Source organism: Amblyomma americanum, chromosome 2, assembly GCF_052857255.1.
Source record: "Amblyomma americanum isolate KBUSLIRL-KWMA chromosome 2, ASM5285725v1, whole genome shotgun sequence".
NCBI classification, from domain to species: domain Eukaryota; kingdom Metazoa; phylum Arthropoda; class Arachnida; order Ixodida; family Ixodidae; genus Amblyomma; species Amblyomma americanum.
In genome coordinates, this window is record NC_135498.1 from 179,236,832 (window position 1) to 179,308,920 (window position 72,089).

The 72,089-nt window shown below is 47.8% G+C and overlaps 2 protein-coding genes and 2 long non-coding RNA genes across 4 annotated transcripts in view; 2 read left to right on the forward strand and 2 right to left on the reverse strand.

Annotated features, from left to right (window-relative positions):
* Positions 1-1,710: 1,710 nt before the first annotated feature.
* LOC144120270 (ras-related protein Rab-36-like) lies at positions 1,711-17,177 on the reverse strand. The gene is made up of 6 exons (XM_077652667.1): positions 17,154-17,177; positions 13,229-13,289; positions 12,286-12,419; positions 10,963-11,053; positions 9,631-9,747; positions 1,711-1,931 (listed from the first exon to the last, which is right to left on the reverse strand). The coding sequence occupies exons 1-6, from the start codon at positions 17,175-17,177 to the stop codon at positions 1,855-1,857; spliced, it is 504 nt and encodes a 167-aa protein (XP_077508793.1). The 3' UTR covers positions 1,711-1,854.
* Positions 17,178-34,405: 17,228 nt separating this feature from the next.
* Positions 34,406-36,559, reverse strand: LOC144119329 (solute carrier family 22 member 6-like). The gene has a single exon (XM_077651980.1). It carries the CDS (start codon positions 36,516-36,518, stop codon positions 34,791-34,793), a length of 1,728 nt encoding a protein of 575 aa, XP_077508106.1. The 5' UTR covers positions 36,519-36,559; the 3' UTR covers positions 34,406-34,790.
* A 9,759-nt stretch (positions 36,560-46,318) lies between these two features.
* Positions 46,319-51,250, forward strand: LOC144119331 (uncharacterized). The gene is made up of 3 exons (XR_013312335.1): positions 46,319-46,354; positions 47,479-47,535; positions 50,951-51,250. It is a non-coding gene; the product is annotated as an uncharacterized LOC144119331 (long non-coding RNA).
* A 19,728-nt stretch (positions 51,251-70,978) lies between these two features.
* Positions 70,979-72,089, forward strand: part of LOC144119332 (uncharacterized) — a 4,745-nt gene continuing 3,634 nt past the window's right edge. Inside the window, exons 1-2 of the long non-coding RNA XR_013312336.1 lie at positions 70,979-71,009; positions 72,085-72,089. The exon at positions 72,085-72,089 is cut by the window's right edge and continues 52 nt beyond it. This is a non-coding gene — a long non-coding RNA (uncharacterized LOC144119332). The remainder of the gene's footprint in view (positions 71,010-72,084) is intronic.

Below are 72,089 nucleotides of genomic sequence, written 5' to 3' on the forward strand. Positions count from 1 at the left end.
AATGCATCATTAAGGAGTTTCCTGATGTTAACACGTAAAAACAATTCTTGCTGTTCACTTATTAACTATCGATCTATGATTTTCTGCAAGACCGACTAAAGGCGCTGCGCCTAAGATCACTACACGCCCTGGCTCAGGTTCAGCAGAACGCGAGGTACTGCCTAATCTTCTTTTCAGCATATTCGCAACTAGCTCATTTTTGCAAATACTGCCAGTCAGAAAAAAGAACATAGAAATCACCGGTACTATGCCCCAGTGAATAACGCTCCGGTTAAATTAAGGTTGCCACTTGGGTAAGCGGAGTGCTGCAGCGATCAGGATAGTCTGGATCGTAAAACACGGTGGTAATCTTATGGACGCCGACCGGAAAAAATAACAAGGCATGTCCTGGAACTCTCCAGCGCCCCGAAGCACGTTTGGAGGCCACCTTGACAGTTTATGTGCCTTGATGTCGCCCTTTCCGCAGTTATTGCAGCTAGCTTACGTAATCGGACGTTCACACTCTATATCAGTGTGGTTCCCCTGGAGCAACAACATGAATAAAAAAGCAAGCTGCCAGCCAATAAGGCTGTGACATCATCCATTTTTTTCGCGCTGTAAGCAGTAATAGCAATGGTTTAACGAACGTGGCGCTGTTGCCTAAACAAGAACTGCGTCACTGAACCTTGTTCAGAACTTTATGCATAATCGCTGAGGCAGAACGGTTGCAAAGAGAACCTAAACACACAACCTCGATAGAAAGTATGGCATGATAGAGCTACCACTCATGAAATGACGGCAGGAAAAATGCCGAACTGTTCTGCCTCTTCAAATGCAGCTTTGCCGCGACCGCCTGTTTCCTTGGCTTCGTATCCCAAGCGCGTAAGGTCGATCCGCTTTATGGCAAGAACAAAGAGTTTCATTTGTTTTCTACAAGGCTTGCTTTCGACAACGCGCTGCGGCCAACATGTAGTCATTTCAAAATGGCGTTAAAGCCGAGAGCTAGGGACCAATGTGTCCAATATATGATGCGAGCAGATATTTGACCTGAAGGAGGCAGTCTTTGCAAACCCCCTCACTAATAGTGCACGGACCGAGGAACAAGCTGCTGAGAATTTTCCCAAACCAGGCAAGTCGAGCTCATCTGGCGCAGAAGCAGATGCGCATATGCACTATCTCAGCTTCAGTACTGCTGCACGAAACAAGCCGAAGGCCACAACTGCGAACTTGTCACTGCTGCCTGACAGCCTCGATGTCCCGGCTGGCAGATTGACGACGGCTCATCCTCCCGATGACTACGCCGCGCCTTCGTCACCCATTGCTAGCAAACCAGTCCACGCTGTAAACAACGGCATGGCAAAATACACGTTGCACATTTTTCCAGCGACGACACTGGCTTCCACCTGCCTGCATGCCTTATCCCGATGTCGTGGAGCTGCTGGCACACGCACTATGGCCGCTTAGCTCCGCAGGCTGTACACATCGCGCACAAAGCTGGCACGAACCACGTGGCCAAAACTGTGGCGTCGCCGCTAGGACACGAGCGAGCAGCCACCATAGCAAGCCCTCACACGGTTCAGTCGTGTTCTCTCGTATCATTCCCTAGGTCTCTCTTCCCTTTCATGCCAGCAGACATGAAAGCAACCCGGTTGCGATGCCGCACTTCCAAAAGCTAGACGGCAAGCTACGCTGCACAGAAATGCGGTGGGAGCGTTGCACCAGTACGCCCCGTTCCTGATCGAAATGAGACAACCCGATTTTCTTTGGTGAGGACGCCACAAATCCAGCAGTGAAGCTGCCAACAAACACATCTGCGAATAGTCCGGTGGTCTTGCTTTCCGCTTGGAAACCACGTCTTGTAGTCTTCGGTGAAGTTCACTTTGTGGCGGACTTTTGATTTCCGGAACACTTCGGTGCCTTCAGTTTCTTGCCGTGCTTCCGTTTCAGCAGTCCTGCGAAGAAGTGAGAAGGGAGGTGAGTGGCACCGCGGTCACCACCACAGCTCAGAACGCTACATTGAGCTGAAAGGGGGGGGGGGGGTCAAAGCGCTAAGGCGCCCGTGTGCTGTGCGATGTCAGTGCACGTTAAAGATCCCCAGGTGGTCGAACTTATTCCAGAGCCCTCCACTACGGTACCTCTTCCTTCCTTTGTTCTTTCACTCCCTCCTTTATCCCTTCCCTCACGGCGCGGTTCAGGTGTCCAACGATATATGAGACAGATACTGCGGCATTTTCTTTCCCCCAAAAAAATTATTATTGTTTAGCTCAAAGGGGCAAATAACCCTTGTATTCCGTTTTAGAAAAAAAGGCGCGTCAAACTGAACACCTTAGTCCTAAAATCCGCAAATGTCTGTTGTTGCAACATTGCATGTCCCCCACCCATTACAATTCGAAAATGATGCAACGTATGGCAGCTCATATTACCCTCTATATTTTTAAAGAAGATCAGTGCCCTGGATTTATATGTTATTTAAAGATGTTAAGCACCTCAAAGGCGCGAAGCGTTTCACTTCTGGCAATTTTTACCGGTTCGTCTGGAGCGGCCTCTCTCGAAGGATGAAATTGAACTGGATGGTACACATCTAGATAACCTCAGCGTACCTGTCTCGGATATGGCGGCGACTAATGGATTGGACACCGCTGCGCAATCCCATACGCTAAAGCGCTGTCCAGCCGTCTTGTCTTTCATCTAAGGCCGTGGTGTTATCCCGTTTCATAGCGCCATGGGCATTGGCAGCAACAGCTTCCTAAAGATAGCAAGATTTTGTTATCGCCACTGTCAGGCCTTTTGGGGAAGCATTAAGGCAAAGTAACTCAGTACCCGAGGGGATAAAATTCAAAGCATGACTGAGGACCTAAACATGCACAAAAAAACACTTTGCGACTAGAACTTCTTGTCAGGAAAACTAATGTTCAGCAGTTTACGACAAGTAGACAGGTATTGCAAGTGTTAAAAGGATACAATATTTCTGGGAAAAATACTGAACCCAGATCAGGACAGTGAAACTGAAATAGCTGCGAGAATCAGAATGGGCTTCCGTTCATTTGCAGGTACTGAGTTGAGTTGAGTTGAGGTGTTGAATGCTACAGGTGGGGTTACCCTTGCTTTATCTGCCGGCAATTGCTCCACCGCAGCGTCCCTTCTATATTAACAATGCCGCATCTACCCCGCTAAGCGCACAGTCTCTTATAATAGCACACATTCTCTCCCGCAGTCAAAATCTATGCACACAATCAATCCACACAGTTCACATCACAGTTCACTCCAGAAGTAACCATCTATGCACATATTCAGTCACAGTAGAACATAGGCCATTGTAGTGCCACACTCCACACACACATTCACCCACAGTATAAAGTAGTCCACTCCGGAAGACACCATCTACGCACACATTCAATCACAGTAGGCCATAGTCCGTTCCTGCTGTCACCATTTAAAAACAAGATCCGTGTTCTGCAGAAATGTTAAAAGAAGGCGTGCAGCCTCCCTTCTGCGTGTCTGGTTTCCACTCGGGTAGACAATGTCCTGCACTGTGCTGTGACGGGTTCCTGTCTTCTTGAAGGAAGCGAACATCACATCCCTTTCCGCGTTGTACTCTGGGCAGTATATAATATAATGTTCGATATCCCCGCACACACCACATAAAGAGCAGAGCGGAGACGATGCTATGCCGGTCTTATGCATCCATGCAGGAATGCGAGCAGAGGCTGTGCGAATTCGATGTAGAAGGGTCGCCTGAGATCTTCTCAGTCCTTTGGCCACACATGGCTTGGGGGACGCACTCCACAGGGTACCGAAGTGATCGAGCACCGTTTTCCTGCAGAGACTTTTCCCATCTTGAGGTACTTTTTTTTATGGAATCCTTGAGAGAGCTTTATGGGCGAGACTGTCTGCCACCTCATTACCGTTGACTCCTATGTGAGAAGGCACCCACTGGAAATGTAGAGTAAAGCCTCTGCTGTGCAGATTCTGCACCAAGCGCAGAGAGCTTAGAGACAAGGCGTCAGTAGGGAATCCGCGCTCGAACCTCTGAAGGGCAGATTTTGAATAAGTTAGGATGACAACACGTTGAGCCGTACAAGACACTAACTTACGTAAAGCCGCCTCAATAGCAACACTTTCAGCCGTTGTGGAGGATACGACAGCAGTACAGCGTACGTACCACTTACAGTCCAAAGAAGGAATGTAAAAAGCCGCTGCGCTAGCTTGTTTCACCTTGTCCACAGAACCATCCGTGAAAATTTGAAGATGGCAGGCATACTCTGTTTCCAAGTATTCCAGTACAAGCGAACGCGTTGCTGCCAAAGGAGAGCTGCGCTTTGCGCTCACATGGAGAATTGTGACCTTACAGTCGAGGGTCGGAAAAGACCAGGGGGGTTTTAACCGTTTCCTTTCCATTCGGACATTAATGCCTAAAGAACTAAGAGTATTGAGTGCCAAGTAAGCCTTCGACTCATACCTCTTGCAGAGCCGCTGGAGAAGGGATCGCCCAGCTACCGTCTCTCCTAAGCGGTCAAGGTGCATTAATAGTCTCTGAGAAGCGATAAGACTAAGAGGTTTCGATAGGGACTGATGAAGTACTTCCTTATTCGCAGCCGCCTGGGGAACTCCAATGGCTCTTCTTAGGCCCTTTCTGTGCACAACTTCAAGACGCTCAAGTTGTGATGCCGAGGGGGAAATTAAAGGTAATTGATACATTATCCGGCTGACCACAAACGCTTCATGAAGTTTGACCATTGAAGAAGGATGGTTTCCCCATTGCTATCGTGCAATTCTACGGAACACATTGAGACGAGAAGATATAGATGAAACAATCGTGTCTACAGCTTTTTGCCACTGTAAACGGGAGTCAATAATGACGCCCAGGAAACGCGCGTGTTGGAATTGACGGATGCAAGAGTGACCGAGGTATATCTTCAACCGCGCTTGACGTCTTCCTACACCTGGAAACAGAATAAAGCCGGATTTGTCCACTGACAGAGACAACCCCACACCTTGAAGGTAAGCTTGTGCCGAAAGTAGAGCCTGTCGAGCTATCAGGGCTAATCGCTTGTGTTGGTAGCCAGTAATCCAAATATAGATGTCGTCAGCATAGAGTGACATACGCACTTACCTGCAACTTTTTTTTTAACGAATCGGGTAGGCCAGCCAATACGGCGTTAAAGAGCGTGGGGGAAAGAACACTTCCTTGAGGCACACCTCGTGACAGATCCCTTTCGGTGCTTAACGTACTCCCTAACCGTACACGAACCGCGCGCTCACTTATAAACTTGTTAATGAATCTTAACATATGGCCCTGTATGCCCATGCCCTGCAAACTGTTTAGAATTGAGCTCTGAAGGACGCTGTCGTAAGCTTTCGCAACTTCAAGAAAAATGGCTAAGGTGGAAAGGCCGTAAGCTCTCTGGTGTGCAATGTGACTTGCCAAGTCTAAGACGCTATCTTGGGCACTAAGACCTCGCCGGAATCCTGTCATACATGATGGCAGTGCCTTGCTGTCCTCAAGCCACCATGATAAGCGTTCATTTACCAGCTTCTTCATCAACTTAGCTACACAGGAGGTCAATGACACAGGGCGATACGAGGCAAGGTCTGTCATGCCTTTGCCAGGCTTCAGTACTAAAACTACATGTGCCACCTTCCATGACGGAGGAACATCGCCAGTCTCCCAAACTCGATTGATGAAGTTGAGGAGCTCCTTTCTCAGTTGCAAGGGCAGGTTATTCAGCATTTTATTGGTGATGCCGTAGGGACCTGGTGAACACCGGCGCCGCAGGCCACTGAGCGCAGTCTCAAGCTCACGAAGCGTAAACGGGACGTCCATGATAGATCTGGAGGAAGCAGGTGGTGTATACATATCTATTCTAGAATCAGCGCGTACGAGTGCGTCTGCAAATTTCTCTGCCAAGCACGCAATAGGTTTTTCCTAGCGTATTGCAAGAGCTTCAAAAGGCTTCAAAGGGCGAGATTCTCCAGCAAGGCTGCCAATAACTCGCCATATTCTCGTTATCGGTGAGAACACAGTCAAACTTGCACAGAATGAGGCCCATTGCGACCTGTACAGCTTGTTCGTGTGCCGTCTAATAGCAGAATTCAGCCTATTGAAGGTCGTCTTCAGTTGCCTGTCGTCCTTCTTCCGCACGAGTTGGCGCTCCGCGCTTCTTCTCGCTGCGCAAAGGTTCCTGAGTTTTAAATCCGGGGCCTGAAAATGATCAGGTAACTTGACCGCCGTAGTTGCTGCTAGCTTACTAGAAATCATTTTGTCAACAACATCACCATAAACATGTTCTAGGTGCTCTCTGTACTTGTCCCAGTTGACCACGTTGCTAATTTTAGGATCATGCATACGAAAGTCGACAGCAAACACAAAAATCGGATAGTGATCACTTCTCATGCGGTCAGGCGCTGTTGACCAACTCACGCGGACGTCAGGTGAATGCAGTGTCAGGTCTATAGCTGTCGCTGAGGCTGGAGGCCGGAAAAAAGTGGGGCTTCCGTCATTGGCAACACACAGGTCCAAACTGTCAATAACTTCTACAAGTTTGCGTCCACGGGCATCCGTGTTCCTGTCACCCCAAACGGCATGATGGGCTTTGAAATCACCACAGATGATTCTAGGTGCTGGGCAGCGGTCGCAGAGCTGCTGTAGAAACAAATCTAATGCTACCTTCTTCCGCGGAGACACGTACACGGATGCAATAGAAAGGGTTCGAGAGCCGAGCTGTATACTCACAGCCGCTACCTCAATGTCATCCGTGCAAAGATCGGCAACGCTTAGAGAAACATATGGAATTTTTCTTCTTGTGTAAAGCGCAGCACTTCCCGAAGGAAATGACTTTATGCTGCAGTTTTTATGGGCGACATATCAAGTCAAACATCTCCCGCTTGGCAGGCCAGCTTCTGACAGGGCCAATACTGGAACACGTCTCTTTCAAGAATAGTTTTAGTTAAGCTAACCGACTTAAAATCCCAGCGCAGTTCTACTGCAATATAAAGAGCACTTTTCGGTGCATATGAGATCCACGAGGTTTAGCCCCATCCATTTTAGTTCGCAAGGAAGTTTGCTGCGAAGGTGGAAATTAGGGACTCAAAAGAAAGCACCAGCTGTAGGAAGTTCTTCAGGTTACCAGGCGCCATCGCTGTAACATGTGAACGCAGGGTCCCAAACAAAACATGAAGAAGGTCAGACAGACCTTGATTTTTGAGCTCCTTATTTTGCACAACGCACTCACTTACAACATCGACGAAAGATGCCGACGGGGACACATTCTTAGCCGCAGTAGCTGGTTTTTTTGTCACTTGTGCATATGAGGGTCCCCCTTGCCGTGGAGTCTGGCTGTGATCCGGCCGCTCAGGAACATGGACACTTTTTGCTGGAGGTCAAACAGTCGACTCGCGCGCACTGTGCCTTGGCGTCTTGCTGGACTCAGGTCTCTTAGGGACATTGGTGGGCAACGCAAAGACATCAGACTCCAATACTGGGAACTCGTCTAATCCTGGGACAGGCGTCTCAGTCGGTGGGGTTTTTGGACCAGCAATAAAGGACATTCGACGGTGCAGAGCGCTCAAACGGAAGGGGCAGCCTCCGAAACTCGCTGGATGATCACCACCGCAATTGGCGCAAGCAAAATCGGCCTTGCAGGTTTTAAAGTCATGGTCGCCCCCGTACCGCTTACAGCGTCGATTTTTTGTGCAAACTTTTACCACGTGCCCAAACCGTTGGCATCTAAAACACCGTGGAGGAGCTTCAGTGAAATCTGCAACTGCGTGTTTGGTGAATCCCAGACCAATTTTTTCGGGGCGCTCTGAGTTGGGAGCGAATGTCAACACGATAGAGTTGGTAGGTTTCGCAGCCCATTCTTTTCCTGGAGACTCCACACGACGCACAAGTCGTTTTACGTGCAGTACACCTTGTGGTTTCAGATAATCAAGTAGGTCGCGTTCTGAATACCACTTTTGTACACCCTTAATAACACAGGTGTTCTTCATGTAAGAATGGGGCAACCGCACGTTAACTTTGATGCCAAAAATCTGAGAGCTCTGCAGGAGCTTGTCAACCTGCTCTTCCGTCGAGACATCCAGCTGAAGAGCCCCGTGCATGGTGAACCGACTTCAAATCGGAGCTGATCCCAGCAGTGATTGAATGGCCGCGAAAAGTAAGATGGGATTCTTCTCTCAAATCAACCCCCTTTTCTGTGGGCTCAACCACTACCGGGATCCCGACCGTTCGTAGCTTGCGATGACTCCCCAATTTGAAGCCCTCGTTGTCCACGTCAGCCATATCGGCCACTGACTCGTCACCGTCCACGATCGTTGACTCAGCCCCACTAAGCGATGAGGTCTCGCTGGACGGGTGATCGAGTCCATGTTCTGGTCGCTCCACAGCCTGGGAAGCCATGGCCGCCTCTTCCGAGCCAGCCTCCTTTGAATGGCGTGGTCCGTTTAGGCTTGCCGGCGCCGGAGCAGCTGTACTCTTCCCGTTGGGACAGTACAGCCTTGAAGATGCTGCCGTCCTCGAATATTCAAATAAAACTAGGTAAATTAGGAAAAATTAGCTAAATAAAGAGAGCTGAGGCGACAGGCGATCGAACAACGTCTTCGTCTTCCTCTTCCCGATTTGCAGGTACTGTCAGGTCACGAATGGCTGCTTTCCAACGTGCCTCAGGATCAAAGTGCGCCTTAATTCTATCATGCCAATACGCACGTGTAAAGACAAAACTTGGAGGCTAACGAAAATGGTTCAAATTAAACCGAGTACAGCGCAGCGAACTGTCAAGCGAAAAATGATAGATGTAACGTTAACAAGCATGGGGAGCAGGAACGAAGTAATACTGTCCAGCTCATATCAAAATATCAAAAAAGCATGGGCAAGGCATGTAATGCGAAGGCAAGATAAACGATGGACGTTAAAAATAACAAACTACATTCCAAGAGATGGCAACCATAGGAAGGTGTGGCAGAGTGTCAGGTGGCCGGGTTATTTTAGCAAGGCTTGCAGGGATAAGGTGATGACATCTGCCGCAGTACAGGGTAACTAGGAGAGAAATGGGCGAGGCATTTGTGCTGCAGTGGGCATAGTTAGGTTGATGATAATGGTGACGGTGAGGTACGAAGAGCGCCGTACTCTACGACAAGTGTTTGTAGTCGGGGTTGCTTGTTGGCGCCCCTTTTTTAACGAGATAGGAGCGCACAAAAAAAAAGCGAACACGTACGTAGTTGGGGAACGGGACGAGCGCAGTTCCATTCTTTCGCTACGTCCGTGTTTGTTCTTTTTTTTTGCGCTGCTACGTCTTTCCAAAAAATTATATATATGAACTCTAAGAACAATGTCACTCCAAATCAATCTGTGAATCTGCCACTAATTCGTAGACAATGCGTCCTGCGTTAAACAGTACGCCCAAAACCTAATTCCACGCATATTTTTTCACCGAAAGCTGAACCTGGGCCCTGATGGCTCCGTTGTGCCGGACTCCGAATCATTTGTAGCCGCGGGGCGCTCTCTACCACGCACAGAAACAACCGGAACCGCGTGCATCCGCATTCTGCTCCCGTCGTACATGGGCGGGCATCGAAACCGGCTTCTCGCGGCCAACGCAGCAGGGCGCCATGGCCAGCCTGCGCGCCCTCTACGGCCTAGCCAGGGGCACTCACGGACAAAGTTGTTGCTGACGACCTTCTCGGGCGACTCCTTCTCCTGGAGCTCCCTGGTGAGACACTTGGCGAAGGCAAGCGCGGCCACCCGGAAGAACAGCTGCTGCACGTTCTCGCCTGCGCACGAGACAACCACTTGTTTCATTTCTAAGTGCCTCTTCGCGAGGTTCCAAACACGGCTACGCCAGAGGAGAGACTGTACGCTTGTGTGCCGTCTCTTCAGGAAAATGGCAATGCGAGGATACGCTGCGCTGGTAATTTGTTTTTAACGCCATGGCGGTAAGCACCTCGTCTCGCCGATGCCGACGTCGGCATCGGCATCACGAAAAATCCCCATCTAAGCAACCACGGAGGCAGGTGAACCACCAAGGTTGCGTAACATTGTGACGTCATCACAACCAGCGCACTACATTGAGAGCAAACTACATACCGTGGCAGGCGGCAGGAGCACAACTGAGTCAGACAAGCCCCTCCAGTGGCAGCAGCTGCCATCGCAGGGCTGTGGCGCATCGCTTAACAGCTTCGCCACTGCGCCAGGAGTGATATTAGGACTCCCAGCTATCTATGAATGTATGAACCTATGAATGACTCTATGAATGCGTATGCGCAAATTCGAATGCAGTTGATCACGGACACACCAAACTGGTTATATCGAATTGTTGTTGGCATCGAACTCTGAGAAAATCACCTTAAAAATGCCGCGCAAAAGTATGTCACTTTTGTTAGCTTTTATCGGATACCCGCTCGCCAGATCGTTCGATATATCCAACCATGCGCCGCGCCCCTGCAAAGTGGCGGTTTTCCAAACGGCGCTCCCGCGATCACATTTTACGCTCTGGTTGGGGCGGATGCGCTAGTCACGTGAAAATTCTTAAAAATCGCATGACGAGGAGAACATGTGGTGGGGTTGGCATTAGCTTTAGGCCGGGCTAGCTCACTTTCCACGGAACACTACAATCATGCAGAGAAGCCATCGCGTGTCAAGTGGTAAAGCCAACTTGTTTGCTTGGCTAGCGATCTTTACGCACTACACTGCTGCCGTACAAAGAAGCCAACACTAAATATGCAGCTTGTGGTGTGGTGAAGCCAACCTGGTTGACCGAAGGATTCCGTCGGCAGTTCGTAACGGCGACCGCTCATGCATTTTCCGTCGTGTCGCCCAAGTGAGCGTCATTGAGTTTTTTATTTACATCTTTTTGTTTGAAATATTTGGCCGCCTACTCACCGCCTTTTTTCCAACTTGGCAGCCGCGGAGAAGCTAAAGTGCAGCCTGGCGTACACCTACGCCGCGTCAGCAGCGAATCTGCACTCTTCGCGCTGCGACTAACCCACCTGTCTTGGCGGAGACGGACCAATACTCGGCGTCCAGTCTGCGGGTGATTTTGGTGGCGTCTCCTTCCATGCCGTCCAGGCTGCCATCGTTCTGCGAAAAGAGAGAAATCACACATCGCTCGCAGGCCAATGAATGCCTGGATCTGCGCTGCATTTGGGGGTCCATCAGCGCAGAATGCGAAAGAATAGTGCAATTTCGCAGCTCTGAGATAACTTGTACGCGCTCTTGCTTCGCTGTGCCCCGATTTTTCTTTGGAAAGGACAGGCTGGACCTAATGTTTTACTTTACTGCAAACAAGTATTATTCTTAGAGGCCTATCGCGTCTTATGCCGTTTTCCTCACTATTAACGCGATAGCGTTAAAGGCCCCATTCTCCCGAAAATCCGGTTCTGCCTTTGTATTCGTTGTCGCCGTTATGAGCAAAAAATTACGTGTATGGCTCTAGAATGTCGTCCCCAGAGAGCAACCTATGAGGCAGGTGAGCTACCTAGGTCACTTAACCTTGCAACACGCCCACGGGATAGTGAGCTAACTGCCCATCGTGGCAGGTGGCAGTTAATCTAATCAATGGTCACTGAGGAAAAGCACCTGGACCGCACAAGGCCCACCGCTGGGAGCATCTGCCAACGCAGGGCTGTGGCGTAATCGCTTAACCATTGCACCACTACGCCCGGGGGGGTATGAGGACTCCCAGGGATCTATGAATGTAAATTGCAGAATGACCAGTCCCGCATATGTGGACATTAATCCATTACGCTACCGTGTCATATCGTTAAGTGTCCCCTCCATGTTTTTTCGTCTAGGTTAAGTCGGAGGCTGCTGTCTCGTCCTTTTATACAAGCGATTCATGTTCCTATAAAGGAACTGTCATGTTCAGCTTCACCGTTGGCGCTGGATTTCTTGTCCCTGTCCAGGTTCCTGGGAACTTCACGGGTTATTCGTGCGCCGACTTCATTACAAATAAAGCAGCACTTGCTGATGGGCGAGCTGGTTTGTTTCCATGCTTGCACTACCCTGCCCAAGAAATAACGCAACACAAGAATAAGGATGATTACAGGACGTAGCGCTGAACTAAACACTCTTATTTCGAAAAAGGTCGAACCCGTATTTAAGAGGTGCATATCAGGCCACAAACCTTTACCGTTCGCCTTTGTCATGTGGCCTAATATGCACCTTTTTCGAAATAAAATTTGATAGTTCAGTGATCCGCCCAGTCGTCCTTCTTGTTTTTGTGTTCCGTGCATTCTTGGGCTGGGTCCTGCAAGCATTACAAATAAACCAAAGAGGCGCAGAGGAGAGGCGGAGCGCGAAGGTCTTCTCACCAAGAGGTCCTTGGTGCCCACAAGAAAGCGGACGGGTTCGTGACCGGGCCCCGTTCTCTCCAGGGTTTCTTGCAGCCATTGTGGTGTGTTGTACAGGTTGGACGCCAGGGACAGGTCGAACACCAGGATCACCACTGCGTGCAGCACGTGGGACGAGAAATACGCGAATTACCTTCTGGCAAGATTTGCTTGCGGGAGTCACGGTGCTGTAGACAGACTTTAGGTTGAGTATCATAGAAGACCTCGCCCGCACCGCTAATGTATCGCGGGTGATGAAAAAAAATCTAATTAAGAATTAAAGAAAGGGCACAGTGCCACAAAAAGAATAAAACAAATTTTGGTAAAGACGAAAATGAGAAAGACATTACGAAATGAAAGAAGAAAAGGAAGGCAAAGTTAGGCTGTCATTCTACCACCCCCCCCCCCCCCGCCCCCAAGAGTGTCAGCCAAAGGCATTACTACAACAGCACCTGCTACCAATACAGTGTTCTCGATGTCTCCACTAAGTGGACTTGTCTACTTCGGTCCGCGCCAGTGGGCAGCAGCCCCAGTGGCTGTAGGACGTGAGCTAGTCCGTGTTTGCTGTTACGTCCTCTCTGATCAAACTGCACTTTACATTGCATCATTAATTGCAGTGCAAAAGTAGATATTACGAAACGTACTACAAATACTTACAACTTATACTAAAGCGTTGTAAAGCAGAAAAAGGCTGCCATGTTTGATACGAAGGTGATGGGAGCTCTTACGCAGTAACCGCGTACCCCGAACGGGGACAACTGCGACGTTTTTCATTATTTTGGAGCTACAGAACGCGCCCAGGAGCAGTATTCAATAAGGAGCCATTATCCACTTCCCATTTTAGATCCATCTATTTCTCTGGCATTGGTCACTGTTGTGGTCCACACAGATCAACACGAAAAAAGACGTCGTGAAGCGTGCGTACCCTGAGCCCCTCGGTAGTAGGCCGACGTGATGTTCCGGAAGCGCTCCTGGCCAGCCGTGTCCTATCTATTGGAAGAAATAGCAGCACAGTGACTAGAAGAGCGTATACGATTGGAAGGAAAGCTTTTGGTGTCCCGCCTAGCATAAGTTCGAAGTGCTCGGTGAAGTAAAGAAACACAACGAAGAACTGCAGGAATTTGGCTTTTTTCTTTGACTATCAGGACACAACGTGTGACAGTTCACTCACAGTTTTGATTGTGGGCAACCCTCTGAATATGACGTCGGGCTCACACGACCACACGTCCGGGGCCCTTCCGTCCTTTATTTAATTTTAATAGAAAGGTACACGCCCATATATATACACACATATATATATATATATATATATATATATATATATATATATATATATATATATATATATATATATATATTAGCAGACAAGTTAAAGGAAATGAGGGGCCCGTTTGACAAATTTATGAAGGGAGCCAACAGTCACCGAAACCAAGGTGCATAGGGGAACGTTATTTTTTTATGTGTTATGCTTATCAGTGGGATAATAATACTTAGATTAATAAATCGCTTTAAGAAAATTACTTATAAAGCAGCAGAAAAAACAACCATGCCGCCGGTGGGATCCGAACCCACGATCTCCGAATATCGCGTCCGGTGCTCTTACCAACTGAGCTACGGCGACGGCTGTCCAATCTGCTGCTCTCGTGGGTATTTATGTTTACTGGGTGTAATCGAGCCTTGAGAGTGTTCACCAGCGCCACCCTCGACCGCTATGGTCGAGGGTGGCGCTGCTTCTTCACCGCTGCTTCTTCATTCGCCTCGTACGCCCGCGCCGTTTCATGGTGACGAGTTTGAAGATGTGGAGGACTGGTTGGACGGGTATGACAGGGTCACTGAATTTAATCTGTGGGACGAGGAACGCAAGCTTCGGAACGTCTACTTTGCCCTCCAGGACGCCGCCAAGACGTGGTTCTAAAACCACGAGTCCGCCATCCACACCTGGCAAGACTTCCGGCGCCAGTTGCTGGATACGTTCAGCAGCAACGAGCGGAGGGAGCGTGCTGAATTGGCCCTGCAAACGAGAGCGCAGCAGCCAAACGAGAGAGTGGCGATGTTCGTGGAGGACATGACCCGGCTTTTCAACCGCGCTGATCCTTCGATGTCGGAAGCCAAGAAGGTGCGCCATTTGATGCGGGGCGTCAAGGAGCAATTGTTCGCTGGGCTCGTGCGCGATCCTCCGGCTACAGTCGCCGATTTTGCAAAGGAGGCGGCAGGCATGGAGCGCGCCCTGCAGTAGCGGTTTGCGCACTACGGCCGTTCCTCAAACATCACTGCTGTGGAGCGCCACATGCCGAGGCCCGGGGATAAGAACACCTCCCTCAGAGAGCTCATCAGGAGCATCGTTCGCGAAGAGCTGCAGAAGCTTCGCTCTGTGGAGCAGCCTCCTAGTGTCACCGCCATCTCGGAGGCTGTTCGTGACGAGATACGCCGCACGGTGCAGCCCACTCCACCGCCGCCAGCGCCCTATGTGATGACATACAGCGAGACATTGTGAAGTCCTGCGCCACCACCGCCGGCGTTCTACTCTCCTGCCCCTACCGCGCCGTCCCACCGATTCCCGCATACGACAGCGCTGCCAGACGACCGCCCACCCGTCACGAAGGCAAACATGTGGCGAACGCCGAACAACAGGCCCCTGTGCTTCCATTGCGGCGAAGCAGGCCACATCCGTCGTCACTGCCCGTACCGCCGGATTGGCCTGCGCGGCTTTTCGCCCGACGCACCCCTGCCGCGCTATGGTGAACGACCCCGCGAGATCGATCAGTACCTAGCGGCCAACGTCCCACCTGTACCCACTGCCCAACGTCAGTCCAGGTCACCGTCGCCTCGACGGGTTTCTTCACCAGTTCGCCAGTCCTACGTCCGGCAGTCCTCCAGCCCGCGCCGGGAAAACTGAGGACGGCGACCCCCGGAGGTAGGGCCGCCGTCACCGGACATAATGACGAACATCCTCCGCTCACCGACGTTAGCATGCGACCCGACCTCCGACCCCACGCCGCGATGACCTTTCGACGCCCAAAGACGCATTCTTCGCTTGACGCCTCAATTGGACAATCTGAACGACCCTTAAGTCCGACGACTTTTAGACGAACGGAGACGCCTCCGCTTGACGCCCCAACCCGACCGCGAGAACGATCCCCTAGTCCGACCTCCATCACACAGCGTTTTTCTGACGGTGACCAAGCTTCGGCTGAAATCTCGGTCATCGTTGATGGCCGCCGCGTGACTGCTCTCGTACATACCGGCGCCGATTTCTCCGTCATGAGTCGTGGTCTGACGCTTGTCCTGAGGAAAGTACTGACACCTTGGCCTGGAACACACACCCGGACAGCTGGAGGGCATCTGGTGACACCGCTTGGCGTCTGCACCGCTAGAATGGAGATTCGTGGTGTCACCTTCACTGCCTGCTTCGCTGTGTTGGCTCATTGCTCGAAGGACCTCATCCTCGGGTTTTCTTCGGGAACACGGTGCGATAATCAACCTCCGCGAACTTGTCGTGACGTTCTCACCTCATTGTGCCATAGCCGGCAGCAGCGAGCCCGACAGGCCTGTTTTTCGCGTGTTTGATGACAATGTCACGCTACCACCACGCTCCAGTTTGTTTATTACGGTGGAATGCTCCAACCCACGCACTCCTCACGGGGTTGCGGAAGGTAACCTGTCGTTACTGCTGAGTCAACAAGTCTGCGTTGCGTGGGGTGTTACTTCCCTCCGCGGACTGCGAACGCAGCTTTTTGTTACGAACTTTAGCGCCGAATACCGCCACTTGCCGCAAGCAACCGCCATAGCCTATTTCGATGAAATTAGTGACTCAGTCTCCCACTGCGCCTGCTCCCTCAACGATACCCATGCATCGACGTCTGACGCCCCCGTTATGACTGACGTGAACCCCGATCTAACCGCCGATCAGAAACACCGCCTCCACATGATCCTCGACTCTTTTCGTGACTGCTTTGCGACCACTTCTAAAGTTCGACAAACATCGATCGCTAAACACCGCATTGTAGTGGATGAAGGCGAGAGGTCTATACAACACCACCCCTATCGAGTGTCTGCGAAAGAACGGGAGGCGATTCGGAGGCAGATTGAGGAAATGCTCCGCGACGAGGTTATCCAGCCGTCAACAAGCCCGTGGGCTTCGCCCGTTGTGCTGGTCGCCAAGAAGGATGGCACTCTCCGATTCTGCGTCGACTATCGTCGCCTCAACAAGATTACTAAAAAGGACGTTTATCCGTTGCCCCGAATTGATGACTCGTTCGATCGCCTGCGTCATGCCCGATACTTTTCCTCTCTTGATCTACGCAGTGGGTACTGGCAGATCGAAGTCGATGAACGTGACCGTGAAAAGACCGCGTTCATAACGCCTGACGGTTTGTACGAGTTCAAGGTGCTCCCCTTTGGCCTGTGTACCGCTCCTGCCACCTTTCAAAGAATGATGGACACTGTCCTGGTTGGCCTCAAATGGCAGTCGTGTCTCGTCTATCTTGATGATGTGGTTATTTTCGCTTCGACCTACGAAGAACATCTTCAACGCTTGAGTACAGTATTGACGGCCATCCGATCAGCCGGTCTATCTCTAAAACCCGAAAAATGCCACTTCGCGGCGGCTGCGTTTTTATGGAGGAAAAACGCTAAGGCGCCCGTGTGCTGTGCGATGTCAGTGCACGTTAAAGATCCCCAGGTGGTCGAAATTACTCCGGAGCCCTCCACTACGGCACCTCTCTCTTCCTTTCTTCTTTCATTTCCTCCTTTACCCTTCCCTTACGGCGCGGTTCAGGTGTCCAACGATATATGAGACAGATACTGCGCCATTTCCTTTCCCCAAAAACCAATTAAATTAGATTACGTACCAACGGCTTAAGTTTTTGGGCCATGTTGTGACACCTGAGGGTGTCAGCCCCGACCCCGACAAGACGGCTGCTGTAGCTGCGTTCCCGACTCCCACTGATAAGCGAGCTGTGCGCCGGTTTCTTGGCCTCTGCGCATATTACCGACGCTTCGTGCAAGACTTCTCCAGGCTGGCTGAGCCTCTCACACGGCTGACAAAAGACGATCAGCCTTTCGTCTGGGCACAGGAAGAGCAGGACGCCTTCGAAAAGCTCCGCAAACGCCTACAAACAACGCCCATTCTTGCCCATTTTGACGAGGAGGCGGATACAGAACTTCACACCGATGCCAGCAACATTGGCCTCGGTGCAGTCCTCGTCCAGTGGCAAGATGGTGTTGAGCGTGTGATTGCTTACGGCAGCCGCACGCTGTCTCGGTCCGAGGCCAATTACTCAACCACTGAAAAGGAGTGCCTAGCTGTTGTGTGGGCGATAACGAAGTTCCGGCCCTACTTGTATGGTCGCCCGTTTCGGGTCGTGAGTGACCACCACTCACTGTGCTGGCTCGCGAATCTTAAAGACCCCTCGGGCCGGCTAGCTCGTTGGAGCCTTCGCTTGCAAGAATTTGATGTAACAGTTGTCTACAAGTCGCGCAACAAACACAGCGATGCAGACTGCTTGTCCCGTGCTCCTATTCCGTCCAGCTCTGATGACCTCGAAGATGACCCCCTCTTTATTGGTGCTCTGACCACGTCCGACCTCGCTCAACACCAGAGGGACGACACGGAATTGCGGCCACTCATCGATTATCTTGAGGGTACCGCCTCGTTACCGCCTCGTCTATTCGCGCGTGGCTTGTCGTCGTTTTGCTTGCGAGATGGCGTCCTCTACAAACGAAATTACGCCCCGACGGACTCTGGTTACCTGCTCGTGGTTCCAACGGCGCTCCGCACTGACGTTTTGCAGGCATGCCACGACGAGCTTCCTTCCGGCCACCTCGGGTTTTCTCGAACGATGGCACGAGTTCGTCATCGTTATTACTAGCCCAGGCTTTCTGCGACTGTCAAGCGTTATGTACGTACTTGCCGCGAGTGTCAACGTCGGAAGAAACCACCTTTCAAGCCGGCTGGCTTGCTCCAACCCATTGCTCCGCCGAGAATTCCTTTCCACCAAGTCGGCATGGACTTACTGGGCCCATTTCCCACGTCATCACTGAGTAACCGGTATATTGTGGTTGCCACCGACTACCTCACCCGGTATTGTGAGACGAAAGCCCTTCCCCGCGCCACTGCTGCTGAAATTGCTGACTTTTTCATCATCAGCATAGTCCTCCGCCATGGCGCCCCTTATGTTGTTTTAACTGACCGAGGCACAGCGTTCACGTCCACGCTTACTCAGGAAGTTATGCGGCTCAGTGGCACAAGTCATCGTAAGACCTCAGCTTACCATCCTCAAACCAACGGCCTAACCGAGCGCCTCAATAAGACTATCGCTGATATGATTTCTATGTACGTCGACGACGACCATAAGAACTGGGACGAAATCCTTCCGTACGTCACGTTTGCCTACAATACTGCCCTTCAAGAGACGACGGGGTTCACGCCATTTCGTTTGGTACACGGTCGTGAAGTCGTGACTATGTTGGACACGATGTTGTTGCCCGATATTGCCCGCCCATCCGTTGCCGACGCTGATGCATTCGTTCGCCATGCAGAGGCTGCCCGCCGGCTGGCTCGGCAACGAACCGGCGTGCGGCAAGAAGTCGAAGCTCACCGCTATAACCTCCGTCACCGCGAAGTCATTTTCCAGCCTGGCGATCAAGTGTGGGTTTGGAGCCCCATCCGTCTGCGCGGTCGCTCCGAGAAGCTTTTGCGCCGTTACTTCGGCCCCTACGAGGTACTCCGCCAACTCAGCGACGTTACGTATGAAGTGCGCCCGCAAGGGAGTGTTCATTCTTCCAGACGCCCGCCGACATCCGAAATTGTGCACGTCGCAAGACTCAAGCCATACCATGCCCGCTAGGACAACTCTCACCACGTTCGGTGCCTGTGGGATTCTGTTAACACCAACACGTGGCTCCCCCTCACCGTCAGGCATCGAGTCGATGCCTTTCCAGAGGGGAGGGGCAATGCCGCACTTAGTTTAGCCGTCACGCTACCGGCTCCCCCGTGCGGTCTGTCTTCGACCTTTGTCGCGCAACGGACTTCGTCCTCTTCTGCTCGGTGCTAGGCCCTGCCGGCTACGCTCTGCGCAGTGTGCTCGCCAGGTACTGTTGTTCTGCCAGGGATTGAACGTCCTACCGGCGTCCGTGACAATATATATATATATATATATTGCCACACTGCTCACATTCTGCGAGCGCCGCCATGCGGCCGAGCGGCATTACTGGGCTCGTGTGGGAGCGAAGAAGAAGAGGACGTTCCCGTTCGAACGCGCGCTGCTTTTCTTTTCTATCAATTATTACATTTTGACTAAATCATTAATATTTAATCACTCTCTTTATTATTATTCCTAAAATTTTAAAATCGAAACACTCATCCCTTTTCTGTTCATGACGAAAAATTCACCGGTGTTGCACTCCCACGTGCTTTTCCTTTTTGTAAACTGCGTTCAGGTGAATAGCCACCCGATTCTTGGCCGATCCCCCAGTGTGGGTATGTGCCATCTTTTGATAGGCTAACAACAACAACAACAACAACAACGCGCGCTGCTGGGTTTCTGGCCTTTGGATTAAAAAAGCCCCGTTTTTCGTGCCGCCCTACGTTTGTCGGCGACATTTTGGTGGAGCCGCTGGGTATCGTTCCATGAACGCTCACCCCGAGGGCAACTCTGACGCTGACCAGCGACGCTTGGACACAACACCCGTCCACAAAGCGAGCCGCCGCCTGCGAGGCCTGCAACCTGAGTGTCAGCCACTGACGAGGCCGGTGCGTACCATGACGTCTACTACAGGCAGTCAGACAGGCCAGCCTTCCGGCACTGTCCCGCCCGTTGTAGTTCTCACCCCTCGCTCACCACCATCCTTTCACGGCGATCGGTTTGAGGACGTCGAGGACTGGTTGTCCAGCTTTGACCGTGTGGCCACTTTTAACCAGTGGGACGGCGACCGAAAACTACGAAACGTGTATTTCTCGTTCCAAGACTCTGCGAAGACATGGTTCGAGAACCATGAGGCATCCTTTACGAACCCGGAAGCGTTCCGCCGTCAGTTGCTGGCTACCTTCAGCACAAACGCACGCAAGGAAAATGCCGAACTCGCCCTTCGCACCAGGTCACAGCAGGCGAACGAAAGCGTCGCTATGTTTATTGAAGACATGGCACGTCTTTTCAATCGGGCTGACCCTGCCATGCCAGAGGCTACCAAGGTGCGCCACCTCATGCGTGGTGTGAAGGAGCAGCTCTTCGCTGGCCTCATACGCGACCCACCAAGAACCGTCGCTGACTTCGCTAAAGAAGCCACAGGCATGGAACGTTCCTTACATAAACGCAGTGCGCAGTACGGTCGTCCGGGAAGTGTTGCGGCCAGCAACTATTCTGCGTCCCTGCCAGTCGCCGGGGACGAGGCTCTTCGGGAGCTTGTGCGGAGTGTAGTTCGCGAAGAACTGCGCAACCTCCGCTTAGATGCTCCACCTGCCAGTGTTGCAGCTGTAGCCGATGCCGTCCGCGAGGAAATTCGGCGAGCAGTCCAGCCACCACCGACACCACAGCCGGAGCCGTACGCCAGCAGCTACAACGAAGCCCTACGGACACCGCAGCCGGAGCCGTACATCATGAGCTACAGTGAAGCTCTGCGGAGACCTGCGCCAGTTCCACATGCGTTCCGCCCTGCTGCCGAACAAACGCAGGGGTACTTTCCCTCCGCCGAGCTGCGTGACCCGCGCCCTGTTCGAAAAGCTGACGTGTGGCGCACACCCAACAACCGGCCACTATGCTACCACTGCGGGGAGCCCGGTCATATCCTCCGCAACTGCCCCTACCGGCGGATGGGATTAAGAGGATTTCCACCGAGCGCACCTCGACCGCGCTATGGTGAGACCGCGAGACATTGAGCAGTACCTGGCCGATAATGTGCTGCACTCAACGCCTCCACGACGCCAGTCTAGGTCGCCGTCTCCAAGACGAGTTCCTCCACCCAGTCATGCACCATCATCTGGCCAATTCAGAGGCACGTCTCCCCGCCGGGAAAACTGAAGACGGCTACCTCTGGGGGTAGGACCGCCGCTGCCGCTGACAGTGAACAGCCTCCATCCGACGATTTTATGCGACGACCCCACCCGCCGACCTTAAAGACGATCCCACCGCAGACCTCACCGACGACCTCAGCGACGACCCCATCGATGACGGCACCAAAAACCTCGCCGACAAATTGTCAAACAATTGTTTCCGCCACCGAAATTCTTGTTGCCGCCGATGGCTATGACGTATCTGCATTCGTCGATACCGGAGCCGACTTTTCTGTCATGAGTAGTAACCTAGCCGCAACCCTCAGAAAAGTTCTAACACCTTGGAATGGGCCGCAGATACGCACAGCTGGTTGCCATGTGGTAGCGCCGGTTGGCGTCTGCACCAGCCGTATAAAGATCCGCGGTGCAACTTTCACTGGCTCCTTCGCCGTGCTACGAGAGTGCTCTAAAGAACTGATTCTCGGCATGGACTTCTTTAAAGAGTATGGGGCGGTCATCAACCTGCACGAGCAATTGGTATCGTTTTTAACACAGCGAGCCGTTGATACCGACCCCGAGCCGCACAGAGCACCATTACGCATCTCTGATGACCACACAACGATACCGCCGAGAGCAAGCAAGTTTGTCACAGTCCAGTGTGATACCAGCTCCGGTACTCGGGGCATTGCCGAAGCGAATATGTCGCTGCTACTGTCTCGGCAAGTTTGCGTTGCTCGCGCCCTTGTCGACCTTGTTCACGCGCGTACCACGCTCTTAGTGACCAACTTTAGTTGTGAACCCCAACATTTGACGAAAAACACGGTGATTGCCCATTTTGAAGAACTTGGCGAGCATGCCGGCCAATGTGCCTTATCAACAACGGCCCCCGAAATAGCTGAGCAGGACACTGCTACAGCCATTAGGACCGACGTGAACCCTGACCTTCTGACCATTCAGAAACGCCGCGTGGAAAGCCTTATTGACTCTTTCCGCGACTGTTTTGCATCAACATCCAAGGTTCGCCAGACGCCAATAACTAAGCACCGTATTATCGTCGGCAGTGACCAGAGACCGCTATGTCAGCGTCCTTATCGTGTTTCGTCTAAGGAGCGCGATGCTATCCGCCGCCAAGTTGCCGAAATGCTCCACGACGACGTCATACAACCATCGACGAGCCCCTGGGCGTCACCTGTTGTTCTCGTCGCAAAGATGGACGGCAGCCTACGGTTCTGTGTAGATTATAGATGTCTCAATAACGTTACCAAAAAAGATGTCTATCCACTGCCACGCATTGATGAGTCATTAGACCGCCTCCGCCATGCTACCTACTTTTCGTCACTCGACCTTTGTAGCGGTTATTGGCAAATCGAGGTCGACGAACGTGACCGAGAAAAGACCGCCTTCGTTACTCCTGACGGACTGTACGAATTTAAGGTGCTTCCTTTCGGCTTGTGTTCAGCCCCTGCGACGTTCCAACGTATGATGGACACCGTACTAACTGACCTGAAGTGGCAGTCCTGCCTTGTATATCTCGACGACGTTGTGATTTTCTCCGACACGTTCGAGGAGCACCTGAAACGTTTGCGTGCCGTCTTCGAAGCAATTCGTTCTGCGGGTCTGTCTCTCAAGCCTGAAAAGTGTCACTTCGCATTTCGGGAGCTCAAGTTTCTTGGCCACATTGTGAGCGCTCAGGGCGTTAGCCCCGACCCAGAAAAGACCGCCGCCGTTGCTGCATTTCCCCAGCCAACAGATAAACGAAGCTTGCGGCGTTTCCTGGGGCTTTGCGCCTATTATTGGAGGTTCGTTCAAAACTTCTCCAAGCTCGCAGAGCCGCTGACTCGCCTGACAAAAGACTCCGAACCCTTTTTCTGGGGCCAAGATCAGGAAAATTCTTTCATAGAGCTTAAGGCCCGCCTCCAATCTACGCCTATCCTTGCCCACTTCGACGAGCAGGCCGACACGGAACTGCACACAGACGCCAGCAATGTGGGCCTCGGTGCGGTGATTGTGCAGTGGCAAGACGGTGTGGAACGCGTGATCGCATACGCAAGTCGCACTTTGTCCCGTTCCGAAGTGAATTATTCCACAACGGAAAAGGAGTGTCTCGCTGTTGTGTGGGCAATCACAAAATTTCGTCCATACCTGTACGGCCGGCCGTTTTGATTCGTCAGCGATCATCACTCCTTGTGCTGGCTTGCGAACCTCAGAGATCCATCGGGGCGACTTGCACGGTGGAGCCTTCGGTTGCAAGAGTTCGACGTCACCATCGTGTATAAGTCGGGTCGGCAACATAGCGATGCAGACTGTCTCTCCCGAGCTCCTCTTCCGTGCCCACCAGATGAGACCGACGACGATTCTGCTTTCCTCGGCGCTGTCACCACATCCGACCTTGCCCACCACCAGAGGGCCGACTGCGAACTGCTGCCTCTAATCGAGTACCTCGAAGGAATCGCTCCATCTCCGCCCAGACTCTTCTCGCGCGGACTTTCGTCGTTTTGCTTAATAGATGGAGTCCTCTACAAGAAAAACTACGGTCCGACCGACACTGCGTATCTCCTCGTTGTCCCAACCGTGCTTCGTAAGGAAGTTCTTGCTGCATGCCATGACGACCTTTCTTCTGGCCACCTCGGTTTTTCTAGAACATTGGGACGCCTCCGCCACAAGTACTACTGACCACGGCTTGCTGCGGTCGTCCAACGCTACGTTCGAACCTGCCGTGAGTGTCAACGACGGAAGGTACCACCGACAAAACCGGCCGGCCATCTGAAGCCAATTGATCCACCGCAAATCCCATTCCAACAAGTCGGCATGGACTTACTGGGCCCATTCCCGGTGTCCTCCATGGGAAACCGGTATATTTTTGTTGCCACGGACTACCTAAGCCGCTATTGTGAAACCAGGCTCTTCCCCGTGGCACCGCGGCTGAAATTGCACAGTTCTTTGTTCACCACATCGTGCTTCGCCACGGCGCCCCCGTGGTTGCATTAACTGACCGGGGAACCGCGTTTACGTCGGCTCTTACACACGAGGTCCTCCGTCTTAGTGGGCACCAGTCATAGAAAAAACGACTGCTTACCATCCTCAAACGAATGACTTACTGAGAGGCTGAACAAGACCATCACAGATATGATGTCTATGTATGTCGACGCTGACCATCGCAACTGGACGAAATACTTCCCTACATCACGTTTGCGTACAACACCGCCCTCCAAGAAACGGCGCGCTTCACCCCCTTCCGTTTGGTGTATGGCCGAGATGCCCTGACCATGCTTGATGCCATGCTGCTCCCGGATTGTACCCCCTTGTCTGTCCAGGCGCTGACCAATTCGTTCGCGATGCAGAAGCGCTCGCCACCTTGCTTGACAACGCATTCGCCACCAGCTGACAACTGACGCCCGGCGTTACAACCTCCGCCACAGGGAGGTGATTTACCAACCCGGCGAGCACGTCTGGGTATGGAGCCCTATACGTGTGCGCGGTCGCTCTGAAAAGCTTCTCACTACTTCGGCCCCTACGAGGTGCTACGTCAACTCAGCGATGTGAACTATGAAGTGTACCGCAAGGAGTTGTCCGGTCTTCTCGCCCGCCCAAGTCTGAAGTCGTCCACGTGTCCCGCATGAAACCGTATTACGCCCGTTAGCCCCTCCCGGAGTTCACATTCAGTGCTGCCACCACACGCCATCGCACTTTCGGTGTCTCCACACTCTTTATCCCCCTTGCCGGAGGCATCGAGGCGATGCCTCTTGAAAGGAGGGGGGCAATGCCACACTGCTCACATTCTGCGAGCGCCGCCATGCGGCCGAGCGGCATTACTGGGCTCGTGTGGGAGCGAAGAAGAGGACGTTCCCGTTCGAACGCGCGCTGCTGGGTTTCTGGCCTTCGGATTAAAAAAGCCCCTTTTTCGTGCCGCCCTACGTTTGTCGGCGACAATATATATATATATATATATATATATATATATATATATATATATATATATATATATAATATATATATATATATATATATATATATATATATATATATATATATATATATAGAGAGAGAGAGAGAGAGAGAGAGAGAGAAAGAGAGAGAGATTTAAGAGAAGTGGGCAGTTCTACAAAGACACTTTTATTTATCAACGTTTCGACCGCGGTGCGGTCTTCTTCAGGACTGTAGTGGTCTCGCGTCAGATGGACGTTTTAAGTTTATGAGCTCAGGAGGAGGGAGAAAGGAGTGTAACAAGGAAATAGCAACAACAGTTCAAAAAATTGGAAAAAATAAAAATAAAGATGGTGGTGCGGGGAGCAGACAGGAAAATATTGGGGGAGGAAGCAAAAAAATAGAAATAAAAGAAAAAGGGTGAAAACTAGTATAGTAAGGAAGAGTGGGGTACAAACGGAGATGGCGAAACGAGAGAAAGGGAGAGGAAGACGGAACCTACGTTCGTAACATTCTCTACAATGGCTCCTGCTCGCACTTCATCAAGACACGTCCTTTGGAAATTCCCCGTCGAGAGCCCAACTACCGCCATCATCGGGGACTCTCAAGTGAAATATTTACATCAGCACTTTGATCCTGCAATCCCGCACACCCCAGCATTTATCTGCCAACCTGGTGCCAAAATTGAAGACATCCCCAACCTCCTGGATTGGGTATCACGAGGTGTGTCGGACATCGTCCTTCACGTCGGAAGCAACGACGTCGCAATCATGGATGCCGCCACCGCCGCAGACCGGTACGTGCAACTAATACATCAAATCAGAATAGGAAGACCGGATATTATTAACATTTTTGCAACGCTCGTGCTTCCTCGGGCTTCAAATTTGCGAAGGAATTCAACCAACAGGCCTCAAGTGGTAAAGATTAACCAGAAGGCCCAGACCTTTAATGCCCTTCTTGTCGACATCTGCCGACGAGAGCAGAACACCTTCTTCGTAGACCACCAAATGGAAATATTCCAGCCTAGCACAGTTCTGTCTGCAGATGGCGTGCACCCCAGCTTCGGTGGAGTCTCGCTGCTGTCTTGGAATATCTATAACTTACTCCTCCGAATTCGCCACCTCACATTGGGGCAATGGAGAGACTACGCGCCACAACATCCACAGCCTCGGCAGCAACAAAATTCGATGAGTACTCCAGAGCCTCGAACATTTGCACAAGTCGTAGGCCAAAATGCTATGTCTACCAGACAAGCAGCAGTCAGCCGGCCAGACATCATCACCAGGCCACCACTCACCTCCCGGACATCGAGGGGACACTGCAGCGCAGCACTAAAACAGCCACCCCAGACCACCAGTGGCACAGCAGCAGCACATTCCCCTACAGCAAGCACCTCAGCCCAGGCGAGCACATGAAACAAGCCATCGTGTCGAGAGGCAAGCCCGAAGAGAAGTACGCAACCGAGGCGGAAACCTGCCGCGGATTCTGCACCATAACAGCAACCCATCACCAGCAGCCCGTCATATAACTGTGGACTGATCCCCAGCACCCCTGTTTTACCATATGACCTCCGGAAGCGTTGTGGTTCCGCCCAGCGAGTGCGCCGGGACTGATACACAGGCCGCATGAGTACTCCGCCTCCCTTTTTCTCATATCACCGCAGCCCTGTTTCAAATCCTCAGCTTTTCTTAAATTACGAAAAATAATTGATAAGCGGTTTAGACATGACCTTCATGTTAAAACCTTAAAAACGTACCTTCGGGCTAATATCGTACCGAAAGGTCTACAAGTGAAGCTGATACCAGCAATGAATAATCTATCAGAAGGAGACAAAAAGAAATGGAACGACATAATAAAATCAGCTTCCCTAGAGTTACTCAAAATCACAATTCGGCACTCTGAGAAAGCTTCGGTGATACTGGGAACAGAGGAGCGTCGGGCTCGGAATAATCTTTTTGTTTCCGCACTGTAGGCCGAGGAACTAGAACGTTTCAAAACAAAAAAAAACTTCAGAAATTGGCATAATCAATATTAGAAAATTTACACGGGACAAAGTTCCCCATGACGAATGGATGAAAGAAGTACTAAGTGTGGTTGGATCAAATTCTCCCAACCCCGATATCGCTCAGTCAAAGGTCAGCCAAGGCCAAACACTCTCAAAACAGGGTCATCAAAGTGTAGACAACATCACCAATCTATCTCTAACACCGCTCACAGAGTATGAGCGAGCCGTCCTATCTAGAGCGCTGACTATTGCCCCCGCACAGGCAAATACAAGAATTCCAACTCCTGAAAGATCTTGACGACTTCGCCAGAAAACTTCGCCTGAGAGAATACTTCTTTGATAAGCCCGAAAACCCCCACCAAAACTCGGACTTCCACCCAGCAAACCAAAATTGGACTCCCAACATCGGGCGGGAAAAACACTTGGATATCTATATTTAGCAGTTCAAAATGACATTGTTGAAAATTTTAAGAACCGCAGGTTAGGACCAGAAAATCTTCCTAAAAAAAAACGTACTGCTCTCAGGGCGCTCAGCAACCATACCGACATCGTCATAAAGCCAGCTGATAAGGGCGGAGGCATTGTTATCTTGAACAGGGATGACTATTAAAAGAAGACATCGACAGCTTTCTGACAACCATTTTTATAAACAACTACATGGCGACCCCACCGACGAGCACTCAAAAGCTATATCTGACATTCTCCTCGACCTCACAAAACACAATGAAATCTCCCCGAAACTATGCAAGGCACTCACGGCTGCCTACCCTTCTCCTGGGCGTTTCTACATGCTCTCTAAATTACATAAAGCCGGTATTTCTGGACGGCCAATAATTTCAAGTATCGGCACTCTCACAGAACCAATATCAAAGTACATTGACACTCTGATTAGCCACATTCCAGCCACACATCCATCCTACACCAAAGATACAAACCACTTTCTCCGCCAGATAGACAATATAACATTACCAGAAGGAGCCTTTCTTGTGACCATGGATGTAACATCCTTATACACAAACATTCCCCATGCCGACGGCATTGCAGCCCTTTTAGAATCTTATGAACAGCAGAGACCTCATGAATCTCCAAGCCCAGACGTGTTAGGAACACTAGCCAAAATTTTGTTAGAATATAATAGCTTCGAATTTGATCTTCAATATTATCTGCAAGTAAGTGGTACCGCTATGGGAACAAGGATGGCCCCAAATTATGCCAATATCTTCATGCATCATATAGAGTCAAAATGTCTTTCTTCTTGTCCAATTTAGTTGTACTTTTACAAGCGCTATTTGGATGATATTTTTATAATATGGACAAACACAGAAAAACAACTTATTCATTTCATTGACAGTTTCAACTCCGTGCACCCAAACATAAAGTTTACGCGCACCTACTCAGCCAATCAAATCAATTTTCTTGATGTGGACATTCTGGTGGACAAGGGGTCAGTTCGTACAACCGTTTATAGAAAACCAACGGACTCACAAAAATATCTACATTTTCAAAGCGCCCATCCCCGTCACTGCAAAACCAGCAGGCCCATCGTTTTCGAAGAATCTGCTCTAACGACCTAGACATTCATGAAAACTCCGAAGTCATGCGCAACGTGCTCTTAACACAGCGCTATCCACGTTCCCTTATTGATGACGCCATAAGCAGAGCTTCAAATCTTAACCGTAGTCAAATACTCCAGGGGCACCGAATAGATAACCGAAATGATTACACTACAAACCTTATTCTCACATTTAACAGTAACGCACCGAACATAAACAGAATTCTTAATAAGCACTTTAACATTCTCCAGCAAAGTCAACGACTATCGAAAATATTTACATGCGCACCTCGCGTGATTTACAGGCGTGCCAAAAACATTCAGAACCGTCTAGTCCACTCCAAGGAACACAAAACCTCAAAATATGGATGCCAGCCCTGTGGTAAAGGTCGCTGCAAAGTTTGCAAGCACATGCAGACTACGTGTTCCGCAACTAGTACGAGGTCAGTTTTCCAGCATTCAATCAACAGTAACTTTGACTGCGACTCATCAAACATTATTTACCTTCTTGAATGCACTGTGTGTAACCAGCAATACATAGGACAGGCAAACACTGCATTCCGCATTCGATTTAACAATCACCGCGCACACGCCAAGTCTCTCCCAAACCTTCCCCTATCCAAGCATGTAAACGCAGAAGGACACCCATTTGACTAACTAAAAGTAACAATTATTCAAGGGGGCTTCAAAAACAGGCGAGAACGTGAACAACGTGAATCCTATTTTATCCACAAGTTTAATACTATTCAAGAAGGTCTTAAGGAAAAGCCTGGTACCCTTTCTTTTATTCACGACCTGCAAACAAAATATTACTACACTTCTCGTTAATTGGCTAACTCAGATATACCTTTTATAACTCCTAGTGTATATCCCAGGCATTCATACCCCTCCTTACTTACACTAGCCTGCCTCGTGCACTATTGATAAGCTTTTGACGTTATTTCCTTACATTTTCCGACAATTTGAAATCTTTGTACACAGCTAGCCCAGCCCTCCTCCCCTACAAACAAGTATTCCCGGCGAGGTCGGTTCAACGACCCGCCCAGGGAGAGGGGTGCACCGTTCAGTGAAATCCAGATCCCATGAGTAAGTTCTTACACATGTGCTCGTTAACGTAGCCCACTCCTTCCTTAACGTTCTAGCTCTCCGCTCACCGGAAATTAGTGAGACCCCCAAAAGGCGCCTGGTTTGGCCTGTTCGTCGCTGCCAGTGTCATTTGCGCAGCGGCTCCTCTTTGGCCACGCATCTGCAGCGGCGCCCTTTGTGTTTGTGCATTTTGTTTGTGTGTTTTGTTTGCACGTTTTGTTTTCGTACGCCTGTGGTTGCCGTGCTGCCCATGTGCCCCGCACCGTCTTCCTCTCCCTTTCTCTCGTTTCGCCATCTCCTTTTGTACCCCACCCTTCCTTACTATACTAGTTTTCCCCCTTTTTTTCTTTTATTTCTATTTTTTTGCTTCCTCCCCCAATATTGTCCCTGTCTGTTCCCCGCACCCCCATCTTTATTTTTATTTTTTTTTATTTTTTTCAATTTTTTGAGCTGTTGTTGCAATTTGCTTGTTACACTCCTTTCTCCCTCGTCTTGAGCTCACAACGTCCATCTGACGCGAGACCACAACAGTACTGAAGAAGACCGCACCGCGGTCGAAACGTTGATAAATAAAAGTGTCTTTGTGGAAGTGCCCACTTCTCTCAAAACTTTATTCTGCGGAGCCAACGCAACCTACGTTCGTAATATATATATATATATATATATATATATATATATATATATATATATATATATATATATATATATATATATATATATATATATATATATATATATATATATATATATATATTGGTTGGTTTTGCTCACCCGAAGAGCCAATAGGCATAAAAAATACTTTTCGGAAAATAAGAACTAGCTCTTGCCATATATATATATATATATATATATATATATATATATATATATATATATATATATATATATATATGGCACGAGCTAGTTCTTATTTTCCGAAAAGTATTTTTTATGCCTATTGGCTCTTCGGGTGAGCAAAACCAACCAATCCTGGCATAGACCAGCTAAGCATCTGCCAATTTTTAGCGGTGCTGAGTACACTGTTCTGGACGCCCCCCCCCCCCCCCCCCCCCCTGTTGTTCAGCCCTGAGCAGGAGCGCACATGTTCTCACTTTCCCATTCGTACGTGCGTCCCCCTGCCGTCGCGGGTTTTGAGTGTGAGGCTGCTCGGATTACGCCCGTAACTCCAGGAATCTTCCCTTTGCCCTATCTCGACGAGGCACGCTGCTCAAACCTGGTAGCTGCGGTCTAAAACGTTGGGGATCCAGCGCAAGTCTGTAGAATCAACGGTAAGTAAAGAAAGAAGTTAGGAGGGGGGGGGGGGGGGCGTGTTAACCATGATTTGTAAAATCACGGATTGGAGCTAGGTGAGCAAGCCACTTTCGATGGCTTTAAAGATAGTCGCCCAGCTTCACGTAACTTGAGTACAGAGGAAAACCCTTTAATAGAGAAGCAGAGAATTTATCCGACGTTTAAAAACCGCTGGTGTGTTACTCTGCGTGGAGAAAGGAACTTGGCAGATAAAGACAAAAGGAAAGGAGGGCAGGAAAAGTTAAATTAAAGAAAAAGATGAACATAAAATTCGGCCATTAAATTCCTACTAAGGTGCATCGCCCAGAAATAATGTAACATATGAAATGATGAAGTGCATAGTCTGATAAATGGGCTAACAAACTTCACTCCTAGAAGAATGCATGAGGAAAAATGCAAGCTATGCGAGTGCGTTGACGGTTTGTTCTACTTGCGAGGCTTCTGAGCGCTTGTATACGCCTATCTGCGTTCATGTCACATCGAATACGTCCGCACAGCTGAAGGCTACCTTGAAGAAGCTCCCACTGCGCGCCAAACCTGGTCATGATATGCAGTGGCTTATGTTGCCGTGGCTGCGGCCACTTTTTTTTTTCATATCCAGAAATGATGAGATGTCCGCTCCTCACTTGTACCCATTTCAATTATGGCACTGCTGGCAGCCCCAAGACATTTGCAGAAAACAGGCTGAGTTTAAGAAATTAAGTGCCCTAATTGGGAATAACGCATTAACCCATTCCGGAATTTCCAGCCTGTGCAGTTCAACTCCGAAACTCATTCTGAAACACTTTATTTTCGAAGTCTACTTTGAAAACACTATTTATGGCCTCAAGGACTTGATGTGTTTTATACCTTTTTCATTGGATATCATTTGCTAACTAATAGCCCGATTTAAGGGTACAATTTGAGGCAGCCTATTGAATCTTTTCTAAGCTGTTGTCTTTTTCCGCATTCGTTAATTATAATCTTGAAGACAGGACTTTGTGCAGATGATTGTGCTATCCAGATATGGAAAATGTCTTTATGTAGGGTGCGGTGCAAACCACTCCGCTCGGTTTGAGCTTTGCGTCCGCGTGATGGCTTACCTCGTTACTTAGCTTTGAGGGCTTAACCACACGGGGCTGAACGGGGGAAGTCTCAATATATGCATGCGGGAGCATGAAAAGTCATCTAATGGTGGCCGGGGTACGCACCTCTCGCAGCATAAAAAAAGGCACAAGTCCACAATTTTGCAGTGCAAAATGAGTGTTCTTTGGAAGCACAATGACAAAAAAGCTCGTGATATTACTGAAGGATAAAAAATGAGACTGGTCTGTGATATAAGTGTGAGAAAGCCATTGCTGAAGGCGGAAATTGGCTATCACAACAAAACCGTTTTACGTCTGTGACTGCATTTTTTTTTTGGCCACATGCTTGGGACTGTGAATGCAACTCTCTTCACATATATTTCGTGCGTCTAATAAAAAACATTTGCAGTTTATAGCGAGCACTTCGTGCCGTCCTTCGTCCTGGCCGTTTTTCTGCTTCGCTTGTTACTACTACACTTCTTGTTCTTGAATGATTCGTCTTTGCGGTGCTCCAAAATTATGTAAATGTTGTAGGATGTTTTGCAAAAGGTTATTTAGAGGCGCATTTAATGATAAACGCAAAATAACTTGAAGGAAACAATTGTATGCGATTTACTAGCAACATAAATCTTATGAATTGCGGATTTCAATGCTAACGGAGTAGCAGTGTCAGAAATTACGCCTTATACGTACCCTGCGTAATTTTTTTACGAACAGCCTTGGCTGGAAAAAGCAAGACGTAGTAGCATCGAACAGCAAATAACTGTACTTTCATAATACTGCCCCGAATCTTTGCAGCGTTTCTTTGCTCATTCTTCAAAACAGTCGGCAACGCCGCTTTATCGCTTTGTTTGCGATGCAAGACGTGACCAGATTTATCTCGATTGATCGCATCTGGGCAGAGCTGATGCTACGTTGTTCTAGAATGTTCTAGTAACTTTGCACGCTTTATCTCGAAAGTTTGCTATTATCTTTAAATTGAGCACGGCCGACAGCAGCGGGCATACTGTTCCCCGACCGCCGAGCACGCTTGTTGCTACGCCGTCGCCGAGTGATTGAGCCCATTACTGGCGCAAGACAGCCAAACTAAAAGAGTTTTGTTAAGACGCCATTTTCGCTGTCGTTCTGCTCCCCGGATTGCATTCACCTCTTCGTGACTCTGTTCGGCCTGAAGTATAATAAAGATACTGTTTCTTACTTTAAGAAAACCTTCCTATTATGTGCTCCCATTACAAAGACTAACATTTATAAGGTTCAAAGTGCCCAGAGAAAGGATGCTCAATTTATATTCAATATCTTTACGCGAACTTCCGTGTCTCAACTCACAGCTAGCGCTAATTTTTCTGTATTAGATCTAGTGCATAAATTGCTTAATGGACAATTCAAGACATGCATCATGTAATTAACCAATTTTCCTTGTCTGAGTATGCCACTAGACAAAGACAAGCAAAAACCGCAACGCTGTTCCGCCCACATAGTTGCTCTAAGAACTCTGTTGTTGTTCTCGGAAAATAACGTACTCAAATGACCTTGGTAACAATAAGTTTTGCAACTAAACCTGATTGTAGTCCCTTCCCACCTTATTAAATCAAATCTATTAATAGAATGTGACATTACTTTTTTCTTCCTTCAACTTGCATGCTCGGTTAGTACTTATTGCCACTATGTCGCGGTAGATATGCTTTTCAGAAACATGCCTATCTGGGCGTGTTGGTGCATGTTTTATAAGCAAACTATGACGCAGCAACAAACGAAAGACAAAATAATAAATAATCTCTGTTGCTCTCTTTTGTCTTTCGATGCCCTATATATTGTTTATGATATGTTCCTTCCGGCCTCGCCTAGCTAAAATCCTGGAAACGGAGGGGGAGTATATGTGTCTTGGAAAGCAAGAAAATTGTCTCCTGTTTTAATAAAACCAGCTTCCTTGCGTGCTTTTCTTCTAGTCATTACCAAAGTTCTCCTGTCCCTCAGTTTACATATCGAAAACTGCGCCGGTTCAGTTATTACATATATTTCCAAAGTTTCGCGTAATTACTTGCGGATAAACTGCACGACCATCTCAGAGTAAGTAAACTCCCCATTTTACTTCCGTGATCCTATTCCGCTCAGGAAACAAATCCATAATCGGCTGGGTTTCTCAAAGTGAATGTAAATTTTATATTGTCGTTCGGCGGCGTCCGGTACGCGTAGTTAGTTCAGGACGCTTGTATAATGTGTTGCTCGAGCCAGAGTCACAAATCACTTCAAATACGACCAATGAGAAAAGGTTTTTTACGATCTTTACAAGAAATCGAGCTCTGGTTTTATCACGGCGCTTGAAATAACTATGGGCAGCCCACGCACACACAAATGCATTAAGCAAACATAATACAAAAACTATTCGTTAAATGTTGCGTTTAGTGTAATACGCTTGCATATGAACATGTGGCATAGAATAAAAGCATACAAAGAGCCAAAAATTTGATTAACCGTACCAAGTAACATCAAGATAAGGCCAGCAAGCGGTATCTCACATCCACAGCATAAATTACACCGGTGGCGCTCAAAACATACACCCTACTAAAACATAGCAGGCTAATACAGCCTGATGTCCGCAAATCTCGGGTCCATGCTTTGGAATCTGGATGACCGAGCACTGCCACGAGACTTGCGGTTATATTCCTTCTTCGAAGGCAACGAATCCAGCGTCTTCTTCATGTAGTCCATAGTGTCCATGGCACCGGCAGAAGACAAATGGCTTCCCAGTGTTTGCTGCTCGGACGAGTGCAGGAAGGTGAGCTGAGCAAGCAGCATCAGGAAGAGTGCGGTTCCAGCTAAGGCGAACAGCACGTCGTTGCGCCCAATATCTTGCTGCACTGATAACAGGACGGCACACACGCCTCCCACGCGGCCGAAGCCGAACAGCCAGCATATTGTGCCGCAACGCACACGCGTAGGGACCATTTCCAAGACGTTCGTGAAGATGAGGACTTTGACCACGTATGTCAGTGGCTTGGCTAAAAGGAACGACAGCGTAGTTAAGTAGCCATACCCGAATGCGAAGCTCAGGCTTATCACGCAGGCGATGCCACAGACCGCTGCCACTGTTGCGGCCAGCAAGCGTGGCGGTGAGATTTTTGTGAACAAAATGTACAAGAGGATGAAGCTTGCGAGGTTGGCTCCGCTTGAGGTCCACTGGAACCAGGCAGTTGTTCCGGACGCTACGTAGGCCTGGACGGCCAGCATGGAGTACTGTGTAAAAGTACTCGAGAACGATAACCCGAGCATCACAAGCGCGCGGCGCTGCACTGCCTTTGCTTCAGCTGCGTCTCCTGATGTGATCGTGATGCGCCTTTCGGTCCTGAGAACCTCTGTCCTGAGCCTTTCCAGCATGCAGGCAGTGGTGGAAACTGGAAAGTGGTTCTCCTTGGCCGCGGCGATCATCAGGACTTCAGCTCTGTCCATGTCGTTCACGGAAACGCACCAACGTGCTGACTCGTGCACTGCTGAGACCGCGTACAACGTAAGGACAGTCGGCGAGAGAATGAAGATCTGCATAACAATCCAGTTGACCTGTCGTAGTAGCCGTGCCACGGCAAGCCACACCTCGACCATCAGCATGCCTGCGGTCATGGCAGCGCATAGGTGCCTGTTCCTCTTCTCGTGCGTCGACGCCTCAAAGAGCAGTGTGCAGGAGAGCACCGCGACCGTCGCCACGCAGCCAGAGTTGAGGAACCTGGAGAGGACGTACGCCTGGTATGACGCTGCGCAACATCCGCCCACTGTGGCGATCTGCAGGACCGCCACCGCTGAGAGAAGTACAGGCATCCGTCCGACCCGATCAGCCACGAGTCCGACTGCGCTCATGGCAATCAGTGAGCCGCCGATGTAGAAGGCTTCCGCCAGAGCTCGCAGCCACTGTCTATGGCAGACCAAGTCCCAGTAGCTTATGATGGTACTTCTCTCCTGCTCCGGGTCGTAATCCCACTTGTCGCAGCTCACAATCCGTGTGTCATTTGGGTCGCCCGGTTTTTTGTAGACGTTGCATCGGCTCAAGCGGCCATCAGCTTCGAGAGGGAGGGATGCGTTCCTCCAGGAGGCAGGAGACATCGCTTGGTCCTGCGGCTGCTTGCACCAGTGGCCAACGTCGCCGGAGATGAGCGGAAAGACGAGAGTGTGGCACTGCAGTGCACATACTGAGAAGATGGCAAGAATTATGAAACAGCGCTGAAAATAACCGTAGCCGAAGACATCGCCGCAGTCATAGGAGTCGCTCGTCACTAAGTCTACCCGGCTCAGCCTCCATCTTGACAAAAGTAGCATCTTTGAGGCTAGTAAGAAATGTAGTTGCCTCGGCACAAGCTGAACTGCGGCCGTTGCTAAACATGCAGCGTTTCTCTTCTTCTTCATCTTCTTCTTCTTCTTCTTCTTCCGAGATGGTGGAGCCTGATGCGCGGCTCCTTAAGCGCAGCGGGTCCCCCATGTCTCATTCCTTGTCTTCTCTGGGCACCCAGCCCAAATCAAAGAAGCAGCAGCTTGGAACTAAACCCAAAGATACCATTTTGTAGCAGGCAGTTGCTGCTGCTAGACTTTCGCAACCATAGCGTCGTTGCGAGTTCTGCAGTGGAACTGTCGCTCTATTCTTTCCGCTTCACACATTTACACTGCATTTCTACCCAGCTTAATTCGGATGTCATAATTCTGCAGGAAACGTGGCTTTCAAACGACAAACAATTTCATATCAAAAATTACCGTTCATTTCGCCTAGACCGCCAGTCAAGAGGCGGGGGTTTACTAAGTTTAATGTCTTCAAAATTTTGCCCCAGGGCTATGGTATATTTTCAACAAATGTCTCCTGACTGAGATTTTGGCACTAGACTTCGTACTTCCTGGGTGCTCTCCATTTTCAATAGCAAATTGTTATTTCCCCAATGGAGTCCAGGATGTTAGACCTCTGGAATTATTACTCGCTAACTGTAAAAACCCAATTCTCGTGGCTGGGGACTTCAATTCTCACCATGTGTCGTGGGGTTTTAGTAGTAATACATGCGGCAAGCGCCTTTGGGACTGGGTTTCTGATCACAACCTGATGTGCTCAAATTCAGGATCGGCCACTTATATTCACTCACACAATCAATATGTTTTAGATCTCACGTTCATTAGTCCTGGAATTGGCGTAACGAATTGGTCGACTGTTGATAGCGGCACCTCAAGTGACCATACACATATTCATTTTGATATCATATGTCGTGTTACTCCGGCGTCTTCTCAGTTGCGGTCACATGTAAATTATGACAGATTTCAGACGGCGTTGCGCTCTGCCCTTGCTTCAGTGTCTAACATCGCCGAGGTCCACCAGTCAGCAAGGATATGTCTGGCTATAGAGGAAAGCCGTAAAACGTCGGAGTTCCTGGTGAGGCCAACAAAAGGGAATTCTTCTAACTGGTGGAATGCGGACTGTACAAGAGATTACAGGCGGAGAAAGGCAGCATAAAAAAATCTTCTTCATAACCAATGCCCGAATAACTGGAGTGATTATAAATTTATTGCAGCCATCTTTAAACGCACAGCCTCTCGCGCCAAGAAAAAATATGACTCAGAACACTTCGATTATCTTTCAAAGGCAGGCAACCGACGTGCACTATTCGGTTTTCTATGGTCTAGGAAACAGCTCATGTCCTCTCATAATTTTCAGTCATTGGTTATGTCACCTGTAGAATCTATCTAGGCGGTTGAATTAATTGCCACAGGCCTGCAAAAGCGGTTCTCGTCTTTACTACCTTTGCGCCCATTGTTGTTTGCACCAGTCGTGCCAAATGATAATGCCTCACAAGTAAATCTATCAGAACTTTCACTAATGGTCCAGAGATTGCCAGCTGCTGCTCCTGGTCCTGACGGTGTTACTACAAAGATGCTCAAGATTCTATTTGAAGAGTCTCCCAACTCCTTATTGCACCTAATCAACTACTCTCTCAAACACGCTTGGATACCTTCTGAGTGGAAGCTGTCCAAGGTGATCCCTTTGCTTAGAAATCAGGGTAGAGGCTATGAATTGGATAATATTAGGCCAATTTCTTTAACATCAAACGTGGTAAAGTTGATAGAAAGGGTGTTACTAATTCGGGTGTCAGCCATTGTGGACCGCAAAACTATACTCAGCCCGTGCCAACTCGGTTTCCGGCCACGGTGTTCGATATGGAATGTACATGCTGATCTTGAGAGCAGAATTCTCCTTGCTCGTCGTCAACGCCTGGTCGCGGCTTTGGTTACGTTAGACGTCGCCAAAGCTTACGACAGTGTAGAACACTCCATCCTGATACATAGGCTACAGTCTCTTCAATTTCCAGATTAAAAAGTTGCATGGATATCTGCATTTCTTTATAACAGGGAATTCTTTTGCGTCCATAATGGTGTTCATTCAGAGAGGTACAGACAAACGCGAGGTGTACCGCAAGGAGCTGTTCTTTCTCCTGTGCTCTTTAATATTCTGTTGAGCTCAATTCCTCTCCACCGCCATGTACGCACTTACGTCTATGCGGACGACATTGCGTTTTTTGCTGCTGCGCCGGATATACACTCTCTGTATGGTCTGTTGCAGTCATATTTGAATACACTTGAGCACTGGTTGAGCGCATTGCATCTGAAGTTAAATGTTGGCAAGTACGCCACTCTTGTTTTCCCTCTATTCACTCCTGTAGTGGTCTCTCTCACTTGCCAGTTAAAAGTAATACCGCAGGTTCAATCCCTAAAATACCTAAGGGTCTTTTATGAAACAAACGCACCTGGCGACCTCACAATGACCATGTCGCGGCGAAAGGGGCTCGTGCCGTGGGCATGTTTCGGAGATTATGCCATCCCCGGTACGGCATGTGCAGAGATGCGCTATTAATGATCTACACTGTGTATGTCAGGCCAATTTTAGAATTTGGATCATTGTTGTTTTCAGGCTCGGCTACATATAAACTTCGTCCTCTCGTCCATTTAGAGAGGGAAGCACTTCGCATGTGCCTCGGCCTTCCAAAATTTGTGGCTATTAATGTGCTGTACTTTGAAGCCCGCATTCCTCCTCTCTTATCACGACTTCAAATTTTAACTGCGCGAACTTACCTCAGGATCTATGAATCCCATTTCCACCGTTCCCAAAGCATTTTCTGTTCTCAGCCGACCTCCTTTTTTGGTGTCGCCTGGTCTCGTTTCAATTCCCCTCAGGTAGTGTTTGTGCAAAGATTACTTCAGCCTTTAGATGTAAACATTTATGATATCCTTCCTGCGCTTCGCAATGGGCCGCTATCCACATTGTTTTCGACGACATATTCCCAAAAAAATGCAAAACTTTTGCCACCGAGTATTCTAAATGGTCTTCTAGAAGATCATCTGAGGATCCTACCTACAGATATAGCAATAGCCACTGACGCATCGCAATGCAATGAAAAAGCAGGTGTGGGAATATTTTGCTCGCATTTAGACTGGTCCTTTTCACTGCGCCTTCCCGATTTCACCCCTTTTTTTCAAGCAGAGTTTCTAGCAGTTGTACTTGCTCTACGCAAGCTAGACAACTCTATTACAGAAGCTGCAGTAATTACTGATTCTTTATCTTTGTGTTCGTCCCTCGCTGCACAAGTTGACGGTCCCATTTTAAATACTTTCTTATCCCTACTTCCTCCGCATTTGAGCCTTGTTCTTTTAGTATGGGTTCCCGGTCACAGCAGTGTGACAGTAAATGAGATTGCAGACAATCTCGCAAAGGCTTCCCTCAGCCGCCCCGCGTTGGCAATCATCCCGGCTACAGCCTATTTTACAGCATCTAGATTTCGGCGACGTGCGTTTTTAAGCACGCAAGACACATCACTTTTAACATCGGCGGATTATGAGCACCTTAAATATTATTGGAACAGGAAACATTATTGCTCTCGGCAGCTTGAAGTATCACTGACGAGGCTGCGCTGCCGCATCACCCCTCTAAATTTCAATTTACTCAAGTCGGGTTTGGAGCTCTCTCCCCTTTGTGCATTTTGCCGTGAGCCTGAATCTATAGAACATTTTTGGCTGTATTGTCGCCGATACAACTCTATGAGAAAAAGGTTCCTGGAAGTGCCCTTGCAGCATCTTGGCCTTATGTTGAGCAGCCCGCTCTTGCTATCATTTGGCGCCACCACATTTGGGTTCAGCCACAGATCTCTTAGTACCGCTGTTCTAAATTTCCTGATATAATCTCACCGACTGCCCTGCAAAGTATTCCAAACTTTTCTTTTCTATCAATTATTACATTTTGACTAAATCATTATTATTATTTCCTCTCTGTATTATTATTCTTATAATTTTGAAATCAAAACTCTCATCCCTTTTCTGTTCATGACGAAGAATTCACCGGTGTTGCGCTCCCACGTGCTTTTCCTTTTGGTTAACTGCGTTCAGGTGAATAGCCACCTGATTTTTGGCCGATCCCCCAGTGTGGGTATGTGCCATCTTTTGATAGGCAAACAACAGCAACAACAACGTTCTCGAGCTGTCTTCTTTTTATTGTCATGGTCTCGAGAAGGGCGCATGGCTACATTGTTCAATGAGCTAAAAGCTTGAATTAATTTAGAAATCAGATTCACGTCCTGATAGATTACACTGTGGCCTGAAAATGGAAGAACCTGCAAGTCCAGGCTTCACTAATTATTCTGCGTTCTTTTTCACTGCGATGTAGGTTACGTTAGTCGCCACCGTGTAGTATCGTGGGCTTTAGATAGGTTTCCGTTCGATGAATTTCCTCGAGTCTTGTATTTGTAGATGTGTACTTTGTTTCTGGCTATTATTTGGCACGTGACTAAAGGTTATGAACATTCATTTCTATTTCTTTATTTATTTATTCAAGCTTTTAACCAACTAATGACGGTAATTAAAGGTGAGGAAACAAAATGTACAAAACAATTACAAATACGGCTCTCATTGAAAAAAAATTCATTCCCAAAAACAAAATTGCAAATATCCAACCCGTTCCCGCAAAAATGTCCTAACACCAAAGACAAATTTTTCAACTTCAGTCCGCTCAACAACATAATTTGGCATTTTATTCCACATTTCAGTCACACGTGGAAAAAATGAATACTGGTAGACATCGCTATGTGTAATCATAGGTTGTATTACTCTACTATGGTTTTTTCGTGGGCAACGATTCAAAGGCGATTTCACATAGTATTTCGTTATAACTTTAACTTGCCTTGCATTATCTGAAAAAAAAAAGTTTCAATCTGTGATTTTGTCTTCTCATTCCTATTAATTCTAACTCACATTCTTGTAACATTTCTGCGACCGAATCAGTGCGGCGATATTTTAGAACATATAAAACGCGATGCAATCCGTTGTATTCTTTCCAGTTTCCCTTTGAAATACTTTTATTTGGGCTGTGTACAGCATTCTATAATTGGCCTTACAAGTGCCGTGTAGGCAGCCATTTTAATTTCTCTGGTCGCATTATTCCGCTTTCTCCTGAGAACACAAAGCTTCAGGTGAGCTTTCGAAAAGACGTTTTCAATGTGGCTGCGGCAATCAACATTATAATTTATCGTTACACCCAAGTACCTGGAGCTGTGTATCTCATCCCAAGCATACTTAATGATATTGTAATGAATGTTCATAGCATTCTGCTTTCTTGTTAAAATGTGTGTACATGTATTTTTGCAGTTTATTTCCATGCCCATTTCAGGCACCGTGAAAGTAATTACTGAAGACAGGTTTTTATTTTCACCTGATCTTCCGGGCAACCAATAGGACAATAAATTAAAAATCCCCCGCAAAAAGTTTGATCTCAACAGGCGATTCAAAGATAGCAGTAATATCATTTATATAGAACAAAAAAAGTGTGCCCAAAGCAGAGCCCTGCGGCACCCCTCACAGCACTTCACGCTTTTCTGATGCGCTCTTTCCTAATCTGATCACGATTTTCTAGATATGCTTGAATCGACAGTACGGAATCGGTATCCCTGCGACATAAAGGTGGTTCATCGTTTCACTCGACGAGTGAGCTTCGTCTCCGCGCCCCAACTATACATTTGCGACGATGAAGGTACATACATCGTTATGCCTACGTTCACGACCATGCCGAAATGTTTCGCCCAGTTTTGTATTCAGGTAGCATGACACTTCTCGGTACCCAATAATTGTAATCAAGATCTGCTGTACTAGAGACATGCACAAGAGGAAAGCTCAGGCGAGTATGGCGGATGGGGAAGTACATTAATACTGTGCTTGCGAAGAAATTTTGTCACGGTGAGAGCAGTGTGCCGACTTGAGCTATCGTGGAGAAAGCTCCATTGCCCAGATGCCCATAAGTCAGGGCGACGACATCGAAGTTCATCACGCATGTGTTGGAGCGCGCGGATATAAAACTCCTGGTTCACCGCCTGCTCTTATGGGATGAGCTCGTGGTGTATGACTCCTCTGGCATCGAAAAAAAACTATCAGCATCGTCTTTGTTTTGGTCTCCTGTCACCGCACCTTTCTCGACGCCGGAGACCTTACGGACCGCCATTCGGCACCCTGCCTTTTTGTTTCAGGATCGTGTTGAAAACACCCTGTTTCGTCTTCAGTAATGATGCTGTCGACGAATGCAGCATCCTTCTTTGCCTCGGAGAGCAAATCAGCGCTCACTGATGCCCGCGTGTGCTTCTGGTCCTGTGTGCGGGAGTGCGGCACAAGTATGGCATGCAGCTTTCGTTTCCACAGTTTTCACGCAAAATTTGGTGTTATGTTGTCTCACTAATGTCGAGAGAATCTGATAGCATGCGGAATGTAATAGTGCAGTCTTGCTGTATGATCTCCCTGATCCGAGTCCCATTGTTTTCATTCCGTGAGGTTTAAGGGCGCCCTTGGCTTGTGTAGTCTTCCCCCGACGTTCTCCCCGAAACGAACCTCTTGTGCCACTCGAAAACTCGCGCCCGCAATAATTTCTCGTTGCCGTAAGCGTCACAAAGGACCTCATACCTTTGTGTGGCTCTCTTGCCAAGCTTTTCACAGAATTTTATGTTTACACGCTGTTCGAGGTGGACGTCCATCTCTCCACATTCACTCACAGTAGAATGCGCAGACGACCAGTGACAACGTATTTTTCTGCATGGAGTGCCATCTAGCAGCTGCCAAGCAATTAAATTAAATTGCTCAGGTTAGCCCGAGGAGATGGCGCTACACACACACACACACACACACACACACACACACACACACACACACACACACACACACACACACACACACACACACACACACACACACACACACACACACACACACACACACACACACACACACACACACACACACACACACACACACACACACACGCACAAACATTTGCTTTCGGGAATCATTTCTAGAGAAGAAAATAAACCAGTCTCGAAACTTTACGGAGAAAAGTATTAATCAATAGCTTCTTGACGTTTTATTTTCACTAATGTAATATTCATGCGAGAACAATGCGTGATTTTCTCTATCACACGTAAACACTCATACACCACATTAGGCAATTTGAGGCTACTCGAAATTTGATGAACAGATATCACTTATTGAAAACTTCGCAGCTGAAAAGGTTCAGCGCATTTACAGAGAGCAGTCATTATCAGCCGCGGTGAAAATTTGTGACAGCGGATCTGCTGGTTTGTTGTGGTCTCCACTTGAATCCGCAAGAATCCTGATGCTTTTTTGTTTGTTGTACTGTTACCAGCAGGGTACTTACTGGTTTTCTGCTGGTCGCAGCAGGTCAGCTGCGGGTTGTACGGGTCCCTGCGTTGCACTTACTGTTATTCTGTTGGGGCTGAACTTACCCCATTTTGGTTCTTGTTTCAATTCCGTGTCTGCTAGTCCTAACAGGGAGCGAATCAGAGTGTCGCCCGCAATTTTTTCGGGTTCTGTTCGGGTTGACAACTTTCGGTTTTACTTCCGGGTTCGGCTCCTGAGCGACATTCTATTCCGAATACAACCGGTTCAAACGTGTTCAGTACCAACAAAAAACTTTGAGCTTAGATTGGCCTGACCCCTTTTTAGTTTTTTTTGGGACATCGGTATGTAAAAGAAAAAAATGGCAAGATTCTTTATTGGAAGATCTTCTAGCTTTACCCACTTTAACTACTGTCCGCGACTACAAGATACGAACTTACGGTAAGACCCTCAAAACAAAAATGAACTCAAACTTAATGTAAATCGCTGTGTATTCGCTGCAATCCAATTGATGAGGTACATAACGCGAAAAGCTGGTGAATTGTACATCTACAAAACCCTCCAGCTTCAACAGTTATCATAAGTGTATTTAGATCCATGTAAAAACAGAACCACTTTATTCCCTCTGAAACAAACTTCTTAACACCTCGAATAAGGACCGCGTAGCAACGCCATTATATCGAAGGCGAATTCCTAATCTTTCAAGCTGCTACCTTTATGAAGTTCATATAATCGATCAATCATCCTACTTATTTACCTTGAGAAAGAAATGTGAATTGTACATCATGTAACACATTTGACTATTCTTCATTTCCCATTGACACATTGCTTTCAGTGTCATAGAAACTGCGTACAAATGTTATGCGAACGTTATAAGCTATCTCACGCTGGTACGTGAGGGCTGGCTGAGGTTGCACGTGGCAACCTAATATAACGTGGCAACCGAAATAATAGTAAAAAGGAAGGAAAAGATTTTTGCTCGCCCCGGGATCTGCCATCGATACTGAAGCACCTGAGCTGGGGCAGCAGAAATAAAGGATAGCAGGAAGAATGGAGAAATTAAATTAAAGAGGTGAGGGGACAGGAAGAGAGGATAGGGGAGAAGTAATATATACAAACAATTTACACAATAAGTATTGTATCCAGGTTGTTCGCGTGATTAGTTCATTTTAGAAGACTTAAAACACACGCAACTATGGTCTCACATCAAACTATTGTGCCCGAATTCCTTTCAAGTGAATTTGTCTGATTTTGCTTCGGCTCAATGACAAAATAATATCTGATGCAACTTTGACTGAACTCGACCTAGGAATTGCCCCTTTGGGAACAAAATTAAGAAAAGATGATGAAAATGAAGCCGATTCGAAGAAAGCGGTCAAGAAACATTCAGTACGTTATCAGTCGTATTAGCATAGCGGGTGGGTAAGCTGGCAAAAATTGGGCGCCGACGCAATCATGGTGACGAATTTCCAAGCTGTATTTGTGAAATAAGCTCTTGTTGTTATTGGGGATATGGACCGAGATTGCCATCGCACCATGTTCGTGAACGGAATAGAGGATCACATCCAAATCTTATAATCAGATCGCGTCGCAGCCACATATACGCCCACTGCTATTGCACAACACGTCTTTATAAAAGAAAACCACGAGTTCCAGGCAGCTCAACTTTGAACATTGATTCCTGTTATAAGCAAACATGTAGAAGTTTTGTTATATTACGAGACGAATACAATATTCGCCATATATGGAGTGCCCGTTGTACTTAATATCTTGTGTTTTCTCTGCATTTCTTTCTCTCTTACTGCTAAAGCTGTCATTGCTTCGTGCCAGGCCCGTCCGAAATGTCTGCGATCCTCAAAACGTGGGCCATTTCTTCATTCCTTATACGAAAGCTAGTGGGTTGAAACCCGTTGCTAGCCTATGCTGCTCGTGGCAGATGTCTGGCCCACAGTTCATTCCACCCCTAACCAGTTCGGTACAGGAGGAAATATGTGGACACTACTTAAAAATATCTGCAGTGATGCATGAGATCACAATTCGAACCCTTCATGCATGGATGCTTTGAGCTCTTTTGACATGGCCTAAATTAAATGTGCCAGTCAAGACCTGTTTTCTAGGTCTATTGCTAGTTACCAACTTCGGTAACAGCTGTAGATAGTCTCCCGTACTGCGCTGTATAAAAGCGGCAAATTCCTAGTCTACCGTTGGTCTCTTATCATACATGACCGGATGGGTTCATTCTTTCGTTACTTTATGCATACTAAAATCTAGTAGACACAATTATCCCGCTTCAAAAGCCATATGTAAAATATCTACGAAGTTGGCAGAACTAGAAACTGTCGCAAGCCTCGAACTGACACGTGTCGCTGTGAGCTGTTGGTTAAAAGGCAGGCTGCTGCCGCAGGTTTTTTCATCTTGCACTGAACTTAGGGGTGACCCGCTTCGCAGCAACATCTTCAACGGTGAGAACTTCGTAACATATGGGTTTAGAAGGCTTCGCTACACCATGAATGTTAACTGCACTTAATGATGAAAATAACTGTGCATGCTTTGTTCCAGAAAGTTCCCAAGTTGTCTCAGTCAGAGCTTCCATAAGCACGCAACGAACACAAAACGACGCAGCTGCACATTTCACAACGTTAGATTACACCAAAGAGAAATTATTGCAGGTTTCAATGACCAGCACCTGTAGTAGTACCAAATGTGATGGCTAAGAAAGTTCCACGCTCCACTAAGGACCAGAAACTTCTCGGACTTCGGAATCTAAGACCCGGACTTGAACCGATTTCATTTCGGTGAAACGTATCTCACAAATCTGTAATCAGCGAACAGAAACAGTCTGTCAGCCCTTATAAAAATCGTGTATTTACATTTTATAGGCTATAGGCTTCTACAGGCTTCTTGCAGGCTCTATCGACATCCTATAGATATCTCTTTTTGCCTACCCTGTCTATGGTCAGTCTGTAGACAAAAGTCTACTAAATGTGTATGGCCATAATCTATAGATTAGTCTAAAGTCTACTAAAAGTGCATGGACATAAATCTATAGATTATTTAAAGACAATCTATAGGATTTCTATTGCCTATCGACTGTTCTCTAAAGTTCGTCCATATGGTTCTAACGTTATCTCCATATACAGAAGCCTATAGACAGCCTATAGACTGTCTCATGGTCTTTTTGTAAAAGAGCGGCCACTAGAGAGTCAGCTCTACAAGAAGAATGAAGTTCACTCCCTCATTTCAAGTGTAAAGGGTTACAGTTGCAAACAACGAGTCAAATTTCTTGTGGACCTGAGCATAAAAAGCCTTCCAAATTGAACAAACCAGCGTGGAGCCCCGCAGTTTTGTATTTCACCAACGCATTTGAAGAATGCCGCAGTAGGCGGAAATTTACTCTGAAATCGTAATGCGTAACACTTACTTTGGAGTAGCATAGCCAATAGAGCGATGGTTCTTTGTAAAAGTGCTCTTCTTTCAGAGAATAGAAGTTTATTACAAGTGGTTTTTATTTGAACAAATGACCCCCATGATCACTACATCGACTTGTACCTAGTCTCCTCTCACCACAGTCTTTTCATATCGACAGCCATGCAGCTGAAAGCACTCCTTGTTGGCCTAGCCATCTTCGGCTTCCTTTTGACAGGTAAGACGCCCCATTTATAAAGAAGTGGCATAATTGGCACAAGCGACCACCTATTTTTGTTATGTCCTATTCGCTTCCGGCATTGAGGGGGGGGGGGGGGGTCGAAGTAGAAGCGCTTTCTGCAGCTGAGCACGAGCTAAAGGTTCCGATTGTGGGCGATTTCGCCCACGCTTTATTAGGGACGGAACACAAAAGCGGCTGTGCACCATACTTTTTCGGTGCGTCCTAAGGATTCCAATGGGTCCAAATTTATCCGAAGCCCTCAACCCGAAAACTCAAAGCTCATGTAATAATTTCCAGAGTGTATACTCTTCAGTTGTTTTCCTCGTTTCACCACAATCTTTCTTTTCACACGCCAGCAGTGGTTTCGGAACTAAAGTCAATGAGCGTGTTTTAGTTTCGTAGATAACACTTTAATTACGGCGAAAACGTACCCACTGGTATTTCTTTTCATATAAGGCGACGTCTCACAGTTTCAGCTTTAACAAACAGTGGCACCATAAATTCAAGCGACGCTGACAAGCTGCGGTCATTTCTGCGAGATCATGAAAAGCCCTATTGATTGACAAAAATGAACGCGTGGGTAACTCAATAGAACCAGAGTTACTATGTCAAGCGGTGACGTATTCAAGCGGTGCCTTTCTATGTAGATTCCACCCAGGTCTCCTCAGCTATATATTTATGACGCAAAGCTCTGTAGTCCGCTGCAAATACAGTCCGCTTTACTGTTTTTTAACTGTCATCTACCCCATCACTTGTTTTGTTATATGAATAATCACCCCGACCAGCTGTGATAATAGGAGTACGCTTTATCACTCTCTTGGGTATAGCAGAAGTTTGATAAAACATGGATATGTGCATCGGTAATCTCACTTTTCTATTCGTATTTGATTCGGTTTCTAGCTATACAGTGTTAGTATTCTATTTCGTATAAAACGTACACTATTTGCATTTGGTTTGCTTTCAAATAGCTATGTTTGCACAACCCTACAAAACAAGACCTTTTGCCGAAGCTTTGCCTAGCGGACTAAGGCTCCCATTAACCAATCTTTTTTATTTCTAATATATGGCACTGCGAGCCACGGCGGTGGGCTCAGTGATTATGGCGCTTGGCTTCTGACCCAAAAACACGGATTCAATCCCGGCCGCAGCGTTCGCATTTCGATGGAGGCTAAATGCTAGAGTCCCGTTTATTGTGCGATGTCAGTTCATGTTAAAGAACCCCAGGTGGTCGAAATTTCCGGATCCCTCCAAAATGGTACCCCGTTCGACTGATTCGGTTCGGATCATTAAACCGCCATAAACCATAAACCACATGGTCGTGCTTTTTATCGATTTATTCGGGTCATGTAAACAAAGATCTTTGTTTTGTGAACCTATAGAATTGTTATACGTAAATTGTGAAATGTTGCACAGCGGTAAACAAAACTTCGTAGTTTAACTTGCAACCACAGACATCGCCCAGCACACCTGCACTTTGAACGATCATGTTGTTGACCTAGAAAAGAAACTTCTGTTGACTTTCATGCTTATATGCCCTGCGTGAAGCCGATCCTAAGGCTGTCGATAAAATGATAGCATAATGATGGTACTGAAAGTAACAAACCAGCAACTGGCGCATCTTATTCTGAAGCGTTGGAAAAAATATTTCGTGTTTGTATTCAGCTCAATTAAAAGATCCTTCACTGCGCGTTAGAGGCAGACGATACTTAAAAAAACAAGTTACTCCGGCATCGCAAAACCGCGGAAATAAGAACGCATCAGTGCTATAATCGCGTTGACAATAACTTTTACGCAGATTACAGGAACCTGCACCTTTTTGCAGCAGGCGAATGCACCGTTAAAAAAATTGGCGTGCCTGAAGGCTACGTATGTTGATTAGTGATGCACCGTCCCGACCGCTAGGGGGTGCCAAGACGGAAACCTAAACGCACGTGTGTGTTTTGCTGCCCTCGGTCCTCTCTGGCACTTCGTCACCTGCGGCAGCGACGATCTTAATCGAGCCCCGATTACATAAGACCTTTAGTTTGATAAGTTTACTTTTATTTATTTCTCTCAGACAATATGCGAGTGTGTACTAACTGCGGGGTCTGCACGAAAAACAGGGGCCTTCATTCGATTTATATCTGGCTATTGGCTTTTGCGGATATTTCGTTTCCTTCCCCCGTGCGCCACTGAATTCTCAGAAGATTTCCTATACTGAGTATGTCCCGCTCGTCACGAAAACCCAGTTACTACTTGGCCTTCTTTCCTCATTAACGCGCTGTACGATGGCAAGGTACCAGGAGCAGGTAGTCAATCGACTCGGCTGGTTGCAAAGACAGCATCCGAACGTGGCTTTTAAAATTCCGCACAGAATTCAGAGCATAGAGTTAGGTTGGGCGTAGCTTTGGCGTGACAGTACTTTCATCTGATTCATCGTGCAGACTCTGGAAACTGTGTTTCGTGTCAAATTCATGAGTCCTTGGGACATTTTATCCCAATTTCTCATGTACCCCTGCGAAAGGATGCTGTTGGCCGCTTGAGGGACGTGTGTTACACGAGGCCATTGCCACCGGACCTAATACCCGGGAGTTCGCCAGAGGCTTGCTAATCTCTAAATGCAAATCGGGTGCAAACATCCTAAGCAACGCGGGTCTCGATTCACAGCTGCGATCCGACACATATGTGACGTGCTTGTATAAATCGGCAAAAGAGCTACTACAGGGGCTAGATGGAAATACTGTACATCCTTGAGCGCTTCGTCCTGTGTGTTCGTCCCTTTCTGTACTTTCCTAGTGCTTACCAACACTCTCAAGGATATATCAGCACTTTTCTTAAATATGTCATGTCATGCCCCTCTTTCCTTCCTTCTCCCCCCTTCCGCAGTGCGGAGTTGTTCAGAGAACTATTACAGCCTTTTACAGCCAATGCCGTTATATGGAACTTTCCCTGGCGAATGTTCCCCTTGCACGTGTAAACTCAGCCTTTCATAAACTCTGCAGGTCATAGACTCTTCTGTAGGCCTCAAGCGCAATGCACCTGCAGCCGCATGACGACAGCTATCACCGAATTTAGCACGTAGCGCAGCAGAGCGTAAACAATTACAATTTCATTTTCTTAACGAACCGTGTGGTTAAATTTATTGCCCTGTATTCGACAACTGCAGCGACGCGGCACACCGGCCACAACTAATAATGAAAGGCCGTTAGGAAGTTCCAAAAACAAACAGCGGTCGAGGCAGTGGTATACTACTGCCTCGGAGGTCAGTGCTCTGGAGCCCCGTAGAAAACAACCGATCCGAAGTTTGCAGTCTGTACAGTCCAACGGCGCTAGTTCACTCTAGAAGCGGGGTAGCTAACACGGCTAATTCCAAGCCGTTTCGAGCGCTAGCTGGTTTGGCGCCACCTACCCTTTCCACCTGTCTTGTTTTCAGAGAGCGGAGCCGCGCCGACCGTCGATGCCGCCTACGCCGACGCCAGGGCAGAGCCCCAGGCCACCGAGCGCGTCCAGGAGGGGCCCCAGGATGCGGAAGGCCGCATCAGCGAGGCCTGCATGGCGTCCCTGTGCGGTTAGCCCCGTGGCGCCGCACCTTGAGTGTTCGCACAACACGCGCCAGAGATGTTACCGAGCAAACGCGAAGACAGCACCCATGGGAAGCACTTGGCTTCGGCTGAAGGGTGCTGCGATCGCGTAAGGCCTGCTAACACCATTGCTGTGAAATAAAGGAGTGTTACGAAAATTCAGGCTTGTGAGGAACCTTGCTCTCGATAGCAGAGTTGATAAGCTGGATTTTTTGCATTTCTTGAACAAGTGGCATGGCATTATTAGCGCGGTCTAAGAGCCTCCCTCCGCCCTCAACATATCGGTTGCGTCGCTGAAAGCAGAGAGAATAATTCTTAGAGCCCTCTATGAGTCTCTTACAGATGATGCGCCACCATAACGACTACGCTTGTGAATCTACGTTGCTTGTTTCGCGTCTTATTCTTTCCTGCTGCAAATAAGGAATGTATCTCACATGCTTTCTCGCCGACAGTGAGTATAATTGAAACGTCCACAAGTATACTGCAGCTAATGAAAGTGCATAAAGGCTACATTTCAAAGGCACAGATCATACGTATCGTTTCGTGACGGTGAACCAACCGTCGTCGATGTATGAGGAGACTGAAGTGCTTCTTAAACGAGCTGTTTGTGTGGCAGTCTTGCGCCCACAAATAACTGGACAACTCGGCGGTCGCGATACATACAAATGTGCTCTGCAGCCGTAAATGCACAGCCAGCTTCTTACGGCCGCAATTAATTTTAGAACTGCCAAGGAACCTTCAAAATAAGGCGCCATATTCAACTGCATTAATCGCGTACAATGTGAAAGCACTTGCATGTAGCTGCGATAATTCGAGATAAATCTTGTCGCATCTCGTGCCACAAACAGAATAAAAAACCCGCGTTCCGAAGGTCATGGGCATGAACAAACACTATAGTGATTCGCCAGCAGTATTGTTATGCACATTTATATCTCACGTTATCTTTGTTTTAGCCTTTATTAAACAAAGCTCGCATGTGCCGGGGGTTTTGGAAATGTGTAGTTCTGCAGACTCCTTGTACCGTGGTCACAGCTGTGGTGTAAAAGGGGCCACATAGGCACAGAACTCTCTGTGGACACACACCGAGACCGACCCTCGTTGAAGAGATGGTTATCTCGAGTCAAGGGAAAGTTGAACCGATGGTTCAGCCAAATACAAAAGCCACGGCGAGTACAAAGGAAGATCAAAAGTGCCACAAGGGCTTTCAAACAATTCTCAAGAGCAAGTTCGCGGGTCCTTTTTAAAAGTTAAGTTTTCAGAACAAAGCGCTGCAGCTGGCAGCATGAAAGCTCAAACTGCTGCTCACTCCGGATTTCTAACGCGTTTTGTTGCATAAACCAGGCCGAATTTTCATCATTATACGTGTTCCATCCGCAACGTCAATGGTATTGCAGCGTTTCTCTTTGGAGCAAGAGCTAATGGCTTGTTCTGCCTAGCGCATTACAAACAGGCGAATGCTGGGTCACTGACCTAGCCAAACATAAATGGAAATGACGGTTCAGGTCCAATACGCGACCCTTGTTCTCAGTAAGACTGTCTCGGAAAAGGGAAGACGCTTACATAGCTTACAGGATTCTTCGTGATCTTTTACCATAGATTGGGTCAACTGTGCTTTATTCATGTTCAATGTGTCAGGCGGTGTTTGGATAATTAAGGACTCTACACGTAGCCTTGTTACGCTGGTTCTTTTCTTGTGCATCGATTGCCGCCACACCTGAGCTCATCTCATCGCCGGTTGTCTGCACATGTTCCCCAATCGCATTCTTTCATGCCCGGTTGTTCTTGACATTGCATTGATGATTTTTGGAGCGTCGGTGGAAGTTCCTGGTTTCCCCGATATAGATGGAGGTGCAGTCGTTGCATGGAATTCGGTAAAGCACACCAGGGAACTTGTCATGTGGCAGGGGATCCCTTACATGGATAATTTTGGCTCGGAGCTTGCTTGATGGCACGTGTGCGATGAGCACTCCGAGCTCTCAGAATGTACACGAGAGGGTATCACTGACTTCAGTCACATAGGGAATCGCCGCACGCGTCATCGTTTTAGCTGTTGGCTGTCGTGCTTCTCACGAGTGTTCGAATTTTAAGAGCGTTAGCTATCACTACTCACGTTTGTCAAGGACGTGTCCGTCTGCAAAGAAGGTAAAATTGACCAAAACAGTAAAAACATGACCCCACTATACCACCTAAAAACAGTGGGCGCATAGTGCCTTAGATAATAACTATGCTTTCGATCCGCTATATATGTGCCACTATAGCGGCCATAGAAGTGTGACCCCTCCTGGACCACCATTTGCATAAAATTTGCAGGCCACCTGTTTGACGCAGAATGTTCGAAGTGATGTCAAATGACATGGCATGTTCCTGAGAATAAAATTACTATTTGAGATGAAGCGCAAAATATGTGTGGGATTCGCAACCACTACCTTTCCGCCCCCAAACCGTGCATTCCGAGGGCCTTCAGACGGCCATTACGGCCGAGCGGTTTGTCGCAGGGGGTTGCGGATACTGTTAAGTGATTCGCTGTGTTGACATGCACACGTTTAAGAAAATTAAGTGATTTAACGAGTACATATATATACCGGATATAGATAAGGTGGCTGTAAATCACAATAGTGCGAAATTCATGTGGTAGAAGGCGCCGCTTGTGTCTTCTGTTGGGCATGAACAAACACTACAGTGATTCGCGGCAGTATTGTTATTCACATTCACCTCTCACGTTATTAGGAATGCTGACGAAATCAGCACTGGGAACATACAGGATCTTTAAGCAGGTAATTATCAAAGAAAATGTTGCCACAGTACCGAGAAATCCAGTGGCGCCATACCGCGGCCGTACTGTTTTAGACAGGACTTGCCATTCCTTGCGCACTCGAGGGGCTAGGGTATTCGCCTTCTTCCTCGCTCGAGCTCCCTGCTGTCTTGCACTCCCAGCACGTCTAATTAAATCTGGTTTGAGTGCTTTGCCCGTTTGTCGGTGACATATTTGGTGGACCCGCTGGATAACGGTCCATGTACGCTGACATTGAGGACACTCTTTACGTCAGTTCTCAACTCGTGGCTACAACACCAGTCCACAAGGCGAGCCGCCGCCTGCGTGGCCTACAGCCAGAGTTCGGCCAACTCGCGAGACCAGCAAGGGCCCTGACGTCCGCAACGGCTAGCCAGACAAGTAAGCATTCCAGGAATGCCCCGCCGTTCATCCTTCACACGCCTCGGTCGCCCCATCATTCCACAATGAGAGGTTTGAGGACGTCGAAGACTGGTTGGCCAGCTTTGTCCGAGTGGCGGGTTTCAATGAGTGGGACGGTGAGCGCAAGCTGCGCAACGTCTACTTTGCGGTGCAGGACTCGGCTAAAACGTGGTTTGAGAACCACGAAGCTTCCTTTACCACCTGGGAGGCTTTTCGTCGAGAGCTGGTAGCGACATTTATCAGCAGCGAAAGAAATGAGAAGGCTGAAAAAGCCCTGCGCTAAAGAACACAGCAGCCGAATGAGAGCGTCGCGATGCTCATAGAGGACATGACGCGACTGCTCAATCGGGCCGACCCTGCTATGCCCGAAGCCCAGAAGGTACGCCACTTAATGCGTGGCGTAAAAGAGCAGCTATTTGCTGGACTGGTCCGTGACCCGCCACGAACAGTGTCCAACTTCACCAAGGAGGCAATGGGTATCGAGCGCTCTCTGCAGGAACGGGGCGCCCACTACGGACGTCAGGCTACTGTAGCAGCCGCTTCCCAGTGCACATCTACGTCGCTGCCCGCTGAGGAACTTCGGGAGCTTGTAAGAAGCCTTGTGCGCGAGGAACTGGCGAAACTTCGCTTTGAAGCTCAACATGTCAGCGTCGCTGCCGTAACGGACGTGGTCCGCGAAGAAATCCGACGAGTTGCGCAGCCACCCCAGCTCCACACCCGGCGCCCTCCGTTATGACGTACAGCGAGGCGCTACGAAGTCCCGGGCCAGCGATGCGAGCTTTTTCCCCCGTCGCTCCTGTGCCATACCTGCAGGAGCCAGTCGCAACTGTACCCTCCGTGCTGCAGGAGTTCAGGCCACCCGTGCGCAAAGCGCAGGTTTGGCGTACGCCAAACAATCGGTCGCTCTGTTACCTCTGCGGGGAGCCCGGCCACATCCTCCGCCACTGCCCCTACCGCAGAATGGGTTTAAGGGGGTTTTCACCTGACGCACCTCGACCACGCTACTGTGAAAGACCACGGGTTATCGAACAGTACTTGGCTAATAACGTGCAATCTTCGACCTCGCAGCGACGCTAGTCCTGATTGCCATCCGCAAGGCGGTTCTCTTCGCCCCGCCGCCCGTCATCATCTGGGCCAATTCAGAGGCACGTCCCCACGTCGGGAAAACTGAAAACAGCGTCCTCCGGGGGTAGGGCTGCCGCTACATGCTTGTCTTAACTCAGAACACAGTTTCTTCTACTGTCAACGAAGACCAACCAAATCCTGAATTCACCTCAATCTCTGGGCAAGGCGCAAACAGCTGGGCGTGTACATCACTCAGCATCCTTCAGACCAGAATGCACGAACGGAACTTCATAGAGTCACCGCTAAAGCCCGTCGGTATTCTAAACGCCTTCTGCACAAGCGCTGGACAGAGTGGTGTTCTCAACTCAGTACTCATATCGGCAATCGCCACTTGTGGTGTGTATTTCATTCCATGGAACGCAAGCCATCCGTCAAAGACTATGCCGAGAGTATTCGTCTTGCCCTTCGTCTTTCTCCAGATGAATTTGCTTCGCAAGCTGCCCTTCAGTTTTTTTCCGAATTAAGACTGTTCACCTGCACCTGTTCCGATCAGTTACAAACATGAGCCAGAGGATACGATAACATGCCCGTTCACCATGGCTGAGCTTATAGCTGCAATTGAAGACATCCGCCCTAAAACTGCACCTGATCACGACGATGTACCTTATGCCCTATTCCGGAATCTGGACGGTGAAGCATTGACTTCATTTCTCAGAATTTTTAACGAAATCTGGGCATCCAGTGAGATGCCACCAGATTGGAAACATTCAGTAGTAGTTCCAATACCAAAGCCTGGAAAATCACCCACAACTCTTGGGGCCCTACGACCGATTTCTCTTGCCCCAACTATTTGCAAGTTGTATGAAAAACTGCTTGCCACTCGAATCTCCTGGTGGCTCGACCATCATCAGAAATATTCGTCTTCCCAAATTGGTTTCCGAACAGGATACGAAGCTGAAGATGGTCTTGACCACTTTGCCAACGACGTGATACGTCGTTCACCTTACAGTCGTCTCGTTCGCACAGTCCTGGCAACAGATATCACGAAGGCCTACGACAACATTCTTCACGAAGCCATTCTCAACACTATGTCATCACTTGGCATACGTCGAGCAATTCATGCTTTTCTCTCACAAAGGACATTTTCTATCCGTGTTAATGGTAAACCAAGAGGCCGCTTCATTTATAATCGTTTAGTACCACAGGGCTCAGTTTTAGCCCCAACTCTATTTAACATCGCATTCATTCCTCCGATACACTGTCTTTCCACCCTTCCTAATGTTGAAGTTCTGGCATATGCAGGCGATATCACTCTCTGGTCCACAAATCGCTCAGCTCAGGTGCAGCAAGACTCTCTGCAAAATGCCCTCAATCTTCTACACAACTTTCGTGCCAACACTGCCCTCAACCTCTCCAAATCCTGTTACGTTCATGTGGGCAATAAAGCTGGTCGCCGTATTTTCAAATCCACTCCGTTCGTGCTTCCTGTTGACAATGCACCACTTCCTGAAGCGGAACATACCAATGTTTTGGGCCTGCACGTTCATGCTCCAGGCAGAAGCACGGCTTGGTGGTCAGCTATGCGCCAGAGTGCTATAAACACACTTGTCTTCATCCGCAGAATAGCCAATCGCTCTGGAGGTGCCCACTCCGATACAGCTCGTCGACTTGTTCGTGCTGTCTTTCAACCTCGGCTCCTATACCAGGCTCAGTTTCAACAGCTTACGAAACGACAGTGGTCTACAGTTGAAGCACTCAACCACGAAGCCATGCGAGTCATTGCTGGCCTACCCCGAGCAACTCCTATTTGTCTGCTGCAGGAGTATGCGCAGCTCAACACACTGGAGGATTTAATTACCCAGCGACAAACCGATAGAGCACGGAAAGTTTCTCTTCGTCCGATGTTCGAGCCTCAACCACCTCCATGGGACTACTGTCATATTACATCAAACAAGCCTGCTCGTCATAAGAAGTCGGAGTTCTCCCCTCTGCCGTTACCACCAGTTTTTTCTACGCCACATGATGCCTGTATCCTTTACACAAATGTCTCCATAACCCCAACGGGGGGATCAACTGCTTTTATAAGCCCGACACACCTTCAACTCTACAGCCGCCAGACCTACTGTACTGAAAATTCATCACCTCTTCCCTTGGAGCTCCAAGCGATTTTAAATGCCATAGCAGCTTTACCTGACGACCCTCCTTATAACCAGGCACACCTATTCAGTCATTCCCAAGAAGCTCTCAAGCACCTAAAGAAAGTGCGTGGTACCCTTCGGGTTTCCCAGGACATACATGCTTCTTGCAAATCTTACCCGGTCCCCATACTGATACACTGGCTTCAAGCACGCATCTGACATGTCATCTCGTTTAGCGAACGTACCGCAAACACCTCCTGCCTCTTTGCCACCAGATCCACTTCTGACACATTTAACATCTTCAGCCTCCCTCAGGCGGCGTACACGTGCTCTTATTCCCCCGTGTACCTACCCCCTTCCTCCCAACCTATCACGGATGGAGGAGGTCTCTCTGAGGCGGCTGCGTGTCGGAGTGGCCGTTACGCCTGCAGTTCGCCACCAGTGGCAAAGTGAGAAGATTCCTGCGCCGAAAAAATGCCCCCACTGCGACACGCCCGCTTCTGACACCACTGTTGACCACCTATTGTGGACTTGCCCAGGAACTTCGCTGGTGCGCGCTCGCGTTCTGGAGGATGCAGGCCTGTCCTCAACCAATGACTCCGATTTCAACTTGTGGATAACGAAAAACATTTACGCCCGAGGATTATGTGACTTTTTACACCTTACTGGACTCCATGCCTTTTTGTAACCTATTAACGTAATAACGTTCATTAATGGCATCACGTTTTATGCCGTGCGGCACATTTAGCGTAGTAAATAAAAATAATAAACGCACCTCTCGCAACGTATATCCTGGCATAGCCCAGCTAAACCTCTGCCAATTTTTAGCGGTGCTGAGTACTCTCTTATGGACGGGCCGCGCCTGTTGCTCAGCCGTGAGCAGGAGCGCACATGTTCTCACTTTCCCATTCGTACGTGCGTCCCCCTGCCGTCGCGGGTTTTGAGTGTGAGGCTGCTCGGATTACGCCCGTAACTCCAGGAATCTTCGCTTTGCCCTAATTCGACGAGGCATGCTGCTCAACTCGGGAAGCTACGGTCTAAAACGTTAGGGATCCAGCGCAAGCCTGTGGAAACAACGGTAAGTAAGGAGAGACGTTAAGGGGGAAGGGCGTGTTAAAGTTTATTTTTAAAATCACGGATTGGAGCTAGGTGAGCAAGCCGCTTTCGATGGCTTTAGAGACAGTCACATTGATACTACTCTGCCCAGCTTCACATAACTTGAGTAGATAGAGAAACCCTATAATGAAAAAGCAGAGAATTTACCCGACGTTTAAAAACCGCTGGCATCTTACTCTGCGTGGAAAAGGGAACATGGCAAATAAAGACGGAAGGAAAGGAGTGCGGGAAAAGTTAAATTAAAGAAAAAGAAAGGAGAACATAAATTTCGGCCACTAAATGCCTACTAAGGTGCATCGGCGAGAAATAATTTACCATATGAAATGATGAAGAGCATAGTCTGATAAATGATCTAACAAACTTAACTGCTAGAAGAATGCATGAGTGCAACATGCAAGCTATGCGAGCGCGTTGACGGTTTGTTCTACTTGCGAGGTTTCTGAGCGCTTGTATACGCCTATCTGAGTTTATGTCACATCGAATACGTACGCACAGTTGAACGATACGTAGAAGAAGCTACCACAGCGCGCCAAACCTGGTCATAATATGCAGTGGCTTATGTTGTCGTTGCGGCCACTTTTTTTTCATATCCAGAAATGATGAGATGCCCGCTCCTCACTTGTACCCATTTCAATTATGGCACTGCTGGCAGCCCCAAGACATTTGCAGGAAGCAAGCTGAGTTGAAGAAATTAAGTGTCCTAATTGGGAATTGCGCCTAAAACCATGCCGGAATTTCCAGCCTGTGCAGTTCAACTTCGAAACTGATCCTGAAACACTTTATTTTCCAAGTCTACGTCGAAAACACTCTTTAAGACCTCAAGGACTTGATGGGTTTTATGCCTGTTTCTTTAGAGATCATTTGCTAATTAATACCCCGTTTTAAGGCTGCGATTTCATGCAGCCTATGAAATCGTTTCTAAGCTGTTGTCTTTTTTTCGCATTCGTTTTTTTCGCGCCATCCGAAGGAGCCCAGTGGGGCGGAGGCGGCCATGGCATCACATGGCGGGGATCTGCCAGTCATCAGGGACGTCCCGCAGTGCAGTGCGTCATCATCGCTCAGTGGGGACGACTCAACTATCGTCGCCTCTGGCGAGGAAGTGGCTGACATGGCGGAAATGGACAACGATGTCTTCAAAGTGGTGAGTCATCGGAAGCACCGGACAGTCGGCATCCCAGTGATAGTTCAGCCAAAAGAGAAAGGTGTTGACTTCAGAAAGTGGAACCCTATCAGGCTGTTCGATGATATTAAAGTACTACTCGGATCTGCTCCGATTCGCAGTCGCTTCACAACGCAAGAGGCTCTTCATCTAGATATCTCAACGAAAGAGCTAGTAGACATTCTTCTGCTGTGCTCTCAGATCGGTGGCATACGAGTTCAAGCCCGGTTGCCACACTCCTACATGACTAACACATATGTTATAAGGGGAGTACCAGTGTGGTATTCGGAAAGTGCCCTTCTTGACTACTTGAAACCGCAAGGAGTTCTGCACGTGAGACGGTTAATGCGCCGGGTGGAGCCTGGAGAACAACAATAGGCAGCGAAGCCTACAAACTCTATGGTGCTAACGTTTGCTCCCAACACCGAGCGCCCTGGAATAATTGACCTTGGAATAATTGACAAATTTTTCAACTTCAGTCTGCTCAACAACATCATTTGGCAATTGATTCCACATTTCAGTCACATCTGGAAAAAATGAATACCGGTACACATCGCTATGTGTAATCATAGGTTGTATTACTCTACTATGGTTTTTCCGTGGGCAACGTTTCAAAGGCGATCGCACATAATATTTCCTTATAACAATAAGTTGCCTTGCATTATCTGAAAAAAAAACATTTCAATCTGTGCTTTTGTCTTCTCATTCCTATTATTTCCAACTCACATTCTTGTAACATTTCTGCGACCGAATCAGTGCGGCGATATTTTAGAACATATAAAACGCGATGCAATCCGTTGTATTCTTTCCAGTTTCCCTTTGAAATACTTTTATTTGGGCTGTGTACAGCTTTCTATAATTGGCCTTACAAGTGCCGTGTAGGCAGCCATTTTAATTTCTCTGGTCGCATTATTCCGCTTTCTCCTGAGAACACAAAGCTTCTGGTGAGCTTTCAAAAAGACGTTTTCAATGTGGCTGCGGCAATCAACATTATAATTTATCGTTACACCCAAGTACCTGGAACTGTGTATCTCATCCCAAGCATTCTTAATGATATTGTAATGAATGTTCATAGCATTCTGCTTTCTTGTTAAAATGTGTGTACATGGATTTTTGCAGTTTATTTCCATGCCCCATATCAGGCACCGTGAGATTAATTACTGAAGACAGGTATTTATTTTCACCTGATCTTCCGGGCAACCAACAGGACAATAAATTAAAAATCCCCCGCAAAAAGTTTGATCTCAACAGGCGATTCAAAGATAGCAGTAATATCATTTATATAGAAAAAAAAAATTTTGTGCCCAAAGCAGAGCCCTGCGGCACCGCTCACAGCACTTCACGCTTTTCTGATGCGCTCTTTCCTAATCTGATCACGATTTTCTAGATATGCTTGAATCGACAGTACGGAATCGGTATCCCTGCGACATAAAGGTGGTTCATCGTTTCACTCGACGAGTGAGCTTCGTCTCCGCGCCCCAACTATACATTTGCGACGATGAAGGTACATACATCGTTATGCCTACGTTCACGACCATGCCGAAATGTTTCGCCCAGTTTTGTATTCGGGTAGCATGATACTTCTCGGTACCCAATAATTGTAATCAAGACCTACTGCACTACAGACCTGCACAGGTGGCGGGTTCCTATGGAGCACCGTGCGCCATCTTCCGTTAGCTTTTTGGACGTTGAGCGCGTTCGGCTGCCCAATTCGTCTTCTGTGATCATTATCATCATCTGCTGTTTCTTCCGTGTAACTTATGCACATTTCATTTGCCCTTGTTTTGTATTCCTTCTCAACATCAGCAATTAAAATAGCCATAATGTCTTTTTCCGCTCTAGGACAGAAAAAAAAGCGTCTTTTCTTTTCCTCCTTCCTTTTCATTCGGCACAACCGCAGCTAGCACAGATAAACGACCGATGCTGATTGCGCAGACAAATGATAACAATGTCCTATTTGAAACAGTAATGGTGGAGGCCATGTTGGACAACGAGGGAGACGCGCAGAGAACTCACATTTGGCTGCAGAAGCTGTGGCGGCGGCGCTTCAAGGGAAGAAGGTGATTACGGTAGCCAAAATGACATTATTTGAATCAAGACCTACTGAAATACGGACCTGCACAGATCGCATTGCTCCGTCGCTCAACGCTGGTAGCGTTTCTATCCCAGCGGCGAAAGGCAAGAAATAGGGCATGTGCGCTCGAGCATCGCCGTCTGTTCAGGTCTGTACTTCTGTACGCCATAATTAAAGTAATGTTATTTAGGCTTCCGTAACCGCCTTCTTAATCCGACCGTTGCAAGCCTATCCTCAGTCACATGTGAGTTCTTCACGTCTTTTCCTCGTTGCCCGAGACCGAGCGCCGCGCACAAGGAGGGAGCTGCAGAACAATTAGCCACATGTATACCAAGTCTCATGCAACTAGCTCTAGTGCGTTCCTCATCTTCATGTTACACAAAAGATATGGTGTTTTCAAGTTTTCTGAAGTTGCCTTGGCAGACATCGTTCCAACCTTGTGTTCTGCGTTTACCGTGGCTCGAAGACACCATAACATAATCTATAAGCACCGGCAAGTAGAACCGGCGCGCATCATAAGCTTATTTCACAACTGAGGCAACATGAGACGCTAAGCGCCTAGCCATAAATATTTACAAGAGTAACGGAAAAGAAAATGTCTAGTGTATCCTTCAAGTGCACGGCACCAGCAGCTGCCCTTTCTTTCGATGCGCAGAATATGGCGTCGAATGGTTCAGCGGCTTCGCCGACGGGAAGGCAGTACATGCCGTCCCATCAGAACTGGCGTGCAAGATCCGAAATCTGCAATCTCTACTCATCGATAGAAATAACAGTCAAGCGATCTCGGTTCATGCCATAATGAAGAGAAATTAAGAAAGTGCCAGGAATATTTTTTTTAATATTTCAGAGGGAAACTAAAAAGCAATTTGAAAATCGATTTGCAAGTGTACGGCTACGAAGTCCGCTTTGCGACGGCAAGGGAGCACATAGCGGATTGACCGGAACGCTTTCCAAGGCGAGGCCAAGCGCAACCCAGCCTTCGTGAAGCTGCGGTATGCTCACAACTTAATTTTTCATAAATACAAGTATTCCACTGTTCATCACGAGATAACTTCGAATAATCCCGAAACTGTTTTATGAGGAAGCAGCAATGTTGAACACTAGCCATCCCCGCCGGTTTTTCCATGGCCAGACATTTATTTATTTATTCAAGTTACCCCTAAAGGCCCTCCAGAAGAGGGTATTACATAGGGAGGGGGGGGGGGGGGGGGGTTCTGTAGCCCGAGGTTCTGTAGCCATAGTGGTCACAAAAGTTCAGAACGTATTTGGCGTTGCACAGGGTGAGTGCTTATCCGCGGGGCAAAAAAGATCGTTTCTTACCTGCCACTTAGATGTTGAAGGAAGTCGCAAATTATTTTACTAGGAAGGCAGCGCAGCCAGCTGCGAAGGCGTTGACCAGCGCAGCGGGCAATGATGCCCCTGATAATTATTCCTTCATCAGGAATATTACAGTATCCATCCAGGCTTGAGCCATCCCAACTCGTGCAACAAATGTCCTCATCTACAGGCAGCGCTTTCATCGTAGGCGACAAGAACCGGATGAAAAAGTTTCCCAATGCGTAGCAGCTCTCCGGGACTTTGTGAACACACGCAGCAACTCCGAATCCGAGGAAATGCCACGCGATCAGTTTTTAGCTGTTGTCACATCCCAGCGCGTTCGATAAAGGCTGTTACTGGAAGGATTCACCTTGTCCTTCACGACAGGCGGTCGCATCGCAGCACAGCATGAATTAATGGCTACCGGTGCGCAGGAATTCAGTGGAATAGTACAAGTCGCCCGTGCTTCTGCAAGTCAACTTCACAACCGGCAGCACAGGCACCAGCTATTTCGTCAAGCTGAAGGCTGCAACGAGCACCACATACATCAACAACAGCAAGAACAGCCCAGACAGCAGCGAGGGACCAGACATTGTTTGCGATTTGGTTCGAATCAGCGCATCGCTTCAGGCCAGCCATACGAAAAAAGTGCTTTCACTGCTCCAGAAAGGGACACTACCGGAGAGTCAGCAATAAATACGTGTCTTTAATGCACAGGATTAAAGAACAAGCTTCGGGACAAAACTTCATTCACGACCCACCTTTTAATCTACTCTTCATTTCGAATAAACAAGGAATCAAGTCATTTGTTTATATCCAGCTGCAAGTATACCAAGCTACTCTCAAATTTCTGGTAGATTCAGGATCCTTAGTCTCTAAAATAGAACGCCAGAAAAACACAACACACAAGCAGCCCAAGTAAAATATTTTCCCAACGCAAGGCTCGGTCAAGTAGACCCGGTTGTAACGCCACTGGATTATTCTAAGCGCTTTATACAATTTCTGGTTGTTTTAGAGAACAAATGACATTTAAAGAACGTACGGCACCTATATTGTTTTATTTTGTGCATGGCGGTACTACGTTCATTGGACTCGACGCTGTCAAAGCTCTCACCCTACCTATCACAGGTGCAAATTTACAATGTTTTTTACCAAAGTCTGAGAACAAATACTTCCAGTGTCGCATCAAGACTGCATACGTACATTCATCAAAAGTGATTGTGGTGGAATCAACGCTATAAAGAGAGGACATGCTTGCGGGTCTGCCAGTAACCACCGAAAGACGAGTGAAATCCAAATAAAGGACGCCGTGCTCTTTCATGTAAACGTGACCGAGTATTCTCCTCAGAAGAGTGACAAGCCGGGAAGCATCTTCGTCAAATCGCTTCAATGGTGGAAACACATGGAACTTATCCAAAGCATTTTCTTCGCCTCGTTCCAGTACTTTGTTCCCTTATTCATGTGAAACAAAAGAAAGTGTCTTGTATTGAATTCCAGTGCTGTTGTATGGCAGTTTTTTTTTTTTGCTCTATCTATTTTTGTTTGTTTTTTTGTTTTTCCCTGCTTTTTCCATGCTCGTGTGTATATCTTACAATCCGCTTCCTGTTTGGGCCTGTGCAAAGGCCTACAGTATTGTTAAATAAATAAAAAATAAAATAAATGAGTCACCTCAGTCGACCCTCCTTTAAGTCATGTTTTCAAATGCTTCATCGGTTCTGACTGCGTCCGCTCGTCGGCAGTTTCATCGACAGCCTCTAGCGCCTCCATGACGGGAGATGATTGCATTCAGTGATCTGTTGTGCTCCGCTCATTGCTGTGACAAATAAAGGCAGTTCATTCAGTTCGTTCCTCTTTACAAAATCCAAGCTCCACACCAATGCAAGCCCACTGTGCCTAGGGAGGCACTACAACCCCTACCGTGCCCTGGAGGCCCACCGACAAAGTCAAGACGTCAGCCCAGTGACTACCACCGCAGAGAAATGCGGTAAAGTATACCCTTTGTCCGTAAAGTTGCGAGACTGAGTCCATAAAAAATGCCTTTAACATTTAAATCATTAGTGCAGCACCCCTTCGAAATAGTCTCCCTTGCTGTCTATTCACAGCTTCCAACAATTCTTGAGGTCTTGGAAACAATTGGAAAACGTTCGTTTTGGCAGGGCTGCAGCACCTTTGACGTTGTGTCTTGCATGGCCTCCACGGTCCCCATCCAGCGACCTTTAAGGGCTCTCTTCACACGAGGAAACAGGAAAAAATTCTTTGGGGAGAGGTCTGGCGAGTGTGGCGGATGGGGATGTACAGCAATGCTGTGTTTGCGAGAAGTTTTGTCACGCTGAGAGCAGTGCGCCGCCTTGTGTTATGGTGGAGAAAGCTGCATTGTTCAGATGCCCTTATGTCAGGGCGACGGTGTCGAAGTGTATCATGCTTGTGCTGGAGCACGCAGATATAAAACTCCTGATTTACCGTCTGCCCTTGGGGAATGAACTCGCGGTGTATGACTCCTCTGGCATCGAAAAACTATCAGCATCGTCTTTGTTTTGGTCTTCTGTCAGCGCACCTTTCTAGACGCCGGAGAGCTTGCGGACCGCCATTCAGAGCTCTGCCTTTTTGTTTGAGGATCGTATTTAAAACAACATGTTTCGTCTACAACAATGATGCTGTCGACGAATGCAGCATCCTTCTCTGCCTCGGAGAGCATATCAGCGCATACTGGTGCCCGCGTGTGCTTCTGGTCATGTGTACGGGAGTGCGCCACAAGTGTGGCATTCAGCTTTCGTTTCCCCAAGTTTTCGCACAAAGTTTGGTGCCATGTTTTCTTACTAATGTCGAGAGCATCTGATATCATGCGGATTGTAATGGTGCGGTCTTGCTGTACGATTTCCCTTATCCGAGCCACGTTGTTTTCATTCCGTGAGGTTGGAGGGCACCCCTGCTTTGTGTCGTCTTACACCAATGTTCTCCCCGAAACGAACCTCTTGTGCCACTGGAAAACTCGCGCCCGCGATGATGTCTCTTTGCCGTAAGCGTCACGAAGGAACTCATACCTCTGTGTGGCTGTCTTTCCAAGCTTCACACAGAATTTTATGTTTACACGCTGTTCGAGGTGAACGTCCATCTCTCCACATTCACTTACAGTACAATGCGCAATTCCATTCCATTCCAAAAACCTTCAGTTCCATCAGAAGGGAGGCCCCCTACTCCCTACCCCCGGCACGCCTAGGGGGTAGGGGCCGGGACCCCCGCGATTAAAGGCAAGCAAAGAGTTGCTGGCTCTTCGCGGCCTCCACCGCCAGATGAATGGCTTGCTTCTGCTTGACGGGGTCCGTGCTCCACAGAAGGGTCTCGCAGGCTTCTCTACTATAAATTCCTTCGTTAGCCCCTGGGGAGTCTACACATTCCCAAATTACGTGATCGAGGGTCCCCCTCTCTCCACATTTTTTACACTTATCATCTATGTCTTCGTCTTTGAGGACGTGCGGTTCCCAGACCGGATTAATGTAATTTCCTGCCTCTAATCTGCGCCAGATCGTCGCCTCTTTGTTTCCGAGCTCTCTGTCTGGTGGAGGGACTAGTCTCCTTTGAAATCTTTAGTTTTCAGTTATTTCCGTGTAATTCTGCAGTCTCTCGTCTAGTTCTTTGGAGTCGGGCGGTTCTGCTCCGGCTCGGAAGTAGAGATCTCGAGCCAGAGCGTGTGCAGCCTCATTGTCCGGAACTGACGTGTGAGCTGGTGCCCATACGAGGCTAATATGCCTGTCTATCTTTTCTCCTGTTAGTAACAACACCGCTTCTGGTGCAAGCCTACCTCTACCATAGTTATATAGGGCCGTTTTGCAGCCGCTAACTATGAATTTTGCTTCTGTCCCTAGCAAGCAAGCGCTATTGCAGCTTCTTCTGCTGACTCCGGATTGCGGCTGCGTATGGTTGCTGATGAGACTGCCTCACCCCGGCCATCCACCACAGAGGCTACCGCCGCCCCCAGCTTGCCACTCGCCGCGTCCGTGTATGCTACTGTTTTCTCATTTGCCTCGCTGAAGCGCCTGATTAGCGCCTCAGCTCTCTTCTCCCTCCTTTCCTTGTGAAAGGTGGTGTGCATATTCCAAAGGAGGGGATCCACCCTAAGTTGTTCTCTAATTATTCTTGGGATGTCCTGCTTCTTTTGCATACCCCTGTCTATTTGTAGTCCTACCATGTTTAGGATAGCCTTACCTCTGCTGGATTGGCTAAGTCTTTCCAGCTGGGCTGTTTTAACAGCCTCGGCGATTTCCCTCCATGTGTTGTGAACTCCCATTCCTAAGAGTCTTTCGGTTGATGTGCTTATGGTTATACCGAGTGCTCGCTTGTAGCATCTCCTGATTATCGAATCTAGTTTGTCTCGTTCCGAGGCCCGTAAATTAAGGTATGGTGTGGCGTAGCTCAGACGGCTAATAACGTAGGCCTGCACCAGCTTAATTAGGCTCCTCTCTTTAAGCCCTCTGCCCTAGAGGGCTATTCTCCTAAAGATTCATATGACCTGTGCCGCATAGCCTTCCAGCTTCTTTATAGTCGCATCATTATATCTATTGCTTTGGATATGGAGACCAAGAATCCTGATCTTGTCTACCTTGGGGACCGGTTTGCCCTCGACTGTGATGTTAAAGTCATTGCTTTGTTTTAGTCTCAGAGATATAGGGTTGTCCACCAGGAGCTCTGACTTCTCTGGTGAGCACGAGACCCCCCAACTGCTGCGTAGTCCACCACTATATTCGTGGCTTCCTGCAGCTTGCTCTCGATGTCAGCGTCGCTACCCTGGATAATCCAAACGTTTACGACCAGTGACAACGTATTTTTCTACGTGTAGTGCCATCTAGCAGCTGCCACAGCAATTGACATAAATTGCTCAAGTTAGCCCGACAAGATGGCGCTACACACGCACACACACACACACACACACACACACACATACACAAACAAACATTTGCTTTCGGGAATCATTTCTTGAGAAGAAAATAAATGAGTCTCGTAACTTTAGGAGAAAAGTATTTACCAATAGCTTCTTGACGTGCTATTTTCACTTATGTAATATTCATGTGAGAACAATGCGTGATTTTCTCTATCAAACATAAACACTCATACACCACATTAGGCAATTTGATGCTACTCGAAATTTGATGAACAGATATCACTTATTGAAAACTTCGCAGCTGAAAAGGTTCAGCGCATTTACAGAGAGCAGTCAATATCAGCCGCGGTGAAAATTTGTGACAGCGGATCTGCTGGTTTGTTCTGGTGTCTACTTCAGTCCGCAAGGACCCTGATGCTTTTTTGTTTGTTGTAGTGTTTCCAGCAGGGTTCTTACTGGTTTTCTGCTGGTCCCAGCAGGTCAGCTGCTGGTTGTACGGGTTCCTGCAGCGCACATACTGTTATTCTGTTGGGGCACAACTTACCGCATTTTGGATTTTACTTGTTTCAATTCCGTGTCTGCTAGTCCCAACAGGGAGCGAATCAGAGTATCGCCCGCAATTTTTCGGGTTCTGTTCGGGTTGTCACTTTTCGGTTTTACTTCCGGGTTTGGCTCCTGAGCGGCATTCTATTCCGGATACAACCGGTTCAAATGTGTTCAGTACTAACAAAAACTTTGAGCTTAGATAGGCCTGACCCCTTTTAAAAATTATCTGTGACATCGGGATGTAAAAGATAAAATGGCAAGTTTCTTTAATGGAAGATGTTCTAGCTTTACCCACTTTAATTACTGTCCGCAGCAACAAGAAAAGAACACACAGTAAGGCTCGCAAAATCAAAATGAACTCAAACTTAATGTAAATCGCTGTGTATTCGCTGGAATCCAATTTATGTGGTACATAACGCGAAAAGCTGGTGAATTGTACATCTACAAAACCCTCCAGCTTCAACAGTTATTCATAAGAGTATTTAAATCCATGTAAAAACAGAACCACTTTATGCCCTCTCAAACAAACTTCTTAAAACCTCGAATAAGCAGCGCGTAGCAACGCCATTATTTCCAAGGCGAATTCCCAATCTTTCAGGCTGATACCTTTATAAAGTTCATATAATCGATCAATCATCCTGCTTGTTTACCTTGTTCAAGAAAGCTGAATTGTACATTATGTAACATATTTGACTATTCTTCACTTCCCATTGACACATTCGATTCAGTGCCATAGAAACTGCGTCCGAATCTTATAAGCTATAAGCTATTTCACGTTATAAGCTGTAAGCTATTAAGGTTATAAGCTATTTCACGCTGGTACGTGAGGGCTGGCTATGGTTGCACGTGGCAACTATGGTGGTGGTGGAGGTGGTAGTGGTTTTTTTATTGAAATAATAGAAAAAGAAAGGAAAAGGTTTTTGCTAGCCCCGGCATCTGCCATCTATACTGAAGCACCTGAGCTGGGGCAGCGGAAATAGAGGATAGCAGGAAGAATGGAGAAATAAAATTAAAGAGGTGAAAGGACAGGAAGAGAGGACAGGGAAAAAGTAATATATACAAACTATTTACACAATAAGAAATGTATCCAGGTTGTTCGCGTGATTTGCTCATTTTAGAGGAATAAAAACACACGCAATAATGGTCCCGCATCCAACTATGGTGCCCGAATCTCTTTCAAGTGACTTTGTCTCATTTTGCTTCTGTTCAATGGAAAAAAAATATTTGCCGAAACCTTGACTAAACTCGACCTAGAAATTTCCTCTTTGGGAACAAAATTTAGGAAAGGTGAAGATTCAACCAAAACAAGAAAGAAAATGAAGCCGATTCGAAGAAAGCGGTCAAGAAACATTCAGTACGTTAGCAGTCATATTAGCATGGCGGGTGGGTAAGCTGGCAAGAATTAGGCGCCGACGCAATCATGGTGACGAATTTCCAAGGTTTGTTTGTGAAATAAGCTCTTGTTGTTATTGAGGACATAAACCGAGATCGCCATCGCACCGTGTTCGTGAACGGAATTAGAGGATCACATCCAAATCTTGGAATCAGATCGCGTCGCAGCCACATATACACCCACTGCGATTGCACAACACGTCTTTATAAAAGAAAACCACGACTTCCAGGCAGCTCACCTTTGGATATTGATTCCTGTTATAAGCTAACATGCAGAAGTTTTGTTGTACTATGAGGGGAATACAATATTCGCCATATATGGGGGGCCCGTTGTACTTAATATGTTGTGTTTTCTGTGCATTTCTTTCTCTCTCACTGCTAAAGCTGTCACTTCTTCGTGCCAGGCCGTCCGAAATGTCTGAGAACTCCAAATCTTGGGCCATTTCTCTATTCCTTATACGAAAGCTAGTGGATTGAAACCAGCTGCTAGCCTACGCTGCACGTGGCAGATTTCTGGCCCAGAGTTCATTCCACCCCTAGCCAGCTCAGTACGTGAGGAAATATGTGGGAACTATTTAAAAATATCTGCACTGATGCATGAGATGACAATTCTTACTCTTCATGCAGAGATGCTTTGAGCTCTTTTGACATGGCCTAAATTAAATGTGCCAGTCAAGACCTGTTTACTAGGTATATTGCTAGTTAGCAACTTCGGTAACAGCTGTAGCTAGTATCCCGTACTGCGCTGTATAAAAGCGGAAAATTCGTAGTCTACCGTTGGTCTCTTATCATACATGACCGGATGGGTTCATTCTTTCGTTACTTTATGCATACTAAACTCTAGTAGACACAATTATCCCTCTTCAAAAGCCATATGTAAAATATCTACGAAGTTGGCAGAACTAGAAACTGTCGCAAGCCTCGAACTGACGCGTGTCGCGGTGAGCTGTTGGATAAAAGGCAGGTTGCTGCCGCAGGTTTTTTCATCCTTCACTGAACTTAAGGGTGACCCGCTTCGCAGCAACATCTTCAACGGTGAGAACTTCGTAACATAAGGGTTTAGAAGGCTTCGCTACTCCATGAATGTTAACTGCACTGAATGATGAGAATAACTGTGCATGCTTTGTTCCAGAAAGTTCCCAAGTTGTCTCAGCCATAGGCTCCATAAGCACGCAACGAACACAGAACGACGCAGCTGCACATTTCACAACGTTAGATTGCGCCGAAGTGAAGTTATTCCAGGCTTCAACGAACAGGACCTGACGTAGTACCAAATGTGATGGCTAAAAAAGTTCCACGCTCCGCTCAGGGCCAGAAACTTCAGGGACTTAGTAACTTAAGACCCCGGATATGAACCGATTTCATATCGGTGAAACGTATCTCAACAAACCAGCAATCAGTGAAAAGGAACGGTCTGTCAGTCCTTTAAAAATCGTGTATAGACATTTTATAGGCTAGAGGCATCTATAGGCTTCTTACGGGCTCTATTTCCCTCCTATAGATACCTCTTTTTGCCTACCCTGTCTATGGTCGGTCTGTAGACAAAAGTCCACTAAAAGTGTATAGCCTTAATCTATAGGTTAGTCTGAAGTCTACTAAAAGTGCATGGCCATAAATCTATAGATTCTCTATAGACAAGGTTCTAAGGTTCTCTCCATATACAGAAGCCTATAGACAGCCTATAGACTGTCTCAAGAGCTTTTTCTAAAAGAGTGGCCACTAGATAGTGTGCTCTTTAAGAAGAATGAAGTTCACTCCCTCATTTCAAGTGTAAAGGGTTACAGTTGCAAACAACGAGTCAAATTTCTTGTGGACCTGAGCATAAAAAGCCTTCCAAATTGCACAAACCAGCGTGGAGCCCCGCATTTTTGTATTTCATGAACGCATTTCAAGAATGCCGCAGTAGGCGGAAATTTACTCTGAAATCGTAATACGTAACACTTACTCAGAAATAGCATAGCCAATAGAGCGATGGTTCTTTGCAAAACTGCTCTTCTTTCAGAGGATAGAAGTTTATTACCAGTGGTTATTATTCGAACAAATGGTCCCCATGATCACTACATCGACTTGTACCCAGTCTCCTCTAACCACAGTCTTTTCATATTGACAGCCATG

Bases quoted from the DNA above. Each gene is read 5' to 3' on its own strand.
- LOC144119329 (XM_077651980.1), bottom strand. From the start codon at position 36,518: ATGCTACTTTTGTCAAGATGGAGGCTGAGCCGGGTAGACTTAGTGACG.
- LOC144120270 (XM_077652667.1), bottom strand. From the start codon at position 17,177: ATGGCCCAAAAACTTAAGCCGTTG. The intron at 12,420-13,228 runs GTACGCACGCTT...TGCTGCACGCAG, and splicing joins CTACTACCGAGGGGCTCAGG to TGGTGATCCTGGTGTTCGAC. The intron at 1,932-9,630 runs GTGAGTGCCCCT...ACTTCTTCGCAG, and splicing joins CGTCAGCAACAACTTTGTCC to GACTGCTGAAACGGAAGCAC.